This window comes from Elaeis guineensis, chromosome 6 (genome assembly GCF_000442705.2).
Source record: "Elaeis guineensis isolate ETL-2024a chromosome 6, EG11, whole genome shotgun sequence".
Lineage (NCBI taxonomy): Eukaryota > Viridiplantae > Streptophyta > Magnoliopsida > Arecales > Arecaceae > Elaeis > Elaeis guineensis.
Window position 1 is genome coordinate 24,746,859 of NC_025998.2, and position 72,089 is coordinate 24,818,947.

The 72,089-nt window shown below is 38.1% G+C and overlaps 3 protein-coding genes across 17 annotated transcripts in view; 2 read left to right on the plus strand and 1 right to left on the minus strand.

Annotated features, from left to right (window-relative positions):
* Positions 1 to 1,373: 1,373 nt before the first annotated feature.
* Positions 1,374 to 8,465, plus strand: LOC105046949 (multiple organellar RNA editing factor 9, chloroplastic). Its single transcript, XM_010925703.3, has 5 exons — positions 1,374 to 1,766; positions 7,569 to 7,666; positions 7,762 to 7,827; positions 7,913 to 8,089; positions 8,180 to 8,465. The coding sequence occupies exons 1-4, from the start codon at positions 1,408 to 1,410 to the stop codon at positions 8,086 to 8,088; spliced, it is 699 nt and encodes a 232-aa protein (XP_010924005.1). The 5' UTR covers positions 1,374 to 1,407; the 3' UTR covers position 8,089; positions 8,180 to 8,465.
* Positions 8,466 to 63,469: 55,004 nt separating this feature from the next.
* Positions 63,470 to 65,676, plus strand: LOC105046948 (uncharacterized). Of its 2 annotated transcripts, none has more exons than XR_832365.4 (2): positions 63,470 to 64,147; positions 65,295 to 65,676. XR_832365.4 is itself a non-coding variant. In XM_010925702.4 (2 exons), exons 1-2 carry the CDS (start codon positions 63,573 to 63,575, stop codon positions 65,339 to 65,341), a joined length of 519 nt encoding a protein of 172 aa, XP_010924004.1. In that variant the 5' UTR covers positions 63,474 to 63,572; the 3' UTR covers positions 65,342 to 65,676. The 2 variants fall into 2 exon arrangements, 1 of the variants encoding a protein (XP_010924004.1); XM_010925702.4 differs by having other exon boundaries at positions 63,474 to 64,044.
* Positions 65,677 to 70,496: 4,820 nt separating this feature from the next.
* The window catches only part of LOC105046947 (F-box/LRR-repeat protein At3g48880), a 3,959-nt gene continuing 2,366 nt past the window's right edge, over positions 70,497 to 72,089 (minus strand). For 4 of the 14 annotated variants that reach the window (XR_012142095.1, XR_012142093.1, XR_012142091.1 and 1 more), the window contains 2 exons: positions 70,994 to 71,123; positions 70,497 to 70,897 (listed from right to left, as the gene is read on the minus strand). The gene's annotated coding sequence lies outside the window, so the exon portion shown is untranslated. Of the gene's footprint in view, positions 70,898 to 70,993; positions 71,124 to 71,447; positions 71,606 to 72,089 lie in introns of all 14 variants that reach the window. The other 10 variants (XR_003801134.2, XR_003801132.2, XR_003801131.2 and 7 more) reach the window with 5 other exon arrangements.

A 72,089-nucleotide genomic window follows, 5' to 3' on the forward strand; every position in this document is an offset into this window, starting at 1 on the left:
GGCCATAATAATCTAGTTAAATAACTTTTCTAGCATTGACTATCTTCACGCTAAGAAGAAATTGCTCTTGTTTGGGCGGTAGCAGGATAACTCATCTCTGATCTATAGAAAATATGCAACTAAGCGCAATCCTAGTGGGTTAGGCTAAAGTTAAAGCTTTTAACTGTGAGATAAAAAAGTGCATAGAAAAGAGGACGTACAGATAATAAGAGATGATAGATAAATGGTTATAAGAGAGGGATGTAAGGTATCACGATATTTAGGTGGCATGGCTAGAGATTGGTATAAAAATGCAGTGTTAGTTATAACTAAATATTTAAGTAAATGAGTAGGTGCGTCAGGCTAGCCCATGAAAACTATTTATAAAAATTGAGCTTTCATATGCTAGTGGGTTATATAGCTTCTAAATAATTTTGATCTTTTGGACCCAGAGAACTATTATGAAATTAGGATTATATGGATTATTTGGAAATATTGGAGCATAAATGAGATGACCACTGGTTTGCATAATTTAATTTTCTAAGGATAATCGGGCTTAGATCTATATTGGGTACATCTAGATTTAAATCTAAGTAAACCTTTTATTTTTAAAAATATTAAAAAATTATACCTTCGTATCTCTTTTGTGTGTATATATATCTATATGTGGATACACTCCTGTAGCTTTATGCAATCTCAAAAATATATTTTAATTTTATTTTATGTTTTTCTTTTACTTCTTTCTGGAGGTGCAATAAAGTCAAAACAAGTTGAAGAGCTAGGAGTTCAATCTCAATTTAACTCAAAATACTCAGATCTGATATTTGACAATTCAATTAAATCTTAATATTTCAAACTCGGATTCAATCCGATAAAAAAATATCAATTTTTAAAATTGATTTATCTAAATTTGAGTTCGAATTCGAATTTTAATCTATTAATAATATATATTTATTTTTATTTATTAAAAATATATATAAATTTAAATAAATTTGTGAACTTTTAAATCAAATATCTTGTCACCGGAACCGAGCTCCAGTAGTTTGCGAATAACTCAACATGTTTGCACCGCTACTTCTCTGTCATCGGAGAGAGGGCAAATCCAACAGAAGTTCTTGAAGGTGTTGAAAGCTTCGGAGAAAAACTGTGGATAATTGACAAGAGATTTGTTTATAATAATTGCATAGGACAGTTCACATTTTGCAGAGATTTCCTTTAAATAAAACAGGGTCTCCTGTGTAAAAACGTGAAGTTTTAACTAATGCCGGCGAAATTGTTGCCGAGATTACTTTGACGCTTTTCCGACTGCTCTTAGAAATCGCCACAATTAAACCCCGAAAGAAAGATCGACTACCCTCAAAGATAAAACCCTATACCCCCATTCTCAACCTTATCTCCAGTCTCTTCTCCCCCACCCCACCCCCACCAATGGCAACCATGAACTCCTCCACTCTCTCCTCCCTCAAAGCCATAATGGCCTCCTTGCCGACCCCTAGAATCGCCCCGCGCGGCGCCCTTGTCCCCTCCCTCCGACCCAACCAATTTCTTCCCCCTCTCTCGTCCCGCCACCGGCCAACCTTCCTGCCGGGGGTGCCCCGGGCCATGGCAGTGGACGGGGAGTACTCGTCGAGGAGGAGCAGCAGCAGCGAGCCGAGGGAGACGATCCTGCTTCCCGGATGCGACTACAACCACTGGCTTATCGTCATGGAGTTCCCCAAGGACCCTGCCCCCACCCGGGAGCAGATGATCGAGACCTACCTCAACACCCTTGCCACCGTTCTGGGAAGGTAAACGGCTTTAAGATTTGAAAAGATCGAATCTTTCTTCTTTCTAAAGCTTTTATCGAGATTTCTAGTGTCCACCATTTTGATACGCGGTAATTTCAACATTTGTTATCTTATTTTCTTTTTAATATGTATGAATGTCTTGCTTGTAGTTATGGTGATTGCTATCGTTCTGGAGGTTTTTATCTGCAATGAACATGCTCTGGAGATTTTATTTTTGAAAGAAAGATATGATTTTTTGTTTCTAGAGTTCTTAATATAATTGTCTTAGCAAATTTATAGAGAAGAAAATAGAACAACTACTAGCGTGATGATTTTAGATTTCCTAGGCATTTTTCTGAGATATGTTGTATCAGATTATTATTTTTGACAATTGAAACTAAGATGTAGACATTATTTACCTACTAATAATACTGTAGCCATTATTTTCTAAAATTAGATTTTGTTTAAATCTTTTATAGGTGGGGTGCCAAGAGGCTATAGATTCAAGGTTGCAAGGCATCCCATAAAATGTTGATAAGGGCATTGGCATATTTTGCTGCCAGATCCATTTAAAGTGGCTTGAAAAAATTGTGAAACACGACACTTAATTCAGTTATATGGAAAATACTTGTTAGATGACTCATGAGCTGGTCATGGAAATTGATCTTTATATGTTTGGGTGGATTCAAAATAAGTTAAAAAGATAAAAAAAAAAATGCATTGATGCATAAGAAGTTAAAATAAACATCAAATTAACAAAGTTGCCATATATGGTAGCTAAAATATATGCTGTTAATTTAACTCTCTTCCTTCATTTATGATAAAATGAAATACAAGGGTATTGTAGCAAATGTTCATGCAAGTGCGCAACTTTGAGGATACTTTGGTATATGTTCTATCTGGCTGATGGAAATTCTACTCATACGGTGGAGGTTGCAACTCTTTACCCCCAGCAGTGGATTAGGTAGGTGTTAGATGTGGTTCTGTGAGATTGCACGGACATCTTACTAATGACTCTATCTTCCCAGGTCAGTGAGATTATTTGACACTCCAATGAAAGATATCACTAAAGTGTTTCGTATGTTATATATTTCTTCTTATATGACCACCTTTTAGGTTACATCAAAATGCTATTGGTTTAGAATTACTAAAAACATAATAAGGCCTTATTTCAGACTTCAGATAATAGTGTAAAACTAAAAATTGGTGGAAAAGAAATCATAGACTTCATATTTTAAGCAGATTTTATATCAAAAGCTAGACTTTGCAATTTGATTACTCTGGAGAGGAAGAATGGAATGCAAAAGAAAACTGATAAAGAAGAAAGACAAAAAGATGAATAAGGGGAAAATACAAGGCCAATAAAGGGAAAGAGTTGAGAAAGAATGAGAGAAGGGAAATAAGCAAAGGCTAGAAGCGAAGCAATATTTTGGTTGAAGGTTTTATGGTTCTTTCCATTGCTTTGCATAGACCTGGCTTAAGGAAGACTTTTGTTTTGGTGAATTGAAGATGAACAATGATTTGATGATCCAAAGTCAAACTAGTCCTGTGAAGTTGAGTATCAAATTCTACAAATTGGAGGATGATGTTAGAAGAGAACAGTGCAAGTCTTGCAAGGAACGACATGATTGTGTGCAGGCCAACATGAGCAAGGAGGAAATGTATCATGACATAAGGTTGTTTCAACTCTACTACAAGACCCATGAATATTTGAGCTTTTTGAGCTATACCTAAGCCTTGGATTGGCATTTGAAGTGAGTTTGAAACTTAGCTTCCCTCCCTTTGAAGTAGATTTATCAATTCCACGAGTCACTAGAAAGAAGGTGAATGGACCACCCTTTCTTTGAACCTTGTCAATGATCGAACTTACAAATATGAACTGAGTGCCATTTGATGAGTATTATTGAACAAGGGAGAGGGATATGGAAAGGTTCTTTTATGCAATGCATAACGGGCAGGCCTCTTGTGGATTCCTCCAACTCAATGAATGAAGGGGGGAAAAGAGAGGTGGATTTCCCATAGAAGTGTCTCGATCAAGGTTTTGTTGATAAGGTTTAATTGAAAATTTTAGAAATCAATTAGAATTATCTGGTAAGTATGTTAGGAATTGTGTGGGTCATTTAATTTTCTTGTTTTAGAATAGGACAAGTAACGAATGTTGCCTTTTCCCCTCCATCTCCTAACTCCGACTTTCTTTACTGCCAACTTAACAGCAACATAGATCTAGGGGCTGTTTGAGCAACTCAGATAGTCAACATGGAGCATTAATGGCTGAAATCTTTCAACAGTCTTTACCCTAGATGGGGTCAAACTGAATGGCTTGTAATATTACGTTAATAACATCTATGGTAATTGTACAAGGAGTAGCAATGATTCTTGCATTCCTCTATTATGTCGTCAACCATACAACTTATAGATTATGGCATTAACAGAAATAACTGCTGCTTTACAGACGTTCTATAAAGTAGCCATAAGAAATTGTTATTAAAAATAATATTTAATTTATCTATTAGTAATTGTTGTTGTAGCAAAGTATAAACTTATAAATTTCCGTGTCTTCATATATCTGAATTTTCATAACTATCCTTTATCACAAATTTGCAATATGGCACTTATTTCTAGTATTATAATGCAAAAGCCTTCAACCTATATAAAAATTCAACTCATACAAATATAAAAGGTTCCAAAGTCTCCCAACAATTAAATAAAGAAACAAGTTGCTGGTATAGAGCTTCTAAATCCATAAAATACAGATGTTCAAAATCTAGGATCTTAAAATCCACAAATAATCATATACAAGTCCATAATATCATTAATCAACTAATAATTTATAAATCTGCTGCAAAAGCCTCAAGTCTTGCTAGCATGAACTCTCAAGGCTAGATCACTCCTTGCTGCTAGCTACCCTGCTTGCCTGAAAGAATAACAAGAACAATAAGGAATCGTTTGGTTCGCGAGAAGAATTTTTCTTCTCAGGAAGTAACTTTTCAAGAAGTTACTTACTGGAAATAGGATTTTGGCATGTTTGGTTGACCGTGAAAAAGTGACTTATTGTAGAATAGCTTATGTTTGATTGAACATCCATTTTTCTGAAAAAAGCTATATAAAATACCTATTATACCCTTAGTAGATATAAAACCATACATTTTTGCTCATAAACTTTATATAAATATTAATTTTATATTTTTGTATTAATATAAATATAATATAAATATATTATAATATAACATAGGACCATAATAATTTATTACATTAATATAATACTAATATATATTAATATTATATTAATATTTAACATAATAAATTTATTAATATAGATATAAATATAATATTGAATATAATATTATATTAATATAAATATTAATATATTAATATAAATATTATATTAATATTAATAAAAATATTATATTAGTATAAATATTAAAATAATATTAAAATATAATAAATATTATAATATTGATATTAATATTATATTCATATAAATATTAGGATAATAGTGATGTAATATTGTATCCCTGTTCAATATTTCATCATAACCATCTATTGATATTTGACAAAATTTTGGCTATTGATCTCAAAAGGATATTTTGAGAAAGAAAAAGTATCACCATTTTCCATCCCATGGAAAATACTAAAACCCACATCTTTCATGGGTTTCCACTTTCCATGAAATGTGGGAAGTGATTTTTCATGGGAAGAGATTTTTTTACTCTCTCTCTTTTTAAAATTCTAACCAAATAAGAAGCCCCCTCTCCACTTTTCAGGAACTGGCTCTTCCTCCCTCCACTTTCCGTCAACCAAACGAGTCTTAAGTTACACAGCTTAGTAAGCAAACCTCATACTACCTCATTAGATCAAGCATAGGTTTTACATTGCTCAATAAATCATTTAAAATAATAACTTTCATTTGAAATAGAATATTTTATAGTAACAATATAATAAACCAAGTGATAAAACCAATCATGCTTTCCTTTAAGCATAAATCATGTGAAGTTCATAACTATGGTTCCAAGTGTAAAACATAACTGAAGTCATAAAACGTTAGTCATTTGGCCTTCTCATAGCATAAAACAATGCGCTCAAATATTTAATGCTAAGGTCACTTTATACCAATTACAGAGCTGTAATTGACTAAGTATCATAAATCATAGTTCATCATTTGTATGCCAACTTTATACCCATTGGCAAGGCTGTATGGAACTAGCTTCGGTTGTCAATCTATCCTACTTCTAGGAGCCGTAAATAACTATCTAAGGGCTTCCAAAAAAGTCATGTTTTCTTGAAACATGCATAAACAAATAGGTTGGAAGACATCGAATGACATTATAGAGTTCATAGTTCATAAATAAGTTATTAACCATAAAGCATTCATGGGACCATTCTTTTTATGCCAAAATGTAATTTTCATAATGTCATATGCTTGATCCTTTATTTAAGAAAAATATAGAATCATCAATGTCAAACATCATTTATAACTTTTACAAAGTCTTAAGCATTGAAAATGACCAACAATAGAACTCAAAGAACAATTCTAACAAGAAGGGAACCATGTTTGATTTGTAAGTCTGTCCATTTAGAACTGGATTCAATACTTGATTAGGCCACAACGGAAGCCAGTTTATGTCTAGATTCTATAGAAGATGGAGGATAGTCAGCGTCTCTCTTATTTAGATCTCTTTATTATCGGACTCGACCTTCAAAGCTCTCTTAAGCACATCCTTGTAAGAATTAAAGAGGTGGGATGACATGCAAAATTGAATACCATACTTCAACCCATGCTCAAACTTTACTCCTATCCAACTCAATAAGATGAAGGCAGAGGCATGCTAGCCCATTAAATTTGTTGGCATACTACAACACTATCATATTTTCTGTCTGCTGCATGGCCAGAAACCCATTCTCCTTCTCCAGTCTCACTAGCTCGAGGAAATATTGATCGTTAATTATCTTCTCGACGTCTTCCCATGTCAGTGGCTCCCGAGCATTCTCATAGCCAGTCTTAATTGTGGACCACCAATATTTTGCATTATCATCAGCATTGGCATAGTCAATCTCATCTTCACTTACTCGAGTACTACAATGCATCAAATAGCTTTGCCGTCTCTCTCATCCATGTCTCAGCAACCAAAGGACTAGCTCAACCCTCAAACTATGGCCGGTTGAGCTTCCTAAACCTGTCATTAGCAAGACTCCGAAGATTGTGGAGGTCAAGGCCATGATACTAAAATGTCATGCACAGAACCATTGGCCACAATGCCTCCTCACGTGTGTTAAGTATCCTTTTACAAGTTTGCCCTTCTTTTAGTAGATACTTTCCTCATATTCACTCTCTTGCAACTGCCGAAGGAAGATAATAAAGAGTACATAAAATAAGTCTGTACTTATCAAATATTTCTAACCAACCATGATTATGGAATCACATCCATCTGGCAAATCTACTTTTCTCTTGAATAATCGTGGGCATCATGTGTGCTGGGATCTATTATGCATGTAGTGATATTATTGAAACTTTAAAACCATGGTCTTTGGTGATTTTCTGGAGATTACGTGAACTAACAATTTTTGGAATTAAGGAATTATAGTGATGAGACACTATTTTACCCTTGCAAATACATATAGATGTCCCAGAGGCAAAACATGACTTGATTCAATCTGATTCAACAAAGTATTCAGGCGATTATGATGCATATGTTTATTGACTTGTTGACATCTAAAATCTTCATGTAGAGGGAGAAGATGGGAAGGGAAACCCGACTCTAATCCCTATTCTCTGAGCTCATGTAGGAAAATCTAATCTCTTTCTAACAAGGTGGCATTTTGCAGCATGGAGGAAGCTAAGAAGAACATGTATGCTTTTAGTACTACTACTTATACCGGCTTTCAGTGTACTGTTTCTGAAGAGACTTCAGAGAAATTCAAGGGTGAGCTCATATCTTAGCAAAGATCGTATTTTCTTTCTGAAGTTATCAAACTATCCATCTTAATCTGTTTATAAATCAATTTGCATCTTGTGTAGGATTGCCTGGTGTTCTTTGGGTACTACCAGATTCCTACATTGATGTGAAAAACAAGGATTATGGAGGTAAGTTGAAGCAGTGCACATATGTTATTGTCATCAATCTGTATAGTTTCAGTAATTTAACTCCATGATTTTTTCGTCCATTTAGGTGATAAATATATAAACGGGGAGATAATTCCATGTACATACCCAACCTACCAACCAAGACAACGAAGTGGTTCAAAATACCAGAGCAGAAGGTATGAGAGACGGAGGGATGGTCCTCCATCCGAACGCAGAAGACCAACACAGGAAACTTCTCGGCCTGAGTCAGCTTCATCGTGAGGTAAGTGTGACATGATTATCCATTACACCATCATCATCAATTGTTACTTCCCAGGAGGCTGAAGCAGTTTACTTCAATTTTGTTTCGCAGATTGGTCATTTAATGTATGCACCAATGACGGGCTGGTATACCATGAAATCCTGTGATCTGTCACTACCTTATCTGAATTCTACTTTGAGAAGTATCTTTCTAATGATAGAGGCAGAATTTGCTGATATGGGATGAGCTAGTCATGTAATAATTCTACTTAACCAAGTCCATTTTATGTCATGTACTAATTGCAGAACTGAGAGTATGTTAGTTAACCACACTGTCATTACTGCTACTCAAACTTCTGTCAATTATTTACGTTGGTAAATTGAGAAGAATTTGGAAATATGGTGGTGGTTAAAAGGTGGACGTATAAAAAGAATAGCTTAAATTATCAAAAGCATTCCACTGAATAAGATAATTCAGAAAAGTCTGGGAATAATTTTGAAACGTCGGTAAAGACTGCAAACTATTCATCTGAAAAAAAAATCAATAATTCAAAAATCATGATTCTTTTCATATTAAAATCACAGTGGGGGAATTTTGATGGGATGGCTTTTAGTTAGAGCTGGCAAAATATGATCCGATTTATCAATTCGATCCGTCATAAATAAGTTTGGATTTAGACTAAATAGATTCGGATCATAAATGGGTTGATTCATTTAATCTGTTTAATAAATAGATCGGATATGAATTTTAGATATCTAATTCGTTTAATTTATTTAATATTTAGATTGGATTGAATCAGATAATCCATTTAATCATCCATTTAATCTGTTTAATCTATTTTTGATCTATTTAATTCGAACTGTTTAATTCATTTAAGATTTATTTAATCTATTTAAAATATGTTTAACCTATTTCTGATCCATTTAATTTGATCCGTTTAATCTGTTTAATCTATTTAATCTAATTTAATCTATTTAATAAATAAATTAAATAGATTAGATCGGATTATTTATTTAATAAATAGGTCGGATTCAGATTTAAATTTTTAAATTATTTAATAAATAGATCAGATTTGGATTTATTATTTTTTCATCTGATCTATTTATGATTCGATCCATTTACGATCGATCCGGTCTGTTTGTCACTTTTACTCTTAGTTATACGTAAAAATAAATTGCGGATATTTGTGTCAGTTGTATGTGCTCTAGCGTTGACTTGTAAATCACTTGTTCCTATTTCATTTTACTTTTGTGGCTTCTTTAGAGGCTGTGTGCATACTTTGTCTTGTTTTACCGATGTAAAAGCAAAGCAAGCTGATGTGAAGACTGAAAAGAGGCACCAAATCATTCCGATGTGAAGCCAAACGCTAAAAGATACTTTGGTTTCACCTGCCCGTGAAAGCCGTGACTTTTCTTTTACATGATCTCAAGGCATTGATAAATGAATACTCAACCTCTCAAAGGCTAAAACCGGAGGAATCTGGGATTTATTTGAATGCCAAAGCTTGTTATGTTTATTTGGGGCTCTTTGTGACAAATAAGAAGAAACGATTCAGCTAGAGGATGTCACTGGAAATTGAATTGATATGTGAAGCTTTTTTTTTTTTTTTTTTTTTTTTGTGAGTAAAATTGATATGTAAAGTTACCATAAAGATTGAACAACATGAAAAATGAATTGTAAAGTAAAACTTGGGATCTGCGCCATACAACAAGATTTAGCAAGGAAGAAATGTTGGTTCAGGTGAAGAATGTTGGCAAGAAATCAAAACGGTTGGTTAAAATATGATTTATTTTTTTTTTTTGGTGAGATGGTTAATCTAGATTATTGTGAACATGAATTTTGCCCTTTCTCTGTTCCCCTACCATGCCAATATAATTTCTTTTGCCGAGTAATGTTAGTGATAGCATCGAAGACTGATTTTTTATCTCGGTCTATACTTGAGTTTTCCAGATTGGAAGTAACTGAAAAATGAATGCATGACGACTACTTAAAATCTAGCCAAGCATGAGACAGAGACTTAGTAAAATGTAATTAATAAATCAGGGAGGTATTTTTTGTTATGGAAAAATATGCTTGATATTATAAACACCACACAAGAAACCAAATATGCTATGGTGAATTTGGGTCTAGATTTGATTTTTGATAGTCTGGAAGTGAAACCTTTTACCAAAGAAAAGGAATGAATCCTATAGCTAAATCCAGACATCATAATATAGTTCCAGCCATGCTGATGCCAGATCAACTCAGTCTTTATCATACCTGGTGCAGTCTTCTTTTTTTTATAGCCTTGCTTTTACCACTCCTCAATCATGGGAAGCGTTAGTGCTCATTCAGCAGACGGTTATGTCATTATTCACCAGAGGCATCCCACCCACAAGGTTGCATTAGTGCTTTCTTCTAAAGGTCTTATTAATTATACAATTTGTTTCCATAGCAGCCCCACTTATCATATGTTCGAACACCCCTTAACATTTTAATAACTGCATAACTTTAGTCTTTGCAGTTTCCTTTAATTGCAATCCATGTCCAATAGAACCCACTCTTCTTAACAGCCAGCCTACATCTCATGCCATGCAATTTCTCATAATAACTTTTGTTCTATGTGGGGCTTAGTTGACCCCAAATTTTGGATACAGGCTGAACAGAGCTTGTACTCAACTATAATCAAATGGCTGGCTTTAATCTACCTTTTCCCTCTCATTGTAGGACTTGTTAGGTCAAGTTTGGTGAAGGCACACCCTCAAAATCCAGCTGCCGTTGGTTGAGGCACTACTTGTTTTTGTCCTTGTGATATCCTTTCGGACCTGTCGTAATCTCCTTGCATTTGGATGTGGTTCTGACGATGCTCAAAGTTTGTGAAGGACTGAACTTTTTTGGTTTTTTTTAGTATATTAAAATCTGATTTTAGGTAATGTGCTTAGATTTTTCTATAAATTCAGATCAACTTGATTTAGTTTTGAAATATGTTCATTGATCATTTGATTGAAGATGTAGAATTTGAAAAATAATAATAAGAAAAATATTTTAAGATCTTTACTAATATATAGATTTCAGGGTTTTAAAACAACAAAAATAATTTCGGGCTGAACCTGGAAATTGCACCAATCCCCACTTGATACATGGTACATTAGTTATGAAGCACTTTCTCTTGTCAGCAAGCTTGGGCCCTCTACCATTGCTTTTGATTATAATAACTAATCCAAGTTTCTAATCTCAATGGAGATCTATGTCAAGATATTAGTTAATTTAGTTTGTGTCGGTATCTGATGCTTACTGATATGATATGAATTGTATCTGATTCCTTTCTGTCTTGGCTGATATTAACATGTTCGTGTCGATATATTGACTGATACCATAAGGAAATATTGGCCGAGAGTTTTTCAAATGAATCATTACCATTTTAAACTAATTTTTATTTAATTAGTATTCAAATTGAATTCTAAATTATCAATTAATATCTGATTTCCTGTTTAAACTAAGACTTCCGTATGCTCATTCTTATAATATCTATCAAAATTTAAGAATTTTTTCTTTAGTTGTTTTATGTGCTTTTCTTTTCCAACGGGATAAAATTGAAATTTTGGCCGATCTTGATATCTGGCCACCCATCAAGATGGCCGAGTTCTTTTGCCATAGATCTACTATGTTTGTTGCCAATTAAGTAAAATTAAAATTAAAAGTATAGCTAATAAATAATTAAATATATATTAATATTATATTTATCAATATGTATAATCAAATCTAGAATCTTTCTTTTTTTTTTTTCTTTTGGGTAAAAAAATCTAGAATCTTCCATTGCTAGGCAAAAGGGTGTTTAGTAATTAATATCTGATTTCCTATTTAAACTAAGACTTTCGAATGCTCATTCTTATAATATCTATCAAAATTTAAGAATTTTTTCTTTAATTGTTTTATTTGCTTTTGTTTTCCAATGGGATAAATTGAAATTTTGGCGGATCTCGATACCTGACCACCCATCTTTTGCCATAGATCTACTATATTTGTTGCCTATTTAGTAAAATTAAAATTAAAAGTATAGTTAATAAATGATTAAATATATATTAGTATTGTATTTATTAATATGTATAATCAAATCTAGAATCTTTCTTTTTTTTCTTTCGGGTGAAAAAAATTCTAGAATCTTTCATTGCTAGGAAAAAGGGTGTCACTAACAGAGCAAGTCCTAATTTTTGAGATATATTTATTTTTGATACTAGTTAAGATAACAAGCAAAAATTTTGTATGCATCAAATATGAGCATTGGAAATCAAAATACATTAACATCTCTACAGAGTTTTTGATAATGAATGAGGTCGCTAGTCATGGTTCCAACCTATCTTACTCGCTAGCAAGAAGAGTCGCAATGCCTGCATGCTTCCTTGGCATTATGAATCATTTAAGCCATTAGAGCGCATGTGTACTATCAGGTTTGGTATCCAAGCAAAATCAATTGGTCATGGCTGCACTACTGCTACTCTTGGTGATCCTATGATATACCATTTATAACTTGACTTTTTTATAAAAAAAACAAGAGAGAGAAAATATATTTTTCCTGCTTCATTAAGCTACTGAAGGAGATACAAAATGAGGCTCTAATTCAGGAAGCCTCATAAAAAATAATAATAATAATAAAAACATAGTAAGACCGAAGATTAAACTAGACACAGTGTCAAAGGAGTGTTAGATCAAATACAATAAATTCTCAACCATACCACCAAATACCCATGAGTTTGGTGGTCTTATTTAACTCACCCTCTCCTTGCGGTCAAATGAGGTCTCCTTGAGCTTGGCTTAGGCCTATGTGCCTCACTGGGGGAAAGGAGGAGGGGAATTGAAAAGAAATATGGGATAAAGGGCCATGAAGAAAGCATGGCATCCGTTTCATTCCCTTAAACAACTCTAACAGGCAAACCTGTAAAAAGGGATTAAAGAATTGAAGGTGTTGGGATATACCGACCGACCCTGACGCCGACTCACCAACGCCGGCTCACCAACGGGTCACGATGCCGACCCATCCTCGATGCCGACTCACCGATGGATCCCGATGCCGACCCATCCACAAGGATGGGCCGACCGACTTTGTCTGTCTAACGACGGGCAACACCAACGGTAACTACCGATCGTGCCCAACCGGAACGTGTCGGCCAAACCGGCCAACACTGCCTCCGATCGCCTGGAAGCCGATCTCCCATCGTCGACCCCCTGTCGGATGGGACATCACCGACTCACTGTCGGTTTGGGCAACCGACGTCCGACCTCTACAGACCCTTCTAGACGCCGAACGAATGGCATGGGCTGCATTCCTATCAAAGACATGCCGTGCAAACGCCAGGGGGGCGTTGTCCTGCCAGAAAACCTGAGGCGCTGTCCTGCCAAGGATGCAAATTAATTCCTAGGACCTGTCAGCTCGTCAACGATGTGACAACCCTCGGCGATTTGACAACTCTCCAGTTGTCTACATCACCGACGGCGGGACCATACCACCTCTTACTATAAATCGGGAAAGGCAACAGTGCTGAGGAGGTTTTTTTCAAAACCCTTGAACCCTTCCTCTCCGACTCTCGCTCTCACCCTCTCTCGTTGAGCTCCTTGATTCCCTTTTTACTGTTGCCTAGTCTCCTCTCTGACTTGACCATTGGAGGGTCCCCGCCGGAGTCACCTCCGGTCAGTGCGGACTTCTTTTGCAGGCGCTCGTTTTCGGCGACCAGGCGACGAGGGGATTGGCCGCAACAGGTCTTGGCGTGCCAGGTAGGGGGCGGAGAGTGGGGCGATCAACAGCACAGGGATTGTAACCCCCACGAAACTCGAAACATCTCCCGAGATGACAAGGACAAGAGCTCAGTGGTCGAGGGTCACCGGATCGGCGAGGCACTCTCCCCGCCGGGAAGGGGCCTCTCCTCCACCCTCCATGGCGGAACCTAGCTCTCCGCATCTCGCGGTGACCACGGAGGCACAGATCGCGGCGATCGTGCAGCAGATGACCGTGCTGATAGACGCGGTCAAGAGCCTTCAGCAACAACCAATCCAGTTGCCGCCCTCGCCAGCGGAGCAACCGGCGGCACGTCCGATGCCCTTCAGGAGCAGCCACCGATGCCCGCGTCGGTCTCCGTCACCCCCTCGGGAGCACCTGCCATAGCGCTCCCACCGAGAGGAGGACGGGCAGCTACGGCATGACACCCATCAATCTCGACGGCCATCTCCCTCCCAGCTGGAACGAGCGAGGAAGGAGAAGCGGCCGCGAACACCGTCCGCCTCCCTCTCGGATTCATCGGGAGACTCCACCCTCGGGGTCTCTCAGCACCGACGAATCGACGACTACGAACGTAGGTTCAAAGAAATTGACCGTCGGCTTGCCCAGCTGTAGGTGGACGGGCAGAAGTCCTCGAACGACATCGACTTTCAGACCGCCCAACCTCTCTCCCGACTTATCCTCGACGAACCGATCCCCAATCGGTTCAAGATGCCACACGTGGAGCCTTACGACGGCTCCACCGACCCAGTTGACCATTTGGAGAGCTACAAGGCTCTCATGACAATCTAAGGGGTGACCGATGCTCTTCTTTGCATCGGCTTCCCCGCCATGCTTCGCAAAGCTGTCAGGGTCTGGTACTTCGATCTTCGATCAGGAAGTATCCACTCCTTTGGACAGCTCGAACACTCTTTTGTGGCCCATTTCAGCACCAGCCGGAAGCCGCCACGAACTTCGGACAGCCTTTTCTCCCTTAAACAGGGAGAAAATGAGATGCTCCGACACTTCGTGACGCGATTCAATGCGGCCACACTCGAGGTCCGGGACCTCAATGAAGACATGGCCATCTCAGCCATGAAGCGGGGGCTAAGGGCATCCCGATTTACTTACTCCTTGGACAAGACCCTCCCCCGAACGTACGCTGAATTGCTGGAGTGCGCGTACAAGTACATGTGCGCGGACGAAGAAGCTTCCGACCGACGCCTGACCGAATCCAAAGACCCGAAGGAGAAGCGAAGGAAGGGTCGGGACCCTGCCGAGCCTAGCAGGCCCCCGACCGACGGTCGGGTCTCACCCCCATGACGAAATCAGAGGTCGCCTCGACAGCGGAGTTCGAGACCGACACGTCCCAATTATGACTCCTATACTCCTCTCTCTGCTCCTCGTGCGCAGATTTTGATGGAGATCGAAGGGGAAGAATATCTGCGACGGCCTCCGTCTCTGAAGGCAAAGGGCCTCGACTGACGAAAGTACTGTCGATTTCATCGGGGCCACAGCCACAATATCGAGCAATGCATCCAACTTAAGGATGAGATTGAAGCCCTCATACGCCGGGGATATCTCGGCAAGTTTCAGAGGAATCCGCCGAGCTGGCCCGTTGCCGACCGACGGCCCCAGCCGACTGAAGAAGCAACGAATAACCAACCTACGATCGGGGTCATCAATATGATTTCCAAACGACTGGGTCCGGGGACGTCTGCTAGAGGAGAACCGATGAAGAAGCTGCGCCCAGACGATGTAATTACCTTTACAGATGAAGATGCTCGGGGCATCCAAACTCCCCACAATGATGCTGTTGTTGTCTCGACAACAATAGCTAATTATGATGCAAAAAGAATCTTTGTAGATAATGGAAGTTCAACGAATATTTTATTTTACTCGACCTTCTTCCGGATGCGACTGTCGGCCGATCGACTCAAGAAAGTCTCTACACCCCTGATAGGCTTTGCTGGAGATGCTGTCACGGTGGAAGGAGAAGTTACTTTGCCCATGACGGCTGGAACCGAACTACGATAAAGCACAGTCCACTTGACCTTTGCGATCGTCCAAGTACCCTCGGCCTACAATGCCATACTTGGAAGACCCGGACTAAATGCCCTCAAGGCGATAGTTTCAACGTATCATCTTCTGGTTCGGTTCCCGACCAAAAATGGAGTCGGAGAGATGCGCGGGGATCAGCAGCTCGCTCGGCGATACTTTCAGATCTCTGCTCAAAGCGACGAATCAAAGAGCTCCCTGACGGTCGATAAGTTGGACCAACGGGAAGAAGAAGAACAGGATGAACCGGCCGAGCAGCTTGTTCTCATCCCGATAACGGAGAATTTCGAACGAACGGTCTGGGTCAGGTCTCAATTATCCGACCCCGAGCGACAGCAGCTAGTAAAGCTGCTGAAGGCCAATGCCGACGTATTCGCTTGGTCGGCAGCAGATATGTCGGGCATCCCCCCGAAGACAATGACGCACCGACTCAACATCGACCCAGCGATGAGGCCCGTGAGGCAGAAGAAGCGGTCTTTGCTCCTAAAAGACAGAAGGCCATTGACGAGGAGGTGGATAAGCTACTCGAAGCAGGCTTCATTAGAGAAACCACCTATCCCGATTGGCTCGCCAATGTCGTAATGGTGAAAAAAGCCAACGAGAAGTGGAGGATCTGCATCGACTACACCGACTTGAATCGGGCCTGTCCGAAGGACAGCTTCCCACTTTCGAAGATCGACCAGTTGGTAGACGCGACGTCCGGATATCGACTGCTCAGCTTCATGGACGCCTTCGTCGGGTACAACCAGATCCAGATGGCGTCCGAGGACGAGGAGCATATGGCTTTCATGACCGCCAAGGGCCTCTACTGCTACAGAGTAATGCCCTTCGGACTGAAGAACACCGGAGCCACCTACCAGCGACTTGTCAACAAGGTCTTCAAAGATCAAATCGGGCGCAACATGAAAGTGTATGTGGACGACATGCTGGTGAAGAGTGCGCAAATTTCGGATCACATGCGAGATCTCGAAGAAACCTTCCGCACTTTACGATGATACCGGATGAAGCTGAACCCGACTAAGTGCGCCTTCGGAGTGACCTCGGAGAAGTTTCTCGGGTTCCTCGTTTCACAGTGAGGAATCGAGGCCAACCCCGAGAAAATCAAAGCGATCATCGACATGCGCTATCTGGACACCAAAAAGGAGGTGCAGCAACTCAACGGAAGGATCATCACGCTCAGCCGATTCATTTCTCGATCGGCCGAGAGATGCCTCCCGTTCTTCAAAACCCTGAGATGGGCAAAGCATTTCTCTTGGCCGGACGAGTGCCTATAAGCCTTTGAGGAACTAAAGAAATACCTGACTTCTCCGCCCCTACTTGTGAGGTCGGAGGTCGGGGAGATACTGTATCTTTACTTGGCTACCTCTCCGGAGGCAGTTAGCTCGGTGCTCGTCCGAGAGAACGAGAACCGAGTTCACAAACCGATATATTACGTCAGCAAAGTGCTTCACGATGCTGAGACTCAGTACTCGAAGGCGGAGAAAATGATATTTGCTCTGGTCATTTCAGCACAGCAGCTCCGCCCATACTTCCAGGCGCACCCTATCGTGGTCCTCACCGACCAACCCCTGAGAGCAATCCTGCACCGCCCTGACACATCAGGATGGCTGGCGAAGTGGGCTGTGAGACTGAGCGAGTTTGACATTCAATACCGATCGTAACCTGCTCTGAAAGCCCAGGTTCTGGCCGACTTTGTCGCGGAATGCCCGACGACCGATCGAGCATCGGGAGAGGGGAACCCCGAAGAGGTTGGGACCTCCGAATGTGACCCCGATTCAACCTGGGTGTTGCACATCGACGGAGCCTCCAACACTCGAGGGAGCGGGGCCGGGTTCCTGCTCACTAACTCGGAGGGAGTGGTTACCGAACATGCCCTCCGATTCGACTTCAAGGCCTCCAACAATCAAGCCGAATATGAGGCGCTCGTCGCAAGCTTGAGATTGGCACTGGAGCTCGGGGTCGACCGTCTCAAAGTCTTCTCCGACTCTCAACTAATCGTTGGACAGGTCAAAGATGAGTTCGAAGCACGGGATCCGACCATGGCCAAATATCATCAAAAAGTAAAAGATCTCGTAGCACCCTTCAAGTACTTCGGGATCTTTCACATCCCCAGGGCGGAAAATGCTCGGGCCGACGCACTCTCCAGGCTCGCGACATCCTACTACGGCACCTTGGGTCGGACATTCGTAGAAAGTCTTGAACAACCGAGCATCGACAAGGTCGAAGAGGTGCTACAATTGGCGACAGAGCCGAACTGGATGGACCCGATCGCTCGGTACCTGACCGACGGATCTACCCCCGAAGACCCCGCAGAAGCCAAACGACTCCGGTGGGCGGCTTCCCAATATGTGATGGTGGACGATCGACTATACAAAAGGTCATTCTCCCTTCCCTTGCTGAAGTGCCTGGGGCCGACCGACGCGGACTATGCCCTCAGAGAAGTACATGAAGGGATCTGCGGTAATCACTTGGGGGGCAAATCTTTGGCTTACAAAGTCCTGCGACAGGGTTACTACTGGCCCACCATGAAGAAGGATGCGGCTGAGTTGGTTCGGAGGTGCGAACCGTGCCAAAGGTATGCCAACATACAACACCGACCCGCCAGCCAGCTTACTCCAGTCGTCGCCCCGTGGCCCTTTGCCCAATGGGGAATCGACATACTCGGACCTTTTCCTCCGGCATCCGATCAACGAAAGTTTATAGTCGTTGCAATCGACTACTTCACTAAGTGGGTGGAAGCCGAACCTCTGGCAAAAATTACTAAGCGAAAGATGGAGGACTTCGTCCAGAAGTCCATCATCTTCATGTTCGGATTGCCGCACACCATTATCACCGATAACGGACGACAATTCGACAACCAAGACTTTAGAGACTTCTGTGCGAGGTTTCAAATCACGCACTGACTGACTTCGGTCGGACATCCACAGTCTAACGGTGAAGTCGAGGTGACCAACCGGACCATCCTGCACGGACTGAAGACCCGACTAAATGAAGCCAGGGGCCTATGGGTCGAAGAATTGAACTCTGTCTTGTGGGTGTACCGAACGATGCCCCGTATCCCAACCAGGGAATCTCCCTTCAACTTAGCCTATAGAACGGAAGCCATGATCCCGCTGGAGATCGGGTTACCATCGACCAGAGTCGAGCAGTATCGCGAGCCAGACAACTCCGAGTGTCGGAGAGCCGACTTGGACCTCTTGCCCGAACTCCGATGCGAGGCACAACTCTGTATGGCTTCCTACCGACAAAAGGTGGCCCGGTACTACAACGCCAAGGTTAAGCCGAAGCTTTTCCGACCCGGAGACCTGGTCTTAAGAAAAGTGGAAGTCTCGAAGCCCCTGGATCGGGAAAAGTTATCCCCGAACTGGGAGGGACCCTACAAGATAGCCGACACCTAGGGCCGAGAGCTTACCGGCTAGAGACTCTAGAAGGGACGGCCATCCCACGGACTTGGAACACTGACAACCTGAGGTTGTACTACCAATGAACTTTGTATCCCCTCACTTGAAATACGAATTCAGTTTCAAAACTTCGGGGTCCGAAATCTCGACCCTTCGACTGTGGGTCAGCGCCCGCCAGGAGTACAAGCTCCGACGCCCCGACTTGGGCCCCAACATTTCGTTAAGAATCAACGACCCGATCGTCGACGATGCATCGGATACTTACGATGATCGATGTATCCATAACGACGGGAGCTACGCTCCTTCTACAAACAGACTTTCGGGTGAAACAATCGGCTAACTTGCCGACTTGGCCCCAGCCAAGGGAGCGCCAACACGACCAAGGTCGCATTCGCAAACTACCGACCAGGTCACGATCGGTCGAAGGATATTCGGCTTGCCACCATCTATCACGCACCGCGACGTATGTGACCGACCGCAGTCTGGGTAATGAAAACATGACTTACCATCATTTTCCCGACCGAACACGTCGACGCCATCCGACTGATAACGTTGAACGTTATTCGGCCCAACGGACGCGTGTCTGGAGGTCGGTCGACCCCCAACTCAACGAACATGCCCGACTCGTGTCAGGACGACGCACATTCGACTTTGACCTTCGACTCACGATCGAGCGACGGACATTCGGCTCGGGCCTCCGACGGACGCACACTACGACCGCCGGACGGACGGTTCATGATCAAAGTTTGCCTTGCCTTTCCTATGGCGTATGTTACCGACTACATCAACTAACGACTTGGGATATCGCTAAGTGACCTAATGTGGTACGTCGGGTCTATGACTCTATGACTCTACGACCCTAAGTCAGAGCACATCCTGACATGCGAAGGGAAGAAGTTGGAAATGAAAATTGAAAGTATTCTCAAGTGTATTCAAGTCTACAAAATTGGGCTGAAGCCCGGTTACAAGTATGTAAAGCAAAACAAAAAGCGATAAGACCCCGATCATCCTTCGGAGTCGATCTCTTCGACCGAGAAGAGCTCGGGGACAGCCGGTGCATCCACCCTGGTCGGCGTTGGATCGAAGGTCGGCACTGGATCGGAGGTCGGCGCTGGGTCGAAGGTCGGGGTCGGGTCGGGGGTCGGAGCCGTCTCCTCTTCGGCAATCTGCTTTGGGACGGTCTCCTCCACCGCAGCAGCGTCTCCCGATGATGGGTCAGCCACCTCTTCTGTGGCTTGGTCCTCAGGTCCTGGAGGGACGATACCACTGAGGTCCAGCTCCGGGTACAAGGCCTGGACTGCATCCCGAGCATCTTCGTACCCCACCCGGTACGACACGAAGCCGCTTTCCAGGAGTTCTTCCCGATATCTGTCGAAGCCGCGGAAGTCCTCCACCGCCCGACCCAGTGACTCCTTCGCCGACCTCGCCTCCTCTTCCGCCTGATCAAAGGATTCCTTCGCCGACTCTGCCTCCGCCTTCGCTATGTCGGCGTCGGCTTGGGCGATCGACAAGTCCTCCTCGGCTTTGGCAAGATTCTCCAAGCTAACCCAGAGCTGCTCGCGTTCAGCCTCGAGCTCGGCGACGATGCCGTCCCGTTCGCATCGCAGTCGGTGCGCGGTCCGACCCTTGCGCTTGATTTCCCCTCGGGCCGACTTAAGTTCAGCCTCGAGATGAGAAACCTCATCCTCAAGCCTTGCCTCCCGATCGATCGACAGCTTCAACTGTTCGACCAGTACCACCTTTTCGGCTTCGACGGTCGTCGCCCTGTCCTTCCAGGCCGCCCGAATGTCCCCAAACCTCCAGTATCCGGCCTCTAATTCGGACATAGTGTAAATCAACTGCAAACGGGAACCGACCGTCAGAAAGATGAAATAATGAAGACAGTAATGAAGGGGGGAGGCAAGGCAGAACTTACCCCGATCATAGTCGGGTAAAAAGAAGACAGCATCTCGGTCACCTGTCGAGCCTTCAGAACTTCCACGTCGGCTGGGAGGAGGGTCCCCTGACATAGTCTCCTGGCCAAGTTGTGGTCGGCCAGGGCTGACGCCCCCTCAGGGACCCGGGCGCCAGACGACGTGGCACCACCCCCCAACCTTGGGTCGTCAGCAGGGGCCAGCGGGGCTTTCCCTTGATCGGCCACCCAGGCCCATAGATCGGGGAAGGAAGGGATGCTCGAGCTTGATTGAGCACCCCCCGCGGCAGCAGCAGGCACCGACGGAGGACGTTTGGGTTCCCGAACGGCATCCTGCACCTCCTCCCTCGGTGAAACCGTCGATGCTCCTTCGGTCATTCCCTCCACTGGCTGCTCCTCTGATAGCACTGTCGGAGCCGAAAGCCCGATGATCGGCTCTGACTGATCGACCACCGACGCGGTGGCGATCGGTGCTACTGTCGAGGGTTTTTTCGACGGTCGTGAGGGCCCGACCCCGGACGCCGACCTCTTCCTCGCCGTATATTGCCTAATTTCGGCGTCGGTCGGCCTCATCCTCGATGGCATACCTGCAATTTCAATAAGAGAATCAGTACATGTTCAGGGACAAACGCAAAATAAAAAGACAACCAATGGATCGGGCATTACCTAGATGGGGGACCAGGCTCAGGCCAGCATCATAGAGGGCTTGTTCGGTAACAAGCTCCCTCTGCTTCAGTACCGATATGTCCTTGAGTCGGTAGAAATCCTCTCGGTCGTCTGCCTCCACTCGGCTGTTCTCGTTCTCTTCGATCCGAGGCTCGCCCCAGCGAGAAGAAAAACCCCAGGGAGAAGAAGAGGAAATGAAGAAAAACTGATTCTTCCACCCATGAATGGACGATGGAAGACCAGTGATGAAAGAAAGATCCTTCCGGGGATTGAAGAGCCACCACCCTCGGACCTTAGGGTGAGGTCGGAGGACAAAGAATACCCAGAAGAGAGAGATTCGAGGGTTGGTCGGCAAGAGCTGACACAACAAGGTGAAGCTGATTATTAATCAAACTGAGTTCGGCACCAGTTGCGCCGGACAAAGTCCGTAATAATCTAGAAGATTTCGAACAAACTCCAGAATCGGAAGTCGAAGACCAGCCCGGAGGTCCTCGACATACAGAGCCACCTGGCCCGCGGGCGGGTTGTTGACCCGTCCCCCGGCCCCAGGGGCGAAGAGATCGAACTGCTCCGGGATACGATATTGATCCCGAAGCCGATCGATATTCGGCCCCGAAAGTGAGGAAACCTCTACTTCCAGGGTCGACCGAAGATCATCGATCGGATTCCCCGATCGAGCTTCCTGAGGAGAAGTCCTGGCCATAATGCCAGAACCAAGAAGAAGGAAAGGACAGAGAAGAAGAAGAAGAAAGGATTTCAAAAGAAGCAAGAGCAAGGCAAAGGGAAACACAAGTTTCGGATGAACCTTCCAAAGAACGAGGGCAGGGGCAGCTACCTGGGACGGAGGGGAGACCGTTTGGGCAGAGTCTCCGCAGCAAGACCGTGAGAAGTGAGGTTTTGAGTACAAGTGGCCCCATATATATAGGGCCTTTCGACGGTCGGGATGTGGGCACGCCGACGAGAACCTCTTGGATGATCGACACGTGGCAGCATCCGGGCCCTCCTCCGGCCCTACGGTTCGGCGCACCAATCCCAGATCGGGCCACGTCGCCTTCATTTGCACGAATGACGCCGGCCCAACGACCTCCCGACACATGGCAGGAAGACCGCGCCCCAGAATTAATTCACTGACGGCGATCCGCGCCCCCGATGGGACGCCTGACAGCAGTCCACGCTCCCAAGGGAGCGCCAGGCGACGGTTTGCGTTTCCCAGAAGGTGCCTGACACCGGATCGTCTAACACCTGATCGTCCGACACTGGATCGTCTGACATCAGATCATTCGACACTGGAATGTCTGACGCCGAATCATCTGACATCTAATCATCGAACATCAGCGAACATCGGGACGCCTGACACCGATTTGTCCGGATCGTCCGCTGGTGAGATCAGCAGAATCAAGGCATGACGCAATGAAGAATCCACTCCTTTCGCCTGACGCCCCACCTGCGTGGAAACGCAGACCGATGTGACATCCGGCTCAGGAGTGGGGGGGCAACTGTTGGGATATACCGACCGACCCTGACGCCGACTCACCAACGTCGGCTCACCAACGGGTCACGACGCCGACCCATCCTCGACGCGGACTCGCCGACGGGTCCCGATGCCGACCCATCCACGAGGATGGGCTGACCGACTTTGTCTGTCTAACGACGAGCAACACCAACGGTAACTACCGATCATGTCCAGCCGGAACATGTCGGCCAAACTGGCCAACACTGCCTCCGATCGCCTGGAAGCCGATCTCCCATCGCCGACCCCCTGTCGGGTGGGACATCACCGACTCACTGTCGGTTTGGGCAACCGACGTCCGACCTCTACAGGCCCTTCTAGATGCCGAACGAACGGCATGGGCTGCATTCCTATCAAGGACATACCGTGCAAATGCCAAGGGGGCATTGTCCTGCCAGGAAACCTGGGGCGCTGTCCTGTCAAGGATGCAAATTAATTCCTAGGACCTGTCAGCTCGTCAACGACGTGACAACCCCCGACGATTTGATAACTCTCCAGTTGTCTACATCACCGACGGCGAGACCATACCACCTCTTACTATAAATCGGGGAAGGCAACAGTACTGAGGAGGTTTTTTTCGAAACCTTTGAACCCTTTCTCTCCGACTCTCGCTCTCACCCTCTCTCGTTGAGCTCCTTGATTTTCTTTTTACTGTTGTCTAGTCTTCTCTCTGACTTGACCGTCGGAGGGTCCCCGCCGGAGTCACCTCCGATCAGTGCGGACTTCTTTTGCAGGCGCTCGTTTCCGACGACCAGGCAACGAGGAGATTGGCCGCAATAGAAGGATTCAATCACTGATGTCTAAGACGTATCATTAGCGAAGCTTGAGCCAAAAAGAAGGCTTGCTCCTACATAAGAAGTGGCACGAAAGAGAATCTACCCCCTCAGCTCTGATGCATATTAAACTAATAAGATGGTGTCGTGCTAGTTTTGCTCGTGTTTCAGAGTGGGTTGCCTTTCTGAAGGTCTCCTTGCCCAAAGAGCCCTTGCTTTCTTATTTAAACGACTTTGGAAACAAAGATCATCTTGGATTTATATATTGGTCTAATTTGTTTACACATCAATAATAGGTGTATTAGACCGAATAAGCCGGAAAAATTATTAGAGGTTTAGATGATCCCCATTCATCAAATACTTCTCTCTATTAAAGCAATCATTTTTATTGCTCATGCTTTTCATGATTAATTAAAAATAGCTAATTAGGAATAAATGTTATGTTGAACTTGCATAATTAATTAATATTTTGAAAAAATCTTTAGGGTGCCCCTTAACTGCACATGAAGGGTTATTAGAGCCCATTAATATTAGCAACTCAACAATCAACTACCCCCGCCTCTTCTCTCCCCTTTCATAGACCATCTTTGCTACATGGCTTAGATGAATATTTTTTATGCCCATGTATTTGGCACCTTTGTAGTTAGACGGATCGAATGAGCAAGTTATTTGCAAGCTAGCTTGTATTTGGCTAAGAGCTCAACTCAAGCTTGGCTTGTTGAGCCTAGCACGAGCTAAGCTGATATCTTCAGCTTGTTTATCAAATGAGTTGAGCTCAAGTGGGGCTTAGCTTGCAAGCTAGCTTGAATTTATAATACATATATATTAATAAATAATATATATTATATTATTGATAATAAATTAAAATTGATCTTTGAACTTTAATCGAATGGTTAAAATTTTTGTTGATAAATAATTGATTTTGCTACTAGATTAAGATCCAGTAGTGTATCTAAGAAGCCCTAAAGGTGAGGCTCCCACTTAATCTCTATTCCATTCTACAGGCTTGAATTTGTAATACATATATATTAATAAATGATATATATTATATGTTGACGATAAGTTAAACTGATCATTAAAATTTGATCCAATGGTTGAAAATTTTGAAGATAAATAATTGATTTTGCTACTAGATTAAGATCCAACAACATATCTAGAAGCTCTAATGGTTAGGCCACCACTCACCACCCTTATTTCATTTCGCTATCTCGTTTCTTTTTTCTCACTCTTCAGCCTCTCCTTATCTTCCAATCCCTCCTACTTTATCCTCCATCCCCATCTTTCTCTTTGGATTTTAGATCTTTAGAAGAAAAACCCACAGAAGGCATTTCTGATCTCTCTTTGAGAAGTTGGTAGGGTTCTTCATAAAGTTGGTCAAAGCCATTCGAGTAGATTTAGGGACTCTTCCTTGTGAAGATGGCTATTACAGGTAACGAGTGATGGTAGCAATAGTCTAGTAACTAATGCAATCCAATTTGGCTGTTGAGGCCCTTTCAATGGACCTTTTCCTCCCCACCCCATGCAAGACTTGAGACCCAAGGAAGAGCAAGAGGTTTAGATCTGAAAGTTTTGCAACTTTATTGATACGGCTAGCCTTGATCACCTCGGTTATCCTCAAATTTAGGGTAGTTTGTTATTGTTTCTTATCCCTATTGTCTTGCTAATTACAAGTATTATCGGTCTCAACATCGAGAGAGTTGAGTCAGCTACTAGGACTTCCACCGCCAAGCTCCTCTATAGGTGGCTAAAAGATTATGAGTATGACTCTCTTTCCATATTTCTTCCTCGTATTTCAATTAGGATTATAGTCGATATAAGTTCGAGCTCAAATTCTGAGCCAAGCTTGAATCAGAGATTAGCTAACTAGTATTATCCTTTACACCCCTATCTATATGTTCTCCAATATTCATATTTACATCGTTTACTTTTAACCGAAGAGATGTATTTGCTAGTGAAGGGGAAGGCAAGGACAAGGATTATCTATAGTAATGGTTGGTAGGATGCAATAGCTTACTTTTTCTTTATTCATATTGAAAGGTAAATGAAAAAATAAAAGTGAAATAAAAGAGATTCTCTTACAGCTACTAAGTAGTGCTTATTACATTTTTTTTTTCCCAAAATGTTAAGAGAATAAAGCTTAAATAGTTGTCCTATCTTATTTTATAAGCTCCATGATTGTCAAAACTAAATAGACATTTTGCACCATATGAAGCACTGAATATTATTCATACAATACATCTATGTGTTGGATGTGTTGAATAGTTTGTAATATTGTGTGGATGAATAGTCCCACATTGAAAAGTTTATAAAATTTTTAAGTCTTTATATATGGAGGCCCATCTCACTTTATAAAATTATCTTTTATCCATTAGTTTAATTGTGTGTTGTATAATAAATATATATATTGCTAATATATATATATTTAAATGACTTGGACTTGGGCCGTAGTAAAATTCAATTATTTTATTTTTGCCAATGGGTATAACTAAATACTGATTCATTGTCTATAAAACACATTCAAATGTGACTTTCTAGATATGAGAAGCAGTTATCATTGATTGTTCTATAGAGGCTTGTTGCATCCTAAGAAGAGGATTATCTACAAATCTCACTTAGTGTAGGCAATAAATTGTTCAAAAAAAGTATATATACATGCCTCAAGCCTTGATCATTCATTTATATTATTTTCTAATATTCTTGAGGAGTTTATTGTGATGGCTTCTAAGACAAGTTTTGCTTTTCAAATAATGAAGCAAGATTTCATCAAACTTGATCATTTTGATGGAACGAACTTCACTTGCTGGATAGATAAAATGGTATTCTTACTAACAGTATTGAAGATCTACTATGTTCTTGATCTAAATCTACCTCCACTGCTAGACCCCAAGCCAGATGATTCAAAATAAATCAAGATACAAAGGAAGAAATATGAAAAGGATGAACTGGTGTGCCATGGTCACATTCTGAATACTCTAACAAATCATCTATATGATCTCTAGTCCAACTTGAAGTCTCTAAAGAAAATTTGGATTGCTCTGAAAATCAAATACAAAAGCGAAAAATGAGATACTGATAAGTTTTTGGCATTATAGTATTTCAAATTTAAAATCAGTGATAATATGCCAATCATGGATCAAATCTATGAACTGCAAGTTTTGGTATCCAAACTGATTGATCTTGATGTTAAAATACCTGATACACTTCAAATAGGTGCAATTCTCTCTAAACTTCCTTCTTCTTGAAATAATTATAGAAAATTTTGCATTACACAGAATCTCTCACTTTAAAATAATTTCAAACTTCTCTACAAATTAAGTCAGAAACTCATGCACGTGATGCACAATTTTATACTGATGTTACTTCTAAAGTGAATTATGTTAGTCAGAATAAACCAAGTGGTTTTGAACAATCACAAAACTATTTAAAAGCCAAGTATGATGATTTTAAGAAGACTAACAAAAGGAAGAATCTGTCATATTTTCATTATGGAAAAAGAGGAAATTTAATTCATGAATGCAGAAAATTGAGGAAAGGAAGGAAGAAGGGTTATGAGAATGCAAATAAGGCAAATCTAGTGGAAGAGAAAGTGACTGAACTTGTTGCAATGATATCTGATCTGCATATTGAAATGGTAACTGAATTAAACATGGCTGCTGCAATCAAAGCCCATGACTAGTAGCTTGATTCTGGTACAATAATTTATATCTACAATGATAGACAATAGTTCAAGTCTTACATAGAACTTGAAGAATCAGAAGAAGTTCCGATGGAAAATCATATTACTATCAAGTTGCAAGGTAAAGGAACTGTTGAATTGAACTTCACATTTGGACAAAAATTAACTTTGCTGAATGTGTTCCATGTTCCTAAAATTAGGAAGAATTTAGTTTCTACTAGTTTGCTAAGCAAGAAGGGATTTAAAATTATTGTTGAATTTGATTATGTAATTGTATCTAAGAATGATGTGTTTGTTGGAAAAGGATATACTACTGGTAGCATATTTAAACTCGATGTTAACGTAATAAATAAGATTTCTGCTTATATTGTTGAGTCTAATTTTTCTTTATGGCATGCTAGATTAGGACATTTAAATTTTCATTATATGAATTTTATGTCTAAGCATGGTTACATTTCATGCAAGCATGATCATAAAGATACATATGAAATCTGTATTCAAGCTAAAATGACAAAGAAACATTTTCTTAGGCTGAAAGAAAAATAGAATTATTAGAACTAGTACATTCTAATATATGTGAATTAAATAGATAATTAAATAGATAATTAAATAGAAAAATGACTATTCTAGATTCACATATGTGTATCTGATTAGAACTAAAATTGAAGCATTTCATAAGTTTAAAGAATATAAATCTATTATAGAAAATCAAAAAGAGAAGAAAATCAAAATTCTTCAAAGTGACAGAGGTGGAGAGTATTTTTCAAAAGAATTTAATAAATTTTATGATAAATATGAAATTATTCACTAAAGAAATGTACCTTATATACCGCAACAGAATGGTTTGGCGGAAAGAAAAAATAGAACTTTAGTTGATATGACAAATGTGATGCTTTTGAATGCTAAATTATCTTATAATTTATAGGGTGAAGCTTTCCTAATAACATTGTCATATACGTAATAGAATTATTTCAAAAAAATTGTAGAAAATCATCCTATGAAATCTAGAGTGAAAAAAAGCCTAATTTAGCTTATTTTAAAGTGTGGGGGTGTTTTGCCTTTTATAAAATACCAAACACACAAAGAACTAAACTATGTCCCAGAGGTATCGAGAGTATTTTTATTAATTATGCACAACATTTAAAAGCATAAAGACTTTTAAATTTACAATCAAATATTATTGTAGGATATGTACATGTTGAGTTCTTTGAAAATAATTTTTTATTTTATTCATTGAAAATATATCAGAATGATGATACATCTGATTCATTTGTGGATAAAAGTCCAAGTGAGATAATTAAAAAGAAAAAAATTATTGATATTCAAATTGAGCCTAGGAGTCAAAGAACTAGAAAAAAAAAATAGATCCTAAGTTTATTTCTTCTCAATCAATTATTTTTCTTGTAGAAGAAAATAGAACCACAGTACTTAGAAAATATCCATTTTATTAAATATGGAGGATGATTCTAAAATATTTCAAAAGGCTATGTCCTTTAGAGACTCAATCTTCTGGAGAGAAGCTGTAAATGATGAAATGGACTCAATTATGTCCAATAATACATGAATTTTAGTAGATTTTCCTCATGGATCAAAGCCAATTAGATGTAATGGGTATTTAAAAAGAAATACAGTATTGATGGTTCTATTCAGACATTCAAGGCAAGGTTGGTAACTAAAAAATTTTCTTAAAGAGAGGGAATAGACTATTTTGATATCTATGCACCAATAGCAAGAATAATATCCATAAGAGTGTTGATCGCTTTAGCATCTACTTATAAATTGCATGTGTACCAAATAGATGATAAGACTACTTTTTTGAATGAAGAACTAAGTGAAGAGGTATCTATGAAACAATCATAGAGATTTATACTTCATGATAATGAGAAGAAAATTTATAAATTGGTGAAGTCTCTTTATGGACTAAAACAAGCTCCAAAGCAATGGCATGCTATCGAATGGTTTTGTGCACAATAGTGCAAACAAATATATTTATTCCAAGTTTACTAAAGATTATAGTATCATTATATGTCTCTATATTGATGACATATTAATTTTTGGTACTAATATACTTGGAGTCTTAGAAACCAAGAAGTATTTAACTTTTGTATTTAAAATGAAAGATCTCAATGAAGTGGATACGATCTTGAGAATTAAGGTCAAATGAGACAATAGAAGATTTCTATTAACTCAATCTCACTATATTGAAAAAATACTATATAAAAATTTAAGCATCTAGGAGTAAAACAAGCAAGTACTCCATATGATCCAAGTTTTAAGTTAATAGAAAATACAAAATGAGCAGTGGCTTAATTAGAATACGTAAGTATAATAGACAGCATAATGTGTGTAATGCACTGTACTAGACTAGATATTGTGTTTACTATATGCAAACTATCAAGATATACAAGTACTCTTAGTACTATTCATTAGAGAGCAATAGCAAAAAGATTTGGATATCTTAAGAAAACTAAAGAGCTAGCACTTTGTTACAATAGTTTTCCTGTTGTGTTGGAAGGATATACTGATGCAGTTGGATAACTAATGCTAATGATAACAAAACCACTTTTGATTGGATTTTTATATTGGGAGGAGGTGCTATTAGTTGGGCATCTAAAAGGCAGACTTGTATAACTCAACTATAGAATTTAAATTTATTACATTAGCAGCTATTGGAAAGGAAGCATAATGGATGAGAAATATGCTGTTAGATATAGAGTTGTGGCCACAACCAATATCAACCATTCCAATACATTATAATAGTAAGGCAACAATGTCTTGAGCTTATAATAAAATTTATAATAGAAAATCTAGACATATGAGTCTGTGACATGAATATGTGAGAGAGTTGATTTCAAATGGTATCATGATTATTGTGTTTGTAAGATCTTATAAGAATTTAGCTGATCTTCTCGTAAAGGGACTGCCAAGAGATGCAATCAAATCAATATCTAGTGGAATGGGACTAAAACTCTTTAATCATAAGACACCAATAATGGGAATCCAATTTTGACTTAACAAAATCTATACTCAAAGTTTAATGGATAACAGCAAGTTACTATTGTGTTTTAAGAAAGCAGTGAAATTGTATAAATTGTTAAAACTCCACTAGAATATCAGTGCTATATTAATGAGTTTGAAGGATGAGTGAAAATGTTTACTCTTAATGGAGTCAAAGTTTAAACTAATAACTCCACCTATGTGAATATAGAAGTGGTGCCACTATAGCAAAGATTCCAGAGTTGCCTTTATACATATTCATGAATCCAAGAAGAGCACATGGCCATTAAAGTGCTAAAGCTAGTATAAACATCATGATAACTGACAGATATCATGTGTGTAGTATTTTCGATTTTGATACAAGGAGTTGTGGTTTAATCCTAGGACACCAATAACTTCATCAAAATTTTAAAATACTTATACTATTAAAAAGTTTAATCCTTAAAAACACTTTCTTATAGACATGGTATTATGTGAGTAAATATTACTAACTAATGGAGATTGTTGAATAGTTTGTAATATTATGTGGGTGAATAATCTCACATCGAAAAGTTTATAAAACTTTTAAGTCTTTATATTTGGAGGCCCACCTCACTTTATAAAATTATCTTTTATCCATTAGTTTAATTGTATATTGTATAATATATATATATATATATATATATATATATATATATATATATATTTAAATGATTTGGACTTAGACTTGGAGCTTGGGCATTGGACCGTAGTAAAATTCAGTTTTTTTTTTTTTTTTTGCCAATGGGTATAATTGAATATCGATTCGTTGTCTATAAAACACATTCAAACATGACTTTCTAGATATGAGAGATAATTATCGTTAATTATTCCATAGAGGCTTGTTGTATCTTGTGAAGAGGATTGTCTGAAAGTCCCATTTAGTGTAAGTGATAAACTTTTTGAGAGAAGTGTATATATACATCTCAAGCCTTAATCATTCTTTTATATTATTTTCTAACAGGATGTTCATAATAAAAACTTTCCTAAGAACAAAATTTAAATTCCAAGTGCACTGTAACATTATATATGAGAGAGAGAGAGAGAGAGAGGCAAATTGGAGTCAAAGGAGACGGTAGGAGCACCTGAGATCCCAGCTTCTCTACTTTGGTTCCCTACGATAAACTCTCGTAATTTTCTCCATTCCGTTGCTGCTCTGCCGCTGACTTCTCTTGACGGGATTGATTTCACTGATGCTGCCAATCAAATAGAAACAATGGGACCCATGGGTACCTTCTATTGACCAAAATACCCTTTATATTTACTATATATAAGAGATTTAATTTAGCAAACTGGCATGAACAAATTTTTTTTGACACGTGAAGTAGAAAAATTAGAAGGTGTGCAGTTTTGTAAGTAGAAGTTGCATGTATTATTTTTCATTATAAGTATTTTACTGATGTACAACAACTTTAAGCAACCAAGCTTCTTTGAGATTTTTTTTTAATCACCAAATTCTTTTTTTTTTTTTTTGTTACTTTTATCAATGTCGTAAAAATCTAAATGTACCATCCAAAATTTATGCATTCGTTTCTTTTTTTCCTGATATATAAAGTTTATTAGGCCTGAGCTGAAGCATGTATGTATAAGACTTGCTCACTTCTTACCCTATTTAATTGATGGTTTTCGGTCAGCCTTTGTGAAGGAGGGGGCTATTATTAGAAGCTTCATTAGTGTTCATGATTGCTTACTACAAGAGGACTAGTTAGCCAAAGATTATATGCAAATTGAATTTTTGAGAAGACTTTTGATAAGATAAATTGGAACTTCTTATTTGAAGTCTTCTAGATTCGAGATTTCCCTACCAAGTAGAATATTAATTGGATATGATATCTATTTGGCATAACATCAGTAACTCATCTTGACGTAACTTTAAATGACTTAAACGATTAAAATGTGGAAGACTTACAGGATCGAGATTGAATTACTAGCCTTGGTCGAGAATATAATCACTTAGAAAAATATTCTATATTTTCACTGTTTAAGTGTCTTCAAAAAATTTTGGATTGAGAGAGTTCCCCACACACTGTTCACACACTCACGTACAGATTTCTTTCTTCTCTGTTATTCTCCTTTTTCTCTCTTTTGAGTTACTTCCTTTTGTAACCGTTAAAACCACCGTATTTAGGATGGTGATATAGAGTAGTTTTTCCATAATAATAACTATCCACAAATATGAAGAAAAATGTGTGCGTGTGTTTTTAATTTAAACCACCAGTTTGAATTTCAAATTGAAATGGACAGGTTGACCCATCATGGGCACCGATCTGTTTTACCAATATCTCCTACTCACACATGATGGGATCGACATGGTTAAAAAATCTCTCTTTCAAAAAAAATATATTCATACAAAACAAATAGACCATGCAACCTGCAAGCATACCAGAGTAATAATGTCATGCATCTATTAGAGATACATAACTACTCATAATCCATGCCTTTAAGATTTATTTATACTACAAGAAAATAGAAATTTAGCGATCGAAAAATTGGTTGCTAAATAGGCAAAATCAAGTGCTAATATTTTTTACGATCGATTTTGCGACCAATTAAAGTTGGTTGCAAAAACTCTAGTCGCAAATTTTTTATAGTTAATTTTTTCGGTCGTAAAATTTTGCAACCGATTTAGCGATTGAAAAATAAAAAAATAATTAAAATTTTACAATCGATTTAGCAATCGATAAAAAAATATTTAAATTTTATGATTGATTTAGTGACCGAAAGTAAAATATTATTTTCAATCTTGCAACCGATTTACCGATCGAAAATTAAAAAAAATTGATCACTAACTATTTAAAAATTTTTTATTTAAAAAAATAGTCTCAAAAGTGATTGTAACTTAATTTTTATAATATTTTAATTCTCAAAATTGATTACAAAATTAATCGTTAAATTTATTAAAATATATCAACTTAAAATCGATTTGAAAATCGATCTCAAAATCGATCGCTAATTTTATTAAAATATTTTTTATTAACAAAATTGATCGTAAAATCAATCACTAATTATTTTTAATTTTTTTAATTAAAATATCCATCATAAAATTGATTGCTAAAGTTTATTAAAAATTATTAAATTAAAATCAACTAGAAAATCGATCGCTAATTTTATTAAAATATTTTTTACTAACAAAATCGATCACAAAATCAATCGCTAATTATTTTTAACTTTTTAATTAAAATATCAATTGCTAAAATTTGTTAAAAATTATTAAATTAAAATCGACATGAATATCGATCGCAAAATCGATCCCGAACTTGATTAAAATATTTTTTACTAAAAAATTGATCATAAAATCGATCGCTAAAGTTGAATCAGCAAAAAAAAAAATCTGAAGTCATTAATTTTTTTTCTATTACAATATCTATAAATTTACTGAAAGATAATAGAACCAAGCAATGTCATCAAGCATCCATCATATAAAACCAACCAACATATCTTGAATAATAGAGTCTAATATAAAAATGATCAAAATATACTCAAATCCCATCATAATAAATATAAAATACAAGAGCGACAATCACATAACCTGCAAATTATAAAAATAAATAATATAGATTTGAAACAGAAAGCAACAAAAGCATAATAGACCAAAGTGTGGATTATCATCATAAAAAATAAGAAGACAACCATAAGAATATAACAATTAAAATCCATCAATATCCATCAGCTTTAAGATACATATGGAAAGAAGAAAAAGAGGCTATAGCAATCAGTGAAGCTAGTCCTATCTATATCCATTTAGTTTGGATCATTATTAGAAAAAATAAGAAGGCAATCGTAATAATATAGCAATCAAAATCTATTGGCATCCATCAGATTTTAGACATCAGATGAAAACAAAAAAAGAGCCCATAGCAATCTGTGGAACTATTTCCTTCAATATCCATTAATTAAGTTTGGATCTTCATCAAAAAAAATAAGAAGCCAACCATAAGAATATAGTAAGTAAAATCCATCGACATCTATCAGCTTTAAAACATCATATGAGAACAAGAAAAAGAGTTCATAGTATATCTCATGCCAAATGTATCACTTGTTTAGCATATCTCGTGTCAAATATATCATAATCATGGACTGCCTTTAAATTTGTTAGGCAGCTCAGCCAACATACCTTCCAAAGTATTATCTGCAGCAATTGAAGTGATACGAACATAATATATAGAGCCAATGAGGTAATAAAAGAGTATCATTTTTACTTTCGATTATAAAAACTCCACTACTATAAGCTAAAAATAAAATTCAACGGCATCCATCAGCTTTCGCACATCATATGGGAATTAAAAAAAGAGGCCATAGCAATCTATGGAGCCACTCCTTTCAATATTCATTAATTAAGTTTAGATTATAATTAGAGAAAATAAGAAGACAAACATAAGAATGTAGAAAGCAAAACCCATCGACACCTATCGACTTTAATATGGAAACAAGAAAAAGAGCCCATAGCAATATGTGAAGCCATTCCCTTCAATATCCATTAATTAAGTTTGAATCATTATCAGAAAAAATAAAAAGACAACCATAAAAATATAGCAAGCAAAATCCATCGACATCCATCAACTTTAAGATATCATATGGATAGAAGAAAAAGAGGACATAACAATCAGTGGAGCCAGTCCCTTCAATATCCATTTAGTATGGATTATCATCAGGAAAAATTAGCACATAAGCCTAACCTGATATTTTATGGTTCACTTGCAAAATCAGGTTACAATCAGTGACACAACACCCCTGACTCACATCTATTCTCATAGTGCCATCTCATATATGGAGCAAAACTTATAGAAGCATACAATTTCTTTAACCTAAGAATGAGGGATAAATAATACATTCTTTTCATAAATTTCTTTTTATATTATCTGTTAACAATCCTCTGTATTTTATAACAAGCTGTACCGCAAAATTTACATTCCTTATCTTCTTTGTTTTCACCATAATATAACATACAACCATTAATGTAACAGTCTATTTTTTGAGCAATGAGGCTAAGTTTGGACACTAATTTTTTCATTCTATAAAAATCGTAGGAGATTATATTATCAAGAGGATGTGTCTCTTTCATAAGTCCTACTATTTGATCAAAAGATCTTTGAAAAATATTTTTCTCCGATTTGATACTTAATAATCTAACAGCAATAGATAACTCAGAGTGATCATTATATCTCGAGCATGATAGTTGTTGAACTGTATGTAACATATCATAAAACTTTTGAGCATCCATATTCGGAGGCTCCTCCATATTTTGTTCATAACGAAATCCAAACTCTGGGCCAATAGTATCAAAAATTATATTTCGATATCTATTATGCTGTTCATCATTACCCAATGATGAACTATTAGAAGTATTTGAATACATATCAAACATCCCACCCACACGAGAATCACTCTCTCCATGTGGTGTCCAATACCAATAATTAGGTACAAACCTTTTTTCATAAAGATCAATCTTCATTTCATTAGGACTTAAATACTTTTAGTTTTTGTACTTGAAACAAGGACATCTATTTTTTTTATGGCTTAAAAACTATGATTGTTGGCATGCAAAAGAAATAAATTCTTCCACCCCTCTTAAAAAAATATTAGTATATCCCTTTCAACCCGATAAAAGTCTTAATATACATCCAACTACGATGATGGTGGATATCTATATTTTGTGATATAATAAAATACAATCATACAATTACAACAATGTTAAATCATCTATAACCTATACGAATGTTAAAATCAATCTACGTCATGCAATCAACATACAATAACCTCAACTCAATTGAGATGAACATAGCTTAGATTTTAATTAATATAGTATTATATTTTTGGATTTAATATAATATAATATAACACAAGAAGTCTTCTTTATTGAATAACAGTTTATGAAAACAAAAGAAAAAAAATATCATTAGCTAATTTAGGATTTAGGGTTTTAGGATTTAGGTTTTAGGGTTTAGGGACTTGAATTGAAAATTGAGGACTTGAATTGCAAAATAGTAATAGTGGATCAAATAGGCAAAAATAGATAAATATGTAAATAATTTATTAATAAAAATGATAATGAACTAGCACTAACAAAGTCTACATGCAAAATATTCTCAATTAGAGCTGCTATCCAACAGATAACTGGCTACAAATCCAGTTAGTATATTATATATGATAGAAGAAACATGTTATTCATACATAAAAGAGCATCAAAAAATATAAAAATACATCAAAAAAGAAACTAATTCATTCACCACTTAAAATATTGGGAGGAGCAAAAATAGCTCTTGCAGAAAATATAGTAGATTCTAAGATAGGAGTATATATAAAAAGAATGTAGCATAAACATTTTAGACAACGAAAAAAAACATCCATCATTACTTTAGGAGACACTAGAAATAAATTTCTTCTTCTCATTATCTAACAATATAACCAGAGACAATTACTTCAAACACAGTATGCTAGAAGATCCACCTCAGCTCAGATGAATGGCTTCAAGCACCGATGTCATGGAGAGGGGGGGCAGCTGTCGTTGGGGAGGGGAGGGAGGGGGCGGCGTGGTGAGGCAGTGCGATGCATGGCGCTTAGGGCTGCGAGAGGCAAGAGGGGAGGGGGGAAGTGGCCGTTGAAAAGGGGAGGGGGACTGTCGCGGGTGGGCGGGCTGAGGAGGGGGCGAAGGTTAGGGTTCGGGGGTGACAGCTAAGGTTAGTGAGGAGAAAAGGGTTCTGGTTGGGGGGGAGGCTACCACAGGTGAGCGGGCTAGGGGGAGGGGGCGGCATGGTGAGGTGGGTAGGTGGTGTTGGAGTTCGAGATTTGGGTCATACATGTATATTTCAAAATTTTATTTTTTAAATATTATAGTAGAATATAAAATTAAAATATTTTTAATCTAAATTATGCATACATAAAAATATAAAACCACAAGGATCTATTCATGTGCTGAAATTGACATATGCTGAAATTCAGATTGTGATCAACTTACATATATATTTCATAATCTTTTTCTTCTAATTTGGATCTGAAAGAGAAAATTTTTTTTTTAACTGTACAAGTATCCGACCTCTACAAATATCCACTCGGGATTAGTCTGGAACAGTCCTCTAGAATTTAAATTTTTTTCTCTAAGAAAATTTAGCCTGCTAAATCTGAAATAAACCTGGATCACGATCAACACTTGATCTCTTTTCTTGATCTTCTTCTTTTTCTCTTCTCTAACCTTTCTCCTTGCTTTGTGCTGCTTTAAAACTGCCAGCAACCAGCAATAGATTGGATGCCCAACAGCCTTGGGCGTGATGGACTTGGGACGTCCCAAGTGTGGGGGCGTATGGGACGCCCAAGAGAGAAGGAGAAGGGAGAGGAAGAGAGGGCATGGGGAGGTCTCTTAGGTATGAGGGGCTGCTGGTTTGGATACTTCAGAGATCTTAGAGGAGATTCCTTTAAATAAACATAAGGATTGAATCCTATTTAATCTCATAATACAAGTTCTACTTGCATTGGATTTCTTAATAACTTAAGTAATTTAACTTACATTAGGAATCCAATTAGGCGCCAACTCTTGGAGCCCTTGCACCCATTAAACACACCCTCTTTTGCACCCAAAGAATGCCCCAAATCAGAATAATAAACCCTCTAATCATAGGATACGCCCAACTTGATCAAATCAAGGTGGCACCCTATAATAACTATCAAAAAAAATTAATTAAGAACTTGCATCCTAATTTAATTGATCCATAACCTTAGACACCCAATAATTGGAGTCTCATGAATCTTATTCATGTAGGTTATTAGCAGGTAATTAAGTTTGAATTATCTTATCAAATAAGTAATCCCAATGAAAAGAGAAATTGGGTCCAACCAAGTGCTAACAAGGTTACCTTGAACCCAATCGGATTTCTCTAAACTCGATTGATACTTCATAAGCTCAATTACTAACTTCAGGTCTAATCTCTTTATTGTGTAACCCCATAAATTTAATTCTATCTGGTAGTGAGATATACAATGATCTTTATCAAAGTATCATTGAAACTTTTTTCAATGGATCGAAATAATTTCACTCTAACTCATCAAAGATTGTCGATCCAAAATAACCCTAGTGAGCTCTCACAATCCATCAGTGACACCTAGCAGCATGTAGTGACAATCCAGTAAAACTGAAATGAATCTCTAAGTATAGTTAACGTATGATTCAGTCTCTCTATCGTGAGTCCCGACTTGATGGTAGGTCATGGATAAATCATCAAATCTCATCATCAGTCATATGATAGATTCGATTAGCTCAAGTCCAGTTGTGATTTCTATGAAAACTCTTTTCCATCAATCATACTATTATGGTCACAGATTTTTGGACTTAGTTTCTCAAATCCTATAGAACTACTCTTTTCTACTAAGATTGATAGATCCCATCTTGATGTGCATCCTATCCCTACAGTGGACCAACTGTCGCCAACTTTCACTACAAGGGCTCACTGAGATCCATGTTTATATGTCAGTCAAACTCCAGCAACCTCACTACGGATAGTAGTACAATCTCAGATCAAAGAATAATTCACACAACTACAACATCGAGATGATCACTAACAATCGAGTAGAAATCCAAGTGATCTCTTGTATGGTCATGCTTAGTACTAGTTGTTCTCTAACAACTATCCGCACTTATCATCCAGTGTTCCTATACTGTAGACCAGAGACTCATCTATCCTGAAAGAAGTGATCTGTGCGCCAGTCTATCTAGATCGATCACTATCCTTATGATGATCCTATGACTGGAAGCATTTAGGAATTAAATACATGTCTCTAATTCTCAATACCTTGAGAATATATATCGAAAATAATTTTATGGATGATTCAAGGACACATCACTCTTGATTTAATAATAAATTTATTTTTTTATTAATCAAATCAATGTATTAAGTAAAAAATTATGTCTTAAAAATATTACAATGTGTCAGCCATATTAGCTTCTAAAACATACATCTAACAATCTTCCACTTGGACTAAAGTCAATTGGCTACAAATCTAAGTCCCATCTTCTCAAGGTGGACTTTTATTTTTTTGTTGGCTCAACTGCTTAGTCAACGGGTCTGTCATGTTATCTGCAGAGTCTACTTTTCGTACCTTGATATATTTATTTTTGAGATAGTCGCGTATGATGTGATATCATCACTCGGTGTGCTTCGATTTCTGATGAGATCTCGACTCCTTAGAAAGTACTATGGCTCCATTATTGTCGAAGTATAGTGATATGGCATCTGATATCATAACCCGAAGTTCAGCAATAAACTTTTTGAACTAGAAGCCTTCCTTTGCAGCATCCGAAGCAACGACATACTCAGCCTCCATGGTTAAATCCGTTATGATGGGTTGCTTAAAACTCTTTCAGCTGACTGTGCCACCATTGCAAATGAACACATATCCTGACATAGACTTTTTATTATCAGAATCAGACATGAAATTTGAGTCAATATACCCTTCGACTCGCAACTCAAAGTTTCCTCCAAAGATCAAGAACAAATCCTTAGTCCTTCTTAAGTACTTAAGGATATTCTTCATAGCTATCCAGTGCTTCTCATCTAGATTTGACTGATACATGCTCATAACACTCACAGTAAGGGCAGTTTCAGGTCAAGTACATAGCATGGCATACATGAGGCTCCCTATTACCGAGGCATAAAAAATTCTACTCATGCATTGTACCTCCTCAGATGTGGTCAGACACATCATCTTGGAGAGACTAATACCATGTCTAAGATGTAAAAGTCTTCTTTTGAAGTTTTTCATGCTAAACCTCTTCAGCACTTTCTCTATGTACAACTTTTGTGATAGACCTAACATCTGTTTAGATCTATCCCTATAGACCTTTATTCTGAGAATATAGGATGCATCCTCTAGGTCTTTTATGGAGAATTCCTTAGACAACCATCTTTTGATCGTGGTTAGTATGGGAATATCATTCCCAATGAGGAGAATATCATCCACATACAATACGAAAAATATTATCGTACTCCCACTGATCTTTTTATATACACATGGTTCCTCTTCATTTTTGATGAAATCAAATAATTTGATTGCCTTATCAAAATGATGGTTCCAATGCTGAGAATCTTGCTTTAATCTATATATAGACTTTTTCAGCTTGCAGACTCTGTGATCACTTTCACCAGACGTGAAACCCATAAACTTCTCTATATAGATATCTTTCTTAGAATATCTATTTAGGAAAGTAATTTTCATATCCATCTGTCAAATTTCATAATCATAGTAAGCTGCAACAGCAAGCAGGGTGCGGATGGATTTCAGCATGGCTACGGGCAAGAAAATTTTCAGATAGTTAATGCTCTCATGCTAACTATAATCTTTAGCCACAAGCCTAGCTTTAAAGATCTTTACCTTACCATCGGCACCTATCTTCCTTTTATAGATCCATTTATACCTAATAGGTACAATACCCTCAGGTGAATCCACTAAAGTCCAGACTTAGTTCGAGTACATTGAGTCAATTTTTGACTTCATAGCATCTAACTATTTCTCAGAATCGATGTCAGACATCACCTCATCAAAAGTGGTAGGGTCATCACTATGACTCCTATCTCCCATAAGGAATATTTTCTTTACTTCCTCCATAAACATACCCATGTATCTCTCAAAAGGTCGGGAGATCCTACTAGATCTACGAGATGGTTGAGGAACGTCTACTACTAGCTCATAGATAATGGGTTCCTGAAGATCTATAGCTCTTGGCTCTTCAGAGACCTTTTCTTCGAGCTCAACTAACCTCCCACTGCTACCATCCTAGATAAACTATTTTTCTAGGAACATAACGTTTCGACTCACAATCACATTGTAGTCATATGGAAAGTAGTAGTATCCCATGAATTCTTTAGGATACCCTATAAAGAGAGATATAATAGATCTATCCTCTAATTTATCCATCATCTATCACTTGACATAGGCCGGACATCCCCAAGTCTTAAGATATCCTAGACTTGATTTCTTACCGAACTATATCTCATACGGTATGGTAGGAACGAACTTTGATGGAACCCTATTCAACAAGTGAATTGCGGTTAACAAGGCATGTCCCCAAAGATATAAGGATAGATTAGTGAAGCTCATCATGGACCTGATGATATCCAATAAGCTCCTGTTCCTCCTTTCGGATACCTCGTTGAGCTAAGGTGTTCCAAAAGGCATCCATTGAAAAACTATGCCATTGTCCTTAAGATATCCCAAAAATTTTTGACAAGGTATTCACCTCCTTGATTGGATCAAAGAATCTTAATGGATTTATCAGTTTATTTTTGTACTTCATATCTGAATTCCTTGAACCTTTCAAAGACCTCAGACTTGTATTTTATCAGATACACATATTCGTACCTAGACAAATCATCGATAAAGATAATAAAGTAGGTATAACCATCTCTGACCTGCACATCAAATGGCCTACACACATCGGTGTGTACCAGGACGAGTAACTCAGTGGCCCTCTCCCCATGTCCTATAAAGGGTATGTTGCCCATTTTTCCTCGAAGGTAGTATTCGCAAGCTGAATACGACTTTGGGTCAAGAGAGCGAAGGATCCCATCCTTTTTCAGTCTGTTTATCCCATCCTCTCCAATATGACCTAGTTTATGGTGCTACAAATACATCTGGTTAATTTTATCTCTAGGTCTCTTTTGGCCTATGATACTCACTATTTGCTCATATAGGTTCACATTCGCATTAACATATAAGTGATAAAGACTGTCAATTAAAAGACCTCATGCAACCAATTTATTTTGTAAATAAATAGAATAAAAATCTTTATCAAAATAAATTTTAAAACCTTCCTGTACTAGCACAGATACAAAAATCAAATTTTGACTAGCTACAGGAACATAATAATAGTCCTTTAAATCTAATCTAACATTAGACGATAATCGAGGAGGATAAGTACCAACAGTCTCTGCAGCAATCTTTGCTCTATTGTCGATCCAAAGGATCATGTCACCTTTCCTCAACCTCTTACTTTCTATCAGACCCTGCATTGAGGTACATATATGAGCACTCGAGCCAGAATCTAATATCCAACTAGAAGTAGAAGAAACTATAAGGTTAGATTCAATTACAAGCATACCTTCGAAAGGTTTATCATCCTTTTTGATCTTTAGGCTTTCCAAGTATTTTGGACAGTTCCTCCTCTAGTAGAAATACTTTTCCTTTGCTTCGATCTTGCTAGGAACTTCTTTCTTTGGCCTATTCCTTTTTTTTCGCTTCTTAGCGGATTTAGCCTTCTTCTTTTCAGTAGACTTTCTCTTGAAAGAAGTTCACTCCACAGTGAGAACAGTGCCCCTTGAACTTTTCAAGATTTCCTCCGTAGTGACCAACATGTTGACCAGTTCGGGTATAGTGCAATCGAGCTTGTTCATATGAAAATTTATAATAAATTGACTATATAAACTTATAAGGGATCGAAGGATCAGATTCATCTGCAATTTCTTTTGTATTTCTAACCCGAGCTTCCCAAGCTCCTCAATGTCCTTGATTACTATCATACAGTGCTCATGGATTGACTGTCCTTCATGTATCTTTAGATTCAAGAGTCTTTTGGACATCTCGAAGCACGCTATGCGGCTCTGCTCACCATACAACTCTTGCAGGTGAGTGATTATAGTCCTAACAATGGACATATGCTCATGCTGGCTTTGCAACTCGTTTGACATAGATGCCAGCACATAACACTTAACCCGACTATCTTCATCCGTCCACTTCTCAAAAACAGCCCTTTGCTCAGCAGTAGGACGGTTTAGTAGCACTATGGATTTCTGATTGAGTACATGACCTAGATTTTTGGAGGTTAGGATAATCCTGAGGTTTCTGAGCCAGTCTTTGTAATTAGTACCAGTCAAACAATTGGTTTCAAAGATGCGGGCTAGAGGATTTGAGGCTGACATTGTTTAACTACGAGAGTAGATATTCAAGTTAGACTTTTATACTTAATGATTTTATTTACTTCTAGAGACTTTAAGATGCAAACAATGACTCTCACTAATTTATCGGATCCCTTCACTTTTCAAAAAAAAAATGAAAATCCTAATACAACAAAAGATTTCTAGTGGGTGCTGCAGTCCCACCGATGACATGCATCTCACCTAATAGTTATTGGTAACATGCACACTGATGCATAGGCAACTTTTTACCTAGATGCTTCTTTAAGCATGTTGTAATGATTGGGTCTCTAAGTCATGAGGATTCACTTAACAGTTATTGCCTACACTTCTTAGTTAAGCTCGACCCACTGTTCACAAGTAGGTGTAAGGCCGTCATTGGGTCTCTCACCTAATAGTTATTGGGCCCAATCCCATCTTTATCCTGGAGCAACATTTGCCTAATAGAGTGATTGCGTATTTTCGATGTAACTAAACCACTATGACCAGCCGAGAATAATCCACGCCGGTAGCACGCCCGCACATCTACAATGATGGAAGACCTATGGACTTAATATTTATGGGGAGGTTTAGGTTTAGGTCTCATCTAATCAATCATCATATGATCGATCTAATTAGCATGGGCTAAACCAAATAACCAAGCAACCCAATTTAAGACCCAATTTTTCAAATTGATCAGGTAAGTGGAGATCAGTGGGGGTCCAACTATGCTTAAAATTCACTATTGGCATGCATGTGTGTTTCAAAATTTTATTTTCTAAACACCATAATGAAATATAAGATTAAAATACTTTTAATCTGAATCATGCATGTATAAAAACATAAAACCATAAGGATCTGATTTATGTGCTGAAATTGACATATGCTGAAATTCAGATTGTGATCAATTCACATATCTATTTCACAATCTTTTTCTTCTAATCTGGATCTGAAAGAGAAGAAATTTTTTCTAGCCATACAAGTATCCAACTTCTATGAGTATCCACTCAGGATCAGCCTGGAACAGTCCTCTAAAATTTGATTTTTTTTTTCTAAAAAAATTCAACCTGCTGAATCTGAACGAAGCCTGGATCACAATCAACACTTGATATCTTTTCTTGATCTTCTTCTTCTCCTCTTCTCTAATCTTTCTCCTTACTTTGTGCTGCTATAAAACTGCCAGCAACGAGTAATAGATGGGACACCCAACAGCCTTGGGCGTGATGGACTTGGGATGTCCCAAGTGTGGGGGCGTGTGGGATGCCCAAGGGAGAAGGAGAAGGGAGAGGAAGAGAGGGCATGGGGATGTCTCTTAGGCGTGAGAGGCTGTTGGTTTGGATGCTTTAGGGATCTTAGGAGAGGTCCCTTTAAATAGACATGAGGATTGAATCCTATTCAATCTCATAATACAAGTCCTACTTGCATTGAATTTTCTAATAACTTAAGTTATTTAACTTACATTAGGAATCCAATTATATGCAACTCTTGGAGCCCTTGCACCTATTAAACACGCCCTCTTTTGCACCCAAGGGATGCCCCAAATCAGATTAATAAGCCCTCTAATCATAGGGCATGCCCAACTTGATCAAATCAAGGTGGCACCCTATAATAACTATCAAGAAAAATTAATTAGAAACTTGCACCCTAATTTAATTGATTCATAACCTTAGACACCCAACAATTGGAGTCTCATAAATCTTATTTATGTAGATTATTAGCAGATAATTAAGTTTGAATTATCTTATCAAATAAGTAATCCCAATAGAAAAAAATTAGATCCAACCATGTGCTAACAAGGTTATTTTGAACTCAATCGGATTTTTCTAAATCCAATTGATATTTCATAAGCTCAATTGATACTTCATAAGCTCAATTACTAATTTTGAGCCTAATCCCTTTGTTGTGTGACCCCATAGGTTCAATTCTATCTGGTAGTGAGATATACAATGATCTCTATCAAAGTGTCATTGAATCTCTTTTCAATGGGTCAGAATAATTCTACTCTAACACATCAAAGATTATCGATCCAGAACAACCCTAGTGAGCTCTCACAATCTACCAGTGACACCTAATAGTATGTAGTGGCAATCCAGTAGAACTGAAATGAACCTCTAGATGTAGTTAACGTGTGATTCAGTCTCTCTATCGTGAGTCCCAACTTGATGGCAGATCATGGATAAATTATCAAACCTCGTCATCAGTCATATGATAGATTCTATTTGCTCAAATCTAGTTATGACTTCTATGAAAACTCTTTTTCATCAATCACACTACTGTGACCATAGATTTTCGGACTTAGCTTCTCAAATTCTATCGGACTACTCCTTTCTATCAAGGTTGATAGATCCCATCTTGATGTGCACCCTACCCTTATAGTGGACTAACTGTCACCAACATTCACTGCAATGGCTCATTAAGACCCATGTTTATGTGTCAGTTAAACTTCAGCAGCCTCACTATAGACAGTAGTATAATCTCAGATCAAAATATTATTCACACAACTACAGCAACGAGATGATCACAGACAATCGAGTAGAAATCCAAGTGATCTCTCGTATGGTCATGCTCAGTACTGTTATTCTCTAACAACTACTCACACTCATCGTCTAGTGTCCCTATACTGTAGACCAGAAACTCATGTATCTTAAAGAAAGTGATCTGTGCGTCAGTCTATCAGGATTGATCACCATCCTCATGATGATCCTATGATCGAGAGTATTTAAAAATTAAATATATATCTCTAATTCTTAATACTTTGAGAATATGTATCAAAACTAATTTTATGGATGATTCAAGGATACATCACTCTTGAATGAATAATAAATTTATCCTTTTATTGATCAAATCAATGTATTAAGTATAAAATTATATCCTAGAGATATTACAATGTATCAGCCATATTAACTTTTAGGACATACATCTAACAAGTGGCGTCAAGGAGAGGGAGGTAGCACTATGCTTAAGGCTGCTGGAGTGAAGAGGGGAGGAGGGAATGCGGTCATTGAAGAGGAGAGGAGGGGCCATCACGAGTGGGTGGGTCGGAGAGGGGATGGTGGCTAGGGTTCAGGCACACCAACCAGGGCTGGCGAGGAGAAGAGGGGGTTCGAGTGCGGCGGTTAGGGTTGGAGAGGAGAAGATAGGGTTTTGGGATAGTTTTATAAGTAAAATTTAGCAACGAATATATCGATTGCTAAACTGATTTTTAAAAAAAAATATAATTTGAAATTAATTTTTTAAATTAAAATATTTTTTAAAATTATTCTCATTTAATTTTATTTAGAATAAATAAAGGTATCATTTTTTTTTAGAATTCAAATTTGTGATTGATATTTTAATTATAATTTTTTTAAATTTTATAACTAAAAAATTAGTCTCAAATTTAGTTATAGATTAAAAAAATAATTTAAAAATTTTTTGATCAATTTTTTAGTTGCAAATTTTTTGATATTTTACAACCAAAAAATTGATCATAAATATATTTAAATTAAAAAATAAATAAATTTTTTGTGATTGATTTATCAATTGTAAATTATAAAAAAATTGCAATAAAAAAATTGATCACAAATTTACTTATAGATTTAAAAAGTAGTTCAAAAATTTTGCAATCAATTTTTTGGTCATAAATTTTTTTAAAATTTTACAATCAAAAATCAAACATAAATATATTTAAATTAAAAATATAATTAAAAACCTTTATGACCAATTAATCGATTACAAACTATTAAAAACATTTGTGATAAAAAAAATTGATTGTAAAATTTATTTATAATTTAAAAAAAATGAAATATGTTGGAAATTAATAACCATTTTGCAACCAAAAATTGATCACAAAAATTTTTAAATAGTAAAAAAATGTTGCAATCAAAAAATCAATCGAAAGATTATTTAGAAATAAAAATAAATAATTAAAATATTTTGTGATCAATTTTTTGATTGTAAAAATATTAAAAAAATATTTTTTTTATAAATTTATTTTTTTATTCAATAAATTGATCATAAAATCAATCATAAATTATTCGGACACCTTCTGATGAAAAATTTGGTAGTCAATTTTTTTGTCAATCTCTATGTTAATATTTATCCAAGAATCGATTGCAAGATCGATCACAAATTTGATAAAAAAAATTGATCACAAAATCGATCGCAAAAATATTATTTTCTTATAGTATTTTATCTTGCTATACCTCAGATTTATTTTGTTACATCGATCTAAGTATATCTGATCCATCATTTTCGAAAATGACATATTCTTATAAAGAGTATACTAGACTTTCTTTATTTAATATTTACAATTATGCCCTTGTCTATTATAGATGACATAATTGGTCGACTAGTAAACATATCTCAGGATGTAAAAAAAATATTATTTATTTTATACTTGAATCTCTTGATCTCAATTCAATTGCTTTCCTAGACATGCCCATAAAGTCAAATCTCTCATGACCATCGGCGACATGCTAAAGTAGCAAATAATCAAAAGTCATAAAGGGTACTATGGTTTTATAAACCTCAAGGATCTCACACAGTGAAGAAGCAGAGATCCATTCTCTCACTTTCTTTGTTGGTCGCTTAAGCACATGTGGTATAAAACATATGCTACTGTATTCTTCCTCTTCCGAAGAGAGCGTGTCATTAAATTCTTAATAATAACACTGTACAGACTTGAGTTCAAATACATCTCAATATCTAACCTAAATTTTCCTTATAATTAATCAAAATTTGAGAATTCATGTTTGGTGACTAATAGGCTAATATGGACAGTGGGGACATCCATTTTGGTCATAAAATGTACTTGAATGACCCCATCTTGAATCATTATCAAGGTGACTTTACATAATATCGAGGATTGAAGTCTCATCTCTGCACATTTTTTATAATATCAAAAGCAATTGCCTGTATGAGAAGGTCAATCTTATGCCTATTAGATATACTTTTCTCACGTGTACTCGGTACACAATGTGTGTGTTAAAGTTAAGCATTCTCAACTAGATAAATCATGGGCACAAATTGAATAACACATCAACATTCATTTATGAAATGTGATTAATACACAAAGTATCAAATATATATATATATATATATATATATATATATATATATGTGTGTGTGTGTGTGTGTGGTACAACAAGATCATGTTCTACGTAGACCTAGGGATCTCACATGTCCCAAAAATACCTCCCTAGCTATTGGTTTCATCAGGGGGTTAGCTATCATATCATGCATAGAAATATATTGCACATTCACTTTCTTTTATGCAATGATGTCTCTTACAAAGTTATATTTGGTATCAATATATTTGGTACGACTATGACATTTAGGATCTTTAATGAAGGTAATAGCCACTTGACTACCACAATTCATAGTCATGGGTCCTTCACTGTCATTTCTCATTCCTAAATTCTCAAAAAAAATATCGCAACCAAACCGCTTCTTGTATCCCAGTAGAATATGCTATAAATTTCGCTTTTATTATGGACAAAACTATACAAGTTTGTTTCTTGCTACTCCAAGATATGGTGCCATTGTTTAGTAAGAATATATACCCTGATGTTAATTTGCATTCATCTAGGTCTCCCCCATAATCAGCATTAGTATAACCTTTTAATTGCAAATCAGATCCTGATAACAAAGACAATAATCCTGGTGCCTTTCAGGTATCTCAGCATTCTCTTGATAGCTTTCCAGTGTTTAAGTTCAGGGTTTGATTGATACCAACTTATAAGATCAATGGCATAACAAATGTCTGGCTGTGTACACATTATTGCATGCATCAAATTTTCCACTACACTGAAATATGGTAGTTTGGACATGACTTCTATCTCTTGTGAAGTCTTTGGACACAGTGAGGTTTAAAGTTTCTTCTTTTCTGATCAGAATGTCTATGAGATTACAATTCAACATATTAAATCATTCAAGAATCTTTTTAATATATGGCTCTTGTGAGAGAGCTATAAGCTTCCTTGAACGATCTCTATAGATTTTAACACCAAGCATAAAATCTACTTCTCTCATATCTTTCATCTTAAAATTTAGTGATAATCAATTTTTCATAGATTGGAGTGACTCATCATTTCTAGCCAATATAATATCATCTACATAGAGTGATAAACTTATGAATTTGCCCTTGGACCATTTTTTATAAACACAGTGGTCCTCTTCAATCATTTTGAAGTCATAAGAGATTATAACCTTGTGAAGTCTCAAATACCACTGTCTAGATGACTATTTAAGGCCATATATAGATCTTTGTAATTTATAGACCTTGCACTCTTGGCTTTTAATACCGAAACCTATAGGTTGTTCTATGTAGATCTCTTCATCTAGTTTACTATTTAAGAACGCTGTCTTAATGTCTATTTGGTGTAACTCTAAGTTCAGTTGGACTACTATGGCTAGAATAAGATGAATCGATGTAAACCTTACTACTGGCGAGAAGATTTCTTCAAAGTCTATACCTTTCTGTTTATTATAGCCTTTTGCTACTAACCGAGCCTTATATATCTCTATAGATCCATTGATCTTTCTTTTGATTTTGAGAACCCACTTGTTTCCAATTACCTTACGGTCAAGCGGAAGGTCAACAAGTTTCCAAACTTGATTAACCTTCATGGAATCTATTTCCTCTTCCAATACTTTTTTCCATTTTTCTTTGTAAGACATAAAAGAGCCTCGTGTACAATTTGAGATTCCTCATCATCCTGAGGCATTATGATCAAAGCTTCCCCTTTAAACTCGAAACATCGATGGGGAATGATTTTCCTTTTACCTCCCCCACTTGGCTCAGGAGGTTAAGGCATTTCTTTCATAGCCTCGAGAGATTCCCTCCCACTTAATTCAGGAGATAAAGGCAGCTCTCTTACTACCTCAAGAGGTTCTTTACTCTCACTCGATTCAAGAGGTTGAGAAAAATCAATTTGTGCCTCGAAAGATAAGTGAAGTCGGGATCCTCTACTCATAAAGTATATCCATCTTTCATACTTCAACCCTACTATGATAAACGTCTTCTAAAAATATGGCATCATGTGACTCAAATTCTGTCACGCTTTCATCAACTTGTTCACCTAAGAAAACATACCCTTTCAAGTATTTTGAGTATCTTATGAAGATACTTTTTCTTTCCTCTCGGACCCAATTTTTCATACTTACTAGAAGAGTAGTGAACATAAGTAGCATACCTCCAAGGTTTTAAAGAACTTAAGTTAGATTTTCTATCCATCTATAGTTCATAAGGTGTGGTCGGGACAGATTTAGAGGATACATGGTTAAGTATATAGGCAATTGTAAGCAAAGTATCTCCTGATATGAAATCGAAAGATTTGCTTGTGCCATCATGGATCCAACTATTTCTAAAAGGATTCTATTCCTTCGTTCAGCAACCCCATTTTGTTGTGGAGTACTAAGAATAGTTAACTATCTAGTTATCTTTTTATCAATACACAGCTCCTTAAACTGTTCAGATAGATATTTCCTTCCCCGGTGAGTTCTCAAAGTTTTGATTTTCTTATCTAGTTGATTTTCAATCTCACTTAGATAAAGTCTAAAGTACTCTAGTGCCTTGGAATTATGATAAATCAAATAAATATGATCATAACAGATAAAATCATCTATAAATCTAATGAAATATGAGGCACCATGTCTCACCCTCATATTTATTGGCCCATATATATCAAAATGTATTAATTGCAATAGATTTTCGGCTCTAGTACCCTTCCCAAAAGATTTTCTAGTTGTTTTTCTAGCTAAACAAGATTAACACATGAGCAAATCTACTTTAGTAAGAGAATCTGATAAGTCCTCTCTAGCTAATTTATTCATTCGATCTTGCCTAATATGTCTTATTCTATCATGCCAAATATTTACATCTTCACAAACAGAAGTAGAAGATGAAAATAAAGAAAAACAATCATTGTTATGATTTACACCATCCAAAATTAGAAACCCATCAGAAAGGTATCCAACACCATAAAAAATAGTACAATAATATATTATAAGACCAATGTTTGAGAAATTTAATTTGTAACTAAAAATTAATAGAGAAATAGCAGAGACCAGATTTCATCAAATCACAGGAATATATAGGACATCATGTAGGAATAAGGTACAGCCACCATGCAAATTTAATTTGCATGTGCCTATACCCTTGACTTCAACTCTGGAGTTATCTCCTACATATATCCATTTCGTATCAGTAGAGATTCAATAGTATTCAATAAATGCTCCTCAGTCTCTCATTACATGATCTGTGGCTCCTGAATCTACAATCCACAAAGGATAAAATTCAGTGAGTAATACAGTACTAGAAATATAAAGCATGTTTGAAGAGGTGGGTATAAGTGTTATCTTCTTAGGCTTGGAGCACTTACGAGCAAAGTGGCCCAAGTTGCCATAGTTGTAACACTTCAACTTGCTTTTGTCCCTTTTCTTTCGAGCTCGCTTTCCTTTGTTGTGATTTGGCTTGTTTCTCTTTGGTCCTAGACCAGCATTCTTTCCCCTTTTTTTTTGTCCCAAAATTTCTTACACTTATTTCTATAAGCCTTGTGGGAGCTCGACTCAGCTACAAAGGCTTGCCTAGAAAGTTTTGCAGCACCAAGCCACTCTTCTTCTAGCTCTACATGTTGAGCAGCGTCATCGAAAGTCTTAATACTTTCATTGTGAGTCAGATTGGCTTTCATGTGCTCCCATGATTTCGGAAGAGAATGAATTACAGCTTGTACCTGCTGCTCATTTGTAAGGATATGTCCAGTTGACTTGAGCTCCTTTATCATTTTCAACATCTCTCTCAGATGCTATTTGACAGTATAATTGGAGTGCATCTTATAGGTGTCAAAATTTATCGTTAGCTATCTCAGCTTGGTCACAGTGGTGCTTCCAAATTTCTCCTTTAGAGCTACTCACATTTCATATGTTGTGCCAAAGTCCTTGCATTTGTATGCAAGGTCATCATTCATAGAACTTATCAGTATGCCATGCATAGTAGTATTAGCCTTCTTCCAGGCTTAATAAGTCTCCACAACATGCCTATGCTGAGTTGACGAACCCTCACCAAGGTTAGTTAGAGCATAATTAATGGCCTCTAGAACCTCTTGTTCCTCGAGAACACAAGCTATTTTGAAGCTCCGAATGTTGTAGTTCTCGCCATTAAGTTTCTCACCTTTATTAAGGTCAGCAATAATGTTTTTCATAGCCATTTATTGTAAGTCTTAGCACTATAAAGAGATATCATACTATATTAATGGCCAATTTAACACACATTTATTTTTGCCAAAATACAAATAAAAATAATGATAATTCAACAAAAGGTACGAAGTTAAAAGTTTACTAAATTCTCAATCATCGTTCGTGATCCTAATATCTACCTATCATTAAAATTGTTTCATAATGCAAAAAATTCTGTTCTTGTTCTAAGTATACCAAATACTATCAACAACACAAGAACTCCCACTAAATGTAACAATTCTAATAAAAATAATCAAATAAATAAGCTACTATTAACATTGTCAGAAAAAGTTACAAGAATAAAGCGCATTGATTAAACAGCATTAAACTATTCAAATACTAAGAAATCAGATAGAGTTTCTAAACAAAAAAAAAACTACTTCAACTACTAGAAGTAAGAAGTCTAAAACAATCAACAGTTTTGCCACCTTAGGACACTTATCCTCCTAGGAATGGTCTCCTCCATGTCCTTAAGAACTTTCGTAACTGCACCTTGGATCCCTGACATCTCAAGGTCAGTACCATCACTCGTACGGTAGATGAGGCTTAGCTCATAAATAGTGGTCCTCATAGCTTTAATGGTCATATACTCTTTTACAAACACCCACACAACTTGGGCATATGTAGTGATCCCATTCATCAAATATATATCAGCTAGGCACAAAAACCATGGTTCACCTATGGTGGTGCACAAAGCTACTAACTTTAGGGCCTCATCCATGATATATCCGGCATGAATGAGCTCCTTAATTTTTTTCATTTATTATTTTGATGTGAGAGATCACATCATGTTTAGGATGCATCGATAATTGCATAGCTGATAAGCCATCTCCCTGACTCTGTTTCTGAGCCACAGTCCTAATGGCTCTTAGCACCCTAAATAGAAAAGCGATCGTCTCGATATTTTTTCTACAACGAATGAGGGAAAAATATCAGGGATTAACATGCAACTCATGAACAAAATATTGAATCACTTCAATAAAGCCACCATCATAAAACCACTGGAATTAAAAAAAATTGTAACAGCCACGCCTTTAAAGGCGTGGCTTAACTCCTTATCTACTCCAAAGCAAACCTGAGAGAGTGAGAGCCCTTTTCCTCTTCGTCGCTCGACACTGGCAAGATGGCTACGATGAGGCTCGACATCAATGATCTTACAAGCAATGAATGAACCACTCCAAGAATGAGTGGAAGTGAACTACGTTTCAAAACATCCAAGAAAATGAAGACCACAATCCCCAAAAAATTTCTCTCTTTATTTCTAGATTTTAAAGTTAAAACAACGTTTTCATTTTCTCCCAAAAACCAAACCCTAGTCTCAAAATAGAAAAGAAATCATGGATGATGTCGATTCTATGGGGTTAATCAAAAAAACAAACCAAGTTTTTCCAACTCAAAATTTTTTGGTTTTCAGAAGAAATAAAGAAGAAACAAGAGTGAATTTTCTTTCTAGAAGAAGATGTAGAGAAAAATGAAGTAAAGAAAAATTAGGGAAAAGCATGAGGAGAGGTATGTCCAAGAGAGTTTTACTATGATTTCGGAATGATTTCTTAATCTATACATCATACAAATTCATATTCACAACAGAGTTAAAAAAAAAATTCTCACAGAATCATATATTGTTTTGTTCATTACTATTCCTGATGTTCATACGCAAGAAAATCTCATGCTCACATCATTTTCATGCTCAATCCATTATATAAAATATTCAAACAACAGTGTAGAAAACAATCTGTAAAGCTCTGATACCATTGATGTAACTTTAAATTACTTAAACGATTAAAATATGGAAGACTTACAGGATCAAGATTGAATTACTAGCCTTGGTCGAGATTATAATCACTTAAAAAAATATTCTGTATTTTCACCATCTAAGTGTCTTCAAGAAATTTTTGATTGAGAGAGTTTTTTCACAAACTGTTTATTGGAATCCCTCATGAGTGTAGAATATGGATCCTTATCCAAAATCGCTAACCCAAATAATGATGTCAATACCACAACATGAAGGAAGAAGAGATATAAAAAGGACACAATCAGATATGTAGATCAGTCTAAGACTTATCATCATGGGGCAAGCAAGCTTTACTATAAAAAAAATACAAGAAAAGATCACATACTCTCAACTCTCATAAACTTCTCTCTCAACAAGAAACTCTTGATCCTTCCTTATAAAGCTCTCAAAGAACCCCATGAAAGACCCTCTCTGCTGTTGCTAGCTCTCTGCTCATACCAAGCCGCTACTATCTACCCATAGGCCATTAGGCCACTTAAAATGACCTAAAATCGACTCCAGTTAGGACTCCTAAACCCTTCTGGCCACCTGATCAACCCTGCACATGTCTGTGGTTGTCTGATTGCATCCGCAAGCAACTATGGCTGTCCGATCACATAAATCCATTCATTGATCATGTATAGACTGCTCGTGGACCGCATGAGAACCCTCTTGGACTGCACGTGGACCTGTGCCATGCTTCCGCATGGTGGACTGCATGTGCACTGCATGTGGACTGGGACTCCCATGTGGTGGACCGTATGGTGGAACATGCGGTAGACCGCATTGGGCCATGTGGAATGTTGGGCTGCGTGGAATGCTGGGCCGTGTGTGCTAGAGCCGTGTGCTATGGGCCTACGCACTGCGGGCCATGCTGCGGGCTGTGGGTGCTAGCGGGCCTGCAAGCCTATGTGTGGCTTGGGCCGTGCCTGTGAGTCTTCTCCATATTAGGCTTTCTTGCTGTGAATTTTTCTACTGTGGGTCAAATTTCGAAGTGCCAAAATTTAACAATCTCCATCTAGACTTAATATTTAGCCTCCATATAACTTTGAAAGCTTCTGGATGATCTCTCCCCATGCCCTAGTGCAAATATCTGGTTGCTTATGGATTGATAAATATGGGAGTCGAGCCAGGCCTTTCGATACCATCTTCATCACATGCTGTGACTTGTCTAACTTGAGGCCTACTCAGGATAGTATTGGATTTCGAGGTATCATACATACAAAATTTTTAAAATTATTTTGAACACACAGCGGAAGTTAGATTAAAACTACTTTTAATCTCCGCATGCATAGATCAAATCTAATACCTACAGATTTAGTTTATATGATGAAAAATAAAATAATCATGGATATCTAATATCTAAAATAAAATTAATCTAAAAAATTAGTGATCAGATCACCTATCTGTAGCACTAAACTCCTTCAAATCGAATCTAGGAATGTCTATAGGTTTTGTTGAAGCCGCATATGCATCCGGCCTCTACAGGTATCCACACAGGGCTGAAATAGATCGAAAGCACCAGAGACCACCAAGATGCTAACTCTCTTTCAAATCTCTGCTTTGCTGGTTTGGATCTGTTCTCTTTCTTTGACTGTCATAGAAGAAAATCTGCAGAAACTATGCGCACTACTGTCACGCAGCAATGGAGGAACACCAAGAGGGATTGGAAGAACTCCTTTTCCATCTTTTTCTCTCCTTTTCTGATCTCTCCCCCTCTGATTTCTCTCTCTATATGGCTGACTAGAAGGGGTGTTTGGGTATGTGAATGATTGAAGGACAAGGGGGCAGCACAAGGTGGAACCCTAGCTTGATTGCTTCGATGCGCCCAAGAGAATCCATCCTTTTATAGATGGAGGCCAAGGGATGGGATAGAGTTCAGTTATTTTTAAACTTTATCTGATAAGAGCATGAGTTTAAACTTGAACCAATCCAACCCAGTCTAATAAGGAGAAAAAAAATCCCAGGGAAGAGGTTGGTGCCCTCTTTTCCTTTTGTCGCATGCCAAAGGAGGGATGTGCGCCCCTCCTTTCTACTGTAAGAGGAGAAAGAGAGAGTCCTAGTAAAATTGAGACTCTTGCATATTTATCTAGTCAAGTTTAATTAAGGCTTAATTCGAATCCAATTTGAATTCAATTCATTCCAGACTCAGTCTCAATCAAATTTGAACTCAAATATGAAATTCAGATGCCTAATTAGATTCAACTAAGTAAAGCCCAAATAAATTAAATCTGATTTAATTATTTAGAACTTGATCTCATCAAGTTGGATTACAACAATTATAATTAGATCCTCCTTGCTAACTGTTAGCTGATCTTATATTTGTAACTTTTACAGCTTAATCCAAATTATCAATCATATTAATAATTTGATCATGATCCAACTGTTTGATCTGATCAAATCTTTTTTATGTGTGATCCCATAGATTCTATTCTGTTTGATAGTAAGATATACCATGATCTCTATCTTAGGATCATCGAAACACCTTTCAATAGGTTGGAACATTTTCAACTCTCATCCATCAAGGATCATTGATCCAGAATGATCCAAGTAAGCTCTCATAATCTACTAATGATGCCTAGCAGTATGTGGTGGCAATCCAGTAGAATAGAATGATTAAAATCTCTAAGTGTAGTTACTATATGATTCAGTTCATTTATCATGAATTCTGATAAGATGGAGGTTATGAAAATTTATCAAATCCTAACATCTGTCATATGAAAGATTTGATTAGCTCAAGTCTAAATTATGATACCGATGGACACTTCTTTCCATCAATCATCTTATTGTGGCTATAAACTTAAGGACTTAGCTTCTCAAATCTCATAGAACTACTTCTTATCTACTAAGATCGATAGATCCTATCTAGGTATGCTTTCTACTCCTACAATGAACCTATTGTAGCCAACATATACTAAAAAGACTCAAATGGCTAAGTGACCATATTTATATGCAGTCAAGTTACAATAACCTCACTATAAGCAGCTGAGGCACTGCATGTCAAAGAACTACTCACACCACTACAGCATCGAGAAGATCACTGATGAGTAAGTAGATATCCATATGATCTCTCGTTTGATCATGCTCAATATCAATATTCTCTAACAATCATCCGCACTCTCGCTTGGTGTCCCCACATTGTAGACTAGAGACTCGTTTACCCCAAAGAAAGTGATCCATATATCGATCTAACTGGATCAGTCACCGTCTTTATGATAATCCATCGATCAGAAACTATTTAGGAATTAATCATACATGTCTCTAAGTCTCAACTCTTGAGAATATACATTTCTAATTTATTAATTTTTAGACTGATTATTGGGCACATTAAACAAAAATGGATAAAAAATATCTATTTTATGGATAAATTAATAATTTAAGTATAAATATATGTCCTAGAATTATTATAATATTTCTGCTATATTAGCTTCTAAGATATATATCTAACAGATAGCCTTTTGTGGTAATAAAAATTTTACCTTGCGACATCGTCTGTCATCCTTCCAAGTCTCCCATCTCGTGTCCAATCCACCTGTACTTAAAGCTTCACCTCACTTTGAGCTCTCACTGGCTCCTAAAGCTCTATCTTGCACTGAGCTTCCTATCAAGAGATAATATCCTTCATACCTCTTCTCCTTCAAAACAACCCTACTACTACGTAAAAATCTTCAGGATTCTATCATCAGCTCTCCACCTGTAGCTGCTTGAATCTATTCTACTCAGTGAAATTAGATTACTCCTGAAATTGGGTATGTATCGGACCTCGTCTAATTTCTTTACTGCTTCATCATGAGTCTATAGGCTGATAGTCTCAATACCTTTGATCGTACAGCTCAATCTATCTGATAGATGAACAGTACCCACTGCTCTCTAGAGAGTCAAACAGCTTTTTTCTGCAATAAATATGATACGAACATATAAAATCTAAACTCCACTATAGGGAAGAAGTAGATACCTCATCAGATACTAGAAGAATATTATCACTTTCTTCTGTATCGCTACATTGGACTGCTGCTGCAATAATTCTCATCGGATCTTTGAGCTATGGGCAATCTTTGACTCGATGCCCCAACTCGTCATACCTATAACACCTGATCTTGCGATAGTTCATTGACTTGGACCTAGAGCGTGCACCTTGCGATCCTCGACCCTTTGTCCTCTACCACCACCATCTCTAGTCACCGTCAAAGCTGAGTTACTGTCTGAACTTGAAGCTCGATTCTTCCATCTGAGAACCTCATTCTGGAGAAGTGCAAAAGTGATATCATCTATCTTGATAGTGCTTTTTCCTATAAAAAGAGCAGCCACCAAAGACTCAAAAGAAGGAGGAAGCAATGAAAGCAAAACCAACATCCTGATCTTCTCCTCAATCTTTTCACCAATGCTGAGGAGATCAGTGAGAATCTTCTGAAAGTTACTGAGATGCTCCTGCACATTCTGTCCCTCGTTCATCCGAAGCTAGTAGAACTACTTTCAGAGAAAAAGAGCATTGGTGAGTGACTTCGCTATATACATCTTTTCGAGCTTCATCCATATCACCGTTGAAGAAGACTGGCTAAGCACATGGATCACCACATCATCCATCAAGTACAAGCGAATCGTGCTCATCGTCTGCATTTGGAGCCACCTCTAATCCTTCTTCTCCATAGTAGTCGATTTCTCTTCACACAACAGAGAATCAATCAATCTTTATTGGATAAACACATTCTTCACCCTTGCATGTCATAGGGAGAAATTACTCTTTCCATCATACCAGTTGATCTCTATATTGATTAAGCCTGTCTTTTCCATTTTCTTCAACCTCGATCAATATTATTACAACCTGAACAACCGCATGCTCTGATACCACTTGTTGGAAGGATCCCTCATAAATGTGGAATATGGATCCCTCGTTTAAGATCGCTAACTCAAGTGATAATGTCAATATCGCAACAGAAAAGAAGAAGAGATATAAAAAGGATACAATCAGATACGTGGATCGGCCCAAGGCTTACCTCCCGGGGTATGCAAGCTTCACTATGAATGAAAATAAATACAAGAGAAGATCATGCACTCTAAACTCTCATAAACCTCTCTCACTCAACAAAAAGCACTCGATCCTTCCTTATAAAGTTCTCAAAGAACTTTAAGAAAAATCCTTTCCACTGCTGCTAGCTCTTTGCTCATGCCAAGCCACTACTACCCGCCCACAAGCCGTTAGGCCACTTAAAAAGACATAAAATTGACTCCAGTTAGGACTCTTAAACCCTTCTGATCATCTGATCAACCATACATGCATCCATGGCTATTAGATCGCACCTGCAAGCAACTGTGGCTGCCTGATCGTGCAAATCCGCTCTTGGATCGCACATAGACCGTGCGTGGACTGCATGAGAACCCTCCTGGATCGTGCGTGGACTTGCGCCACGCTCTCACGTGATGGACTGCATGTGCACCATGCACGAACTACAACTCCCATATGGTGGACAACGCTAGGCTGCACGGAACATTGGGCCGCATGGAACACTAGGCCATGTGTACTGGAGCCGTGCATGTTGTAGGCTCGCGCACTGTGGGCCTGCGCGCTGCAGGCCACACTACGGGCTGTGGGTGCCAGTGGGCCTGCGGATTTGTAGGCCAAGTCTGCAGGCTTGGGCATGGCTATAGGCCATGCCTGTGGATTTTCTTCATCTTAAACTTCACTGCTATGGATTTTTCTACTATAAGTAGAATTTTGATGTGCCAAAATCCAACACTATTCACATACTCACGTACAGATTTTTTTTTTTTCTCTGTTATTTTTCATTTCTTTCTCTTTTGTGTTTCTTCTTTTTGTATCTATTAAAACCATCCTATTTAAGATAGTGATATGGGGTATTTTTTCTATAAGAAGAACTATCATCCACAAATATGTAAAAAAATATATGTGTTCTTAATTTAAACCACCGACTTGAATTTCAAACTGAAATGGGTCGGATCGACCCATCATAGGCGCCCACCCGTTTTACCGACACATCTTGTCAATGATAGACCTGGAAACCGAGGGTTTTCAGCAAGATAATCCCGTCTTGCCATCCCTTTTCATATTAATAACTAATGTCTTATACGGACTTCTCTCGCATGCTAGCACTTTAGGTCTTATTGAAGGTATTGGACATAGTAAAGACTTCAATGGCATGAACAGACTATATTTTCAAATGACATGCTCCTTGTCTATGTAGGAAAGAAAGAAACCTTGTTGACAGTGAGAGCTTCACTTCCAGTATTGGATGGTGTGTCCGTGGTGAGAATCAATTTGCACAAAAGCTTTATAATATGCATGAAGATGGGTGATTTGGAAGCAAAAATCTTTGCATCTATGATGAATTGTAAAATTGGTGCACACACATTTAGCTATTCAGGTCTTCCTTTTGGTGAAAAAAAATCCCAAACAAATGTGGATGCCACTTTTGGAGAAGATTAACTCAAGATTGGCCTTGTGGAAGGGAAAGTTTCTGTCCTTGGGAGGTAGACTCATATTATTAAACTCTGTTCTTGCTCTGCCTTCTAATATATGTCGGCTTACACTGCCAAAATGGTTTCTGATTAGAATTGATAAAATGAGGTGTGCTTTTCTTTGGAAGGAAAGAATATATAGTTAGTAGATTTTATTGTTTATTTGACTGAGATGCTGCCTGTAGATCTAAAGATCAAGGAAGATTGAGGACTAAAAATATCGAACAAATGAATCTTGCACTTCTCATCAAATAGGCTTGGAAAGTCGCTTTGGGATCTAAGTCTCCAAGGTGCAAACAGAACAAAAAAGCTTACTATATCATGAAGAAATTTGGAATGAGAGTGAAAAAAAATCACAAAAGATGTACATCCATTTCGAAGGATATAAATAAACATCTTAGAATCAAGAGTGTAGAACTTGATATCTTTTGGTGTGGACGCCGCTAGATATATCCTCCCATGGGCCCCGTTGGATTGTTACTGGGGTTCAATGGTAGGGGATTTCTTACTAGGTGGCTGGAAACCGGTTGCAAAGGTGGCTTCCAGAAACCTCCTTTTCCTTGGCCGTTCCATGCAACGCCGTACACACCCATTCTTGTTGGATATGTACCGCCATTTCTTAATAAGTGGCTGGAAACCTAGGTGTGGGGATGGCTTCCGAAAACCTCTTCCTCTGATTCACTCCACACAACACTAAAGACCCGTTTGGTTCACGGGAGATAAAATACTTCTTATATTTCATGAAGCTTCATGCAAAACCATGGGGGAGACAAATTTTAAAATATTTTATAAAATAAAAATTTATGATGAAATATTAATGGATGGTTATAAATTTTTTTTTTTTATGTAAGGATGGTTTCGATGATGATATTATGAATATGTGCCTGTGAAGCATATAAATTTTCAAAAATATTATTTAAATATTATCATTATAAATATTATATATTATTTATATTAATAAATTTATTATATTAAATTATTAATATTATATTAATATTATACTTATTTTAATATAAAATAATATTATTATTTATATAAAATTTAGAAGTAAAAAAATATGATCTTATATTTATGAAAAATAAAATAGATATATTATATAATTTTTTTATAAAAATAATTATTTGATTAAATATAAGTCATTTTACAATAAATTATTTTCTCATAATCAATTAAATATATTAAAATTTTATTTTCAAAAAATAATTTCTCAGAAAAATTTCTTCCCAAATATATCTGCTCCGGTGAGATGCCAAAATAACGCTCCTCCATGGATGTAAAGTCCACGGTAGAATCAAGAAAGAGTGTAGAATTGGATGTTGTTTTGGTGTGGGCACTGTTAGATATATACCTTCGATGGGCTCCATCAGCTAATTACTATGGTCCCACGGGGAATTCTTAATAGGTCGCTGGAACCTGGGTGCAGAGGTGGCTTCCAAACCTCCTTCCCTTGGCCACTCCGCACAACACCAAATGCACCGCCCTTGTGAGACGCCAAGATGACGCCCTTCTATGAATTTATGGGGTCCATGGTATGACCAAGGAGCGTAGAATTGGATGTTTTATTGATGACGCCCCTCCATGAATTTGTGGGGTCCATGGTGTGAGCAAGAGAGAGTGTAGAATTGGATGTTTTATCGGTGTGGGTGTATAGAGTAAATTTTTTATCTCACTTCTGCTTTAGGTTCCACGTTTCGATATTCCTTTCATGCTGTGAGTAATCATCGCTGGGAAGTGTGAAATTAAATTCTCTCATGAATTCAATAACGTTTCTATGTGGAATTAAACACTATTTGGACATATAGTGGATAAAAGGAAAGATTATTTGGACATGTGGCACACGAAGAGCTCCGCTAATGCAAAGCCTTTGTTAGATATAACCTTGCACAGGCCCTATTAGATTGCTACTGGGCTCCAACGGCGAGGGATTTCTTAATACTGGCTGGAAACTAGCTCCAATGGCTTGCAGAAAACTCTTTCCCTTGTTCACTCTGTGCATCGCCAAATGCACCGTTCTCCTGAAAAGTCAAAATGACGCCCCTCCATGTATTTGTCCGGTCCACAGTGGAATCAAGAACGAGTGTAGACTGAGATTTTTTTGGCGCGAGTGTATGAAGAAAGTTCTGATTCCTCTACCTCTTCGGGTTCGAGGTTTCGGTATTCATTCCATGCTGAGAAAATGTGAAATTAATCGCTCCATTGAATAAATATTATTTCCATGTGGAATTATTATATATATATATATATAATTCAAGCTCCTTCCCACTGAAGTCGGTCCCACCGGCTATTTAAGTAATTTTACACCAGCAAACAGCCAACCCTTTTATCGGCCCTTATTCTTAGCCCCTCATATCCGCCTGCAATCCTTCTCTCTCTCAAAAACCCCTCCCTAAACCCTTCTCTTCTTCTTGTCCTTCTCCGTGGAATCATCCATGGCAAAGGTCTCGCCTTTCTCTATCCTTCTGACCTTTCTAGCCTTGATAGGTCTTATGGGCTTTGTTTCACCGCTCGCGGCGGCCGGCGGCGGATCGATCCACGAGCTCCTCCGGGAGCACGGCCTCCCGGCCGGCCTCCTTCCCAAGGCGGTCGAGTCGTTCGACCTGGACCGGGACTCCGGTCTCCTTGAGGTCCGGCTCGAGCGGCCCTGCTATGCGGTGTACGACGGGCTGGCCTACTTCGAGCGGGTGGTCCGGGGGAACCTCAGCTACGGCGCGCTCCGGGCAGTGGAGGGCTTCTCCCAGGAAGAGCTCTTCCTCTGGCTCCCCGTGAAGGGGATTCTCGTCTCCGATCCGTCTTCCGGCATCATCCTCATCGACATCGTCCTTGCCCACAAGCAGTTGTCGCTCTCGCTCTTCGAGGAGCCGCCGGACTGCCAGCCGGCGGTGCGGCAGGTCGTCGGGGAAGGTGAGGGGCCAGACAAGATGCGATTTTGACGGGGTTTTCCGTTTCAAATCTGGCCCAATTGCGTGTCGAGTATATTTATTGCTTTGTCTTTCTGACTCCCCAGGTAGATGGCATTTACTCTGGGTTCCGTTTGGTTTCAATGTGTTTAATTAGGATTTCTGGCTCATTTTACGTTTTGATTACGATTGGATCTGTGTGTTTTATAGTTTCATTTATTTTTCCTTCTACTGTTGGAGGGATCTTTTGTAATCTTCAAACGTTAGGAGATCTACTTCCACCATGATCTGTTGTAGTGTTGGCTCTGTTTATTTTTTGTTGATTTAACATCAACACTAGAGCCCTCATGCGTTTTTCCTTTCCCCCATTAACAGAGGCTTCTGCCCCCTTAAATTTTTTGTTATTTGTAACAGTAATTCTATTGTACATTCTCTAAATTTGAAGTTGATAAATTTCATTTTGGTTCTATTTTGTTTCTCTAGCAGTTCTCTTGTTTTCTATAAGGCGTATCAACAAGCTGATTACTTTTCCTTCATGAACTTTCGCTCTCAATACTTAGTGAAAAATTGGAACTGGCAATGTTCCCTTTGTTTTCATACCAGTTTAGTTGTTTGAATAACAAAAATCTATTTACTTCAACTTAGGAGTTATTTTTCCTTTTTTTTTTTCTTTTAACAAATTACCTCTAATGTTTTGGAGAAGAATTACAATTTTTCAGTCTTTGCCCAGTTAAAACTGGGGGTGCAATTCTCTGTCTGTAGACGTTTTCTACGCATGATTCTTCGTCTTTTGCGCGCAATATCACTGCGACTCTGCAATTCTCTGTTCGAATTAATTGGCTTTTGTTTAATTTTACGAACCACTTTCTTTGAAAACTTTTCCATAGTTGACTTGATTTTGTTCTAGAAATTTGTTTTGATGGATGCAACCATTTTTTTTCCTTTCTTTTTTCCTTCATTTCTAGTGCTCTCCTAGTCATGGAAGTTATTTTATTTCCTTTAAGTAAATTACATCATAGATTCTTCTGCTTTGGTTCCCACTTCAGTTAGAGACATTTTTATCTTGGTTGCTTCACCTTTACCCTTTATTTCTTTTCAGCTGAAATAGTTATCTAGACTTTTTCTTTGGATCGATGTCTTCTGTTTCGCTTTTTTTTCTTGTAGCTATGTACTATATAGCTAGCTGTTCTGCACTGTCTGTCTCTCCGTTTTAACTAAACTGTACATGATACATGATGTGTGCTTGTTTTGCAGGGCTTTTTGGCAGGAAGGGTGGATTTCAAACTCGGAGAGAAATATAGAAGAGAAGAGCCGGAGTTTTCTTTCTTGCCTCTACCCTTCTTTCTCTCTATAAACTAAAGTTAATGGAGTGATGTAAAAATGGAAATGGTGGAATTGAATGTCTGATAGACTGCGTCTCCCCTTCACCTCTCCATGGTCCATGGTCATGTGTGGCATGCGATATGTGTGTCTTGGTGTTTCATACGCTCTGGGAGTATATTAGACCAATGAAGTTTTGAGATGAATGGTGTGGTGTGTTAGCTTAGTTCCTTGTATATATATACACCTCTACGTTTATATTTGTGAGGGTGTTGTGATGGTTGGTGATGAGATAATTTGAGTCGGTTTTGGATGATCTCTTGGTGCGCTGTCATTCCTTTATGATGCATTTGTTATTGTGTATGGAATTAAGTCGTGTCGCTGAGGAGGCATTAGTCCAATCTGCCATGTAGCTAATTTTGAGGGTATAGATCTATTAATTCTTCCAGCGGCAGTAACAGGGGATCGGTTCATATCAATTAGAATTGGATATATTTTTTTTATTTTTACATACTATATATGTTCTTATGATCTCATGTAATGAGCACTAAAAGATGGGCTGAACAATAATATCATTTTGTTCAATGCCCTGTAAACTTATAAGCATGACATCTTCAAAGTAAATTATATATAGGCCAGGTTAACGTTCCAAGCTATTAGCTATAATCTATTATTTTAAAATTATTTATACATAAAAAATTATAAAATTTGATCATGAAATATCACATGTTTTTACATAATATTTAAATTTTGTAATTCTTGATCAATGCATAGATTAAGACTTTTGTAATTGAATAACTTTTGGTATCTAAATAAATCATATATAATTATTCAGATTATTAATATAAAATACTTACGCACTTGCATGAGAGTTACACCAATGTAGCTTGAACGAATGCACGCATTTTTTATTTCTTCTCTTGAAAGCAAATATTTTTTTTAAAAAAAATTTAGATAAAGTATGTTTTTTAATAAGGTAAAACATCTGTTGGCCTAACCAATTTGTTTCCTTTTTAATGGCACTCTCTTATAAGATCATCAATTATAGTTTCTTATAAAATAATCACTTGAAAACTAAAAGAAAAAGCTTCTCTTTGAAGAAAATTTTAGCTCTCTATCTTATTCTTGAAATATGCGGTCCTCTTGTCTTCTCATCTGGAGTCCCGTGTACATTTTGCTTCTTGCTTTTAAGAACCCAAGCATATCCTTGAAAGATGTCAAACAAAACAAAAGGATAGAGTTCATTTATCAATTAAGAAATAAACTTGCAAACTAAATAAATATCTTTAATTTTATTTTATTTTTCAATATAAATATATTGAAATAACTACTTATTTTACTCTTCCATTGTAAAAGAGAGAATCCTACACGTTAAAAGTTTCTACGTTGCTGCTATCAGCTGACAGTGCGCAATTCACATTATGCTGCAAGCATGGCTTTCTTGTTCCTTTTGTCTGTCGTTTATTCCGTATGTATGTGTATAATTACATAAGACAAACTACTATACCTTAGACCTGTATATGAGAATGCACGTTGATAGAGTTCATTTTCACTTTCGTATTACGTCTTTGGAGTAACGTAAATACTCCTTGCGCCCAGCCACATTGACTTGATAACGCTGTGCAGACCAATTTGATATTTTCAAAGTTGTGCCTACCAGGGAAGCAAAGCAGACCTCAGACGTACAACCTTTTGGAGACAGGGCACATTGAACTTTTCTTGATGTCTTGGTATCTGATACAGTATTGGTGTCCACGTCATATAGAGACGCATGAGATGCATGTACTTCAATGTCATGTATACATGATGTAGGCACATTTCACATACTACAATTTATAATGCAGCTATGTTGCATACTCCAATGAGCATTTACATAATGAAGCGCCAACCACTGCTAGCTAAGCCATTCAGTGAACCGCAACGATTGCCGTGTTTTTTTCTTCATGTAAGAAGCGACTGCCGTGTTAAGCCTTCAAACCGGTCGAACTCACCGGTCCGAATTCTAGCCGAACTGGTTCAGCATCGAACCAGGCGCATTCCAAGTTTCCAACCCCTTCAACAAAGACGTTGGATACTCTATCTGCACTACAAACTAAAATTAAAGATCAGATGGTCATCCATCAACAAGCTCAAGAGCATTCGATCGAGCAAACCAAGCTCGAGAGCATCTTCGGCTCAAAATGCCTGGAGATTCCGTATGCGACCGCGTCCTCGGGTGGCGTACACCTCTGGCTCGTTGACTCCACCCCATCGATCGCCACCGCTCCTCTCCTCCCACCCACGATGATCCGGAGCTCCCGCCCCTTGGCTACCGTCCGCTGTCCTGGCCCACGCACACAGCAGACCAGTCCCGAGAAACACCTCCAATTGCCACGTGGCGCTTTCGTGCGTACCAATAGCACGGGCGACACCACGTGATCCCGTTCGAACACCGTAACGTGGTCTAGCAGCAACGCAGTAACGTTGTCCCACCGTTTCAGGAACTCTGTTATGCCCCGCAGAGAAGGACAAGCATCGGAGGACAGGTGACGTGCTTAGGCCGTCGCCTTACCGTATTGGAAGGATACATTGTTGCATAATTTCTTTTGTTTGGAACATGATACTCTTAACATCAACATTTGGCAACAAGCTTTAATGGGCAAGGCCACCATTAAAGGGGCGCTTCAGCCGGACAACCTTTGGAGCATTGTAATTAGGGAGAAATATTGTTTCCAAGGAAGTGAGAGCATCTATATCCTTCCACGACGGTGTTCATCAATTTGCTGAGCCATATGTCATTGCAGCGATGCCATAAAGGATCAATTTTATTGGATGGTTGGCTCTGGAGATGACATCTTGTTGCTTCATAGCACATGGTTTTGTGGTACTCAACTGTCCGGAACTGCCACGTTATTGAACATGAATATGGAGGGAAATGAGCTAAAAGTGAATTGTTTGATTACTAGTTCAGTTGGCTAGGATGCGACTGAGGTACATCAACTTTTTCTTCCAGAGGTGGAATGGATAGTTGAGGTACTGATCTTTTAAAGTAACCATATAAAGCCACGCTTAGCAGGAGGGGCTTTGGCCAAGCCCCTATGGAACAAGCATTCTTTGATGCCATCAACCTCCTTGGATAACAACTCTTAGTTAGCCAGTGTTCAGTTATCGAAAATATGATGAGTTGTATGCAGTCATTTTTTGTCTCTATTTTACAGCTACTATGGGATGTAAGGAACAGGCAAGTATTTCCAGATGAAGTGGTGAGCCCAGCTAGCACCACAACGATGGTTCAGCATTCGGTTGGCCACCATGACAGTTTTCTGGAGCTACAACAAATAAATGGAGATCAGTTTGGTCAGCATGGAGCTGTATGTTCACATGGCCTTATACCATCATCCTCTTCCATTATCTGTTGGTCTTTCCCTCAACTTAACTGGATTAGATTGAATTCTAATAGCTCTTAGAAGGTAGATGGGTGTGTTGGTATTGGTTTCGTCATCCCAGATAGCAATGGATCTATAATGGCTGATGAGGCTGTACCCATATTCTCAGAGAATTCGGTGCTTTTTATTTAGTTGCAAGCGGCATAGGAAGGATTAAATTATATAGAACGAAAGAGACTGATATATTGATAGAAAACACATAGGCTATAATATAAAAAAGAAAAAAGAGTGGCCCTGATATAGCCCAGAGAGCCAACTGGTTTGTAAAACTTGAAAAATAGGCCATAATATAAGAGTAAATATTAGTAACTGTTTCGTGCAATGTTCTTAATCTTAATACCATGGTATTATATTATCTACTCACGGCTTGTTGAATGTGGTTTTTGATATTGTTGATATATTATCATGAAAAGAATGTATCATTTGGATTCGGATTTGAATCATGGACTACTTTTAGGGAAAGCTTTTGGGCGAGAGGTGACTGAGGTGTCCACCAACTTGTGCTTTTGGAAGCCGGGGCTCCAGGCAATTTGAACCCTCCTCCTGTGAGTGGCCCTATACCCTGCCAACCTTGCAGTATCTTGGGCAAAGCCCCTTCCACCTCCTTGCAAACCTACTCTCGTGCTTCACCCTCTCTCTTGTCATTTTACCTCTAGTCACTGCCCAGTATAATCTGACTTCGTCTCCTAAACATCGGCTACCTGCTGTTCGCCGGTCCTCTTCTTTTTCTCGCCATTAATCACCCCTCTTCCTCCCCTTAACTACCCCATGGTTTCTAGATTAGGGAAGTCTAGTGATTGCCGTAATGTACTGGCGTGCTTCTCCCGCAAGGGAGTGGGTTTGGCTGGGTCCTCACCCAGCTTGAATCCAATAGCCGGTTACCTTCTGCTCTACGACTCGATTTACACGTAGGGTGCAGTTGCATGGTTACGAAATTATGATTTTTCTCCATAACTTTCTAGTTTAAGATCAGCTTACAAAGTTCTAATGTTTTGATTTAGAAAAATAACAACGCAATTTGAAACCTCCAAACCCAGGGACAACATTATTAAGCCTGAAACTAATGTGCCAAACCGAATAGCTTCTATTACTTTTAATATTGCACTAACAAGTCTCTTATAGTTATAGCCATCTCCGGTTTAAATAACCTGAATCCCAGAAATAACGGAAACGACTATTTCTTAATTTTTATAATGTCATGCACGTTTGAGCTTTCTTATATTCAAGCATCAAAATCTGTTCTATGTGATAAGAGCTGCTACGGTCGAGAAACTCCCAGATTCATACGGACCTGCGTATGTATCGTAATTTATACGCTTGCGATCTTGGACCGTAGCTGATATGTTTGTAGCTACCGGACCTCACGGCTTTCTTTTTGAACTTTGATCCAAAAAATATCTCTTAAGAGAGAGAGATTCTCTTATCTCGTATAAAACAGAGTACTTCTTACCAATACGAGACTAAACGCCTCACAATGAGAGCCACTGGAAAAGGTTATCTCTTTATCATGTAGAGCTGTTTGATGCACCAGGTAAGTTGATGCTTGTTATTATTATTATTTTTTGAGAAGGAGACCAACTGTACTATAAATATTCAGGTTAGATTTTTGAAAATGCACCATACAAAAATTCAAACCTAGCACGGCTGGTTGCCAACCAGAGAGGTATGATCAATAGGATAATCCTCGGTTCACAAAAAAGGTTGATAAAAGTGATCTCAAGCCAAACATGGGAGCTCTATATATTACTGCATTTATCCCTCTAATGTAGGGCTCTTAAGATCTGCTGATGCACTGACAGAAAATCATTTTTTTCTTAGGGGAAAACAAAGAATAAATTGAGAGACGAGAAAACCAGAGCACCTGATTCTGAATTCTCCGATCATTACTTCGAAGTGTTATTTCCCAGCTCTCTGTGACTGCACCAAAACAAATTCCTGAAGTCTCAACATGGTTTAACTCATCAGTACCCAACATGGACTGGAAAGTGAAATTCTTCTAGGTGAGCTAACGTTCGACCTACACAGCGTCTGAAGCTTTTATTCCTCTGCCAACTTCCACAATTCAAGCAATACATGCTCCATTTCTTGATACCCAGAAGGCCATGGATCCATCTGACAAATATTAAGAAAATAAAGAACAAAAATAAAGAAAAAGACATTGCTCTTACTCTTGAGAAACATATTCATGTATGAAGAGTATATTCAAACATTATTATGCTACGGTTTTTCATCAATCAGCAGCTTCCATCAATGCTTAGTTTGGAAGGTAATGATACTTTGGGGAAGATTCATCAGTAGCTCCCCATGCCTTTAAAGCAAATTCACCTACAACTGCTTCCTGATTCATAATAGTTCAGATTATTTTTCCATGATTTACTCTGGTTACAACTGCTCAGCAGCAAAAAATCTCTCAATAGTAAAACTAATAAAGCAGGGGATTGATGAACAGCTTGCCAACATGACATGCTTCTCCATGTATAGGCAAAGAAAAAACAACAGCGAATGATATATCAAAACAGGGAGGATAGGTAGATGCAAGGTCTCCATGAAAACTGCTATGTCAAACTCTTAAAGAGCAGGGAAATCCATAATTAATTCTTCCAGAAGAAATAAGATATCAGAATTCCAATTAACAAAATGATTGGGCGTCCACCCAACCCACCTTAATGAAAATCAGTAATTACCACAGTGAATTATAAAACCATTCCGCGAACCATTGCTTCTCGCTGATAGAATCCCCTCCTAATTATTGTGGCCAGGAAGACCACGAAAAAATCTTATTCTTCAATAAGAAGAGGGATCTTGGACACAATCAATGATCTGGATAACACAACTTGTCAAACAAATTTCCATTGAAGAACTCTGCTTATTGAGATTATTCATAAAACAAGCAATGTTATTTAGCAATCAGGTAAATAATTATATATCTGCAATATTTATCTATTTATTAATCAGATCACCAATGCATCAAGCTAATGCACAACAACTCATCCAATACTATGGCTCCCATAACTGCCAATATCAAAGAAAAACCGGGTAATCAGCCACCATCAAAACAATATGCACATTCACAATGATTAACTTTATTTGAGCAGCCATAGCTCAATTTGATCAATAAGCATAGGATCCTTCTGCTGTAGAGGGTTGAGCCCTTAATACTGAACATCTAATTGAAGAGTTCCCTCCCCTCATTTAAACTAATTGGTGTTAAGAAGAATTCATTGTCCCCACCATTTTCCCTTCCAGTTCTACCTCTTTGTTTTGGTTCTACAACCCAGAAAGAATGCTCATCCACTTCTGATCC

What these genes read in the sequence shown, in the direction of transcription:
- LOC105046948 (XM_010925702.4), top strand. Translation starts at nt 63,573, where the DNA reads ATGGCAAAGGTCTCGCCTTTCTCTATCCTTCTGACCTTTCTAGCCTTG. An exon ending in GCGGCAGGTCGTCGGGGAAG is followed by an intron (nt 64,045 to 65,294) that starts GTGAGGGGCCAG and finishes CTTGTTTTGCAG; the next exon opens with GGCTTTTTGGCAGGAAGGGT.
- LOC105046949 (XM_010925703.3), top strand. Translation starts at nt 1,408, where the DNA reads ATGGCAACCATGAACTCCTCCACTCTCTCCTCCCTCAAAGCCATAATG. An exon ending in CTTGCCACCGTTCTGGGAAG is followed by an intron (nt 1,767 to 7,568) that starts GTAAACGGCTTT and finishes GGCATTTTGCAG; the next exon opens with CATGGAGGAAGCTAAGAAGA. An exon ending in GAAAAACAAGGATTATGGAG is followed by an intron (nt 7,828 to 7,912) that starts GTAAGTTGAAGC and finishes TCGTCCATTTAG; the next exon opens with GTGATAAATATATAAACGGG.